The sequence below is a fragment of the Prionailurus bengalensis genome, chromosome B3, assembly GCF_016509475.1.
Source record: "Prionailurus bengalensis isolate Pbe53 chromosome B3, Fcat_Pben_1.1_paternal_pri, whole genome shotgun sequence".
Taxonomy (NCBI): domain Eukaryota; kingdom Metazoa; phylum Chordata; class Mammalia; order Carnivora; family Felidae; genus Prionailurus; species Prionailurus bengalensis.
In genome coordinates, this window is record NC_057355.1 from 36,205,606 (window position 1) to 36,269,912 (window position 64,307).

The following is a 64,307-nucleotide window of genomic DNA, read 5'->3' on the forward strand; positions in this document are numbered from 1 at the left end:
TCAGTCACATTTCAGTCTGTTTGCCAGTCCATCGATTCAATTTTCTTTCTTTTTTTTCTTTTTTCTTTTTTCTCTTTTTCATTTCTTTTCTTTTTATTGAATACAGAAAGAAAAAAATCATTACTTTCAATTTTTATTAAAATATTTTCCTTTATTTTTTCTACTATATTTTTTACTTTTGTGTAAGTTGTTTCAAATTCTAATTTACTTCCATCATTTCATTTTAGTCTACTTCAGTGTATTCATCTTCTCAAATTTTAAAATGATTTCCCTTTTTTTCTTTTCTTTTCCCTTTTTTTCTCTAATCTATCAACACTTTCAACACCCAGACCAAAACACACCTAGGATCTAGCATCACTTATTCAATTTGTGTGTGTGTGTTTGTTTTTAATTGTTTAATTTTAATATTTTTATTTTAATTTTTTTATTTAAAATTTTTTACCTCATTAATTCCTTTTCGCCCTTCAAAATGATGAAACAAAGGAATTCACCCCAAAAGAAAGAGCAGGAAGAAATGGCAGCCAGCAACTTAACCAACACAGATACAAGCAAGATGTCTGAACCAGAATTTAGAATCATGATAATAAGAGTACTAGCTGGATTTGAAAATAGATTAGAATCCTTTTCTGCAGAGATAAAAGAAGTAAAATCTAGTCAGGATGAAATAAAAAATGCTAAAACTGAGCTGCAATCTCAAATGGAGGCCATGGTGGCAAGGACGGATGAGGCAGAACAGAGAATCAGCAATATAGAAGACAAATTTATGGAGAATAATGAAGCAGAAAAAAAGAGGGAAATTAAGGCAAAAGAGCACGATTTAAGAATTAGAGAAATCAGTGACTCATTAAAAAAGAACAACATCAGAATCATAGGGGTCCCAGAAGAGGAAGAGAGAGAAATAGGGGTAGAAGTGTCTTGTGAGGAAATCATAGTGGAAAACTTCCTAACCTGGGGATAGACACAGACATCAAAATCCAGGAAGCACAGAGGACTCCCATTAGATTCAACAAAAACCGACCCTCAACAAGGCATATCATAGTCAAATTCACAAAATACTCTGGCAAGGAGAGAATCCTGAAAGCAGCAAGGGGAAAAAAGTCCTTAACCTACAAGGGAAGACAGATCAGGTTTGCAGCAGACCTATCCACAGAAACTTGGCAAGCCAGAAAGAAGTGGCAGGATATATTCAATGTGCTGAATCAGAAACATATGCATCCAAGAATTCTTGATCCAGCAAGGCTGTCATTCAAAACGGAAGGAGAGATAAAAAGTTTCCCAGACAAACAAAAATTAAAGGAGGTTGTGACCACTAAACCAGCCCTGCAAGAAATTTTAAGGGGGACTCTCTGAGGGGAGAAAAGATGAAAAAAACAAATAAATAAAGGGCAAAAGCAACAAAGACTAGAAAGGACCAGAGAACACCACCAGAAACTCCAACTCTACAAGCATCATAATGGCAGTAAGTTCATCTTTCAGTGCTCACTCTAAACATCAATGGACTCAATGCTCCAATCAAAAGACATAGGTTAACAGAATGGATAAGAAAACAAGACCCATCTATATGCTGTTTACAAGAGACCCACTTTAGACCTAAAGACACCTACAGATTGAAAATAAGGGGATGGAGAACCATCTATCATGCTAATGGTCAACAAAAGAAAGCTGGAGTAACCATACTTATATCAGACAATCTAGACTTTAAAATAAAGACTGCATCAAGAGATGAAGAAAGGCATTATATCACAATTAAGGGGTCTATCCACCAAGAAGACCTAACAATTATAAACATTTATGCTCCAAATGTGGAGGCACCCAAATATATAAATACTCAACCTGTCTCTGGAGGCAAGGGAAATTAAAGCAAACATGAGCTATTGGGACCTCATCAAAATAAAAAGCTTCTGCACAGCGAAGGAAATAATCAGCAAAACTAAAAGGCAACCAACAAAATGGGAGAAGATATTTGCAAACGACATATCAGATAAAGGGTTAGTATCCAAAATCTATAAAGAACTTACCAAACTCAACACCCAAAAAACAAATAATCTAGTGAAGAAATGGGCAAAAGACATGAATAGACACTTCTCCAAAGAAGACATCAGATGGCCAACCGACACATGAAAAAATGCTCAACATCACTCATCATCAGGGAAATACAAATCAAAACCACAATGAGATACCACCTCACACCTGTCAGAATGGCTAACATGAACAACTCAGGCAACAATAGATGTTGGCAAGGATGTGGAGAAAGAGGATCTCTTTTGCACTGCTGGTGGGAATGCAAACTGGTGCAGCCACTCTGGAAAACAGTATGGAGGTTCCTCAAAAAATTAAAAATAGAACTACCCTACAACCCAGCAATTGCACTACTAGGTATTTATCCAAGGGATACGGGTATGTTGTTTCGAAGGGGCACATGCACCGCAATGTTTATAGCAGCACTATCAACAATAGCCAAAGTATGGAAAGAGCCCAAATGTCCATCGATGGATGAATGGATAAAGATGTGGTATATACATACAATGGAGTATTACTCGGCGATCAAAAAGAATGAAATCTTGCCATTTGCAACTACGTAGATGGGACTGGAGGCTATTATGCTAAGTGAAATTAGTCGGAGAAAGACAAATATGACTTCACGCATATGAGGACTTTAAGAGACAAAACAGATGAACATAAGGGAAGGGAAACAAAAATAAAAACAGGGAGGGGGACAAAACAGAAGAGACTCATAAATATGGAGAACAAACAGAGGGTTACTTGAGGGGTTGTGGGAGGGGGGATGGGCTAAATGGGTAAGGGGCACTAAGGAATCTACTCCTGAAATCATTGTTGCACTAGATGCTAACTAATTTGGATGTAAATTAAAAAAATAAAATTAAAATAAAAAGAAATAATTATGAATACATGCAATGATTTACAATGGATCTATGAATACATTGTGTACAAAAAATATATTTTTTAATTTTTTTCAATGTTTATTTATTTTGAGAGAGACAAACAGAGCATGAACAGAGGAGGGGCAGAGAAAAGGGGAGACACAGAATCTGAAGCAGGCTCCAGGCTCTGAGCTGTCAGCACAGAGCCTGACGTAGGACTCAAACCCACAAACCGTGAGACCATGACCTGAGTAAAGTCGGACGCTCAATCGACTGAGCCACCAGGCACCCCCCCAAAATCTTTTTAAGTACAACAGTCAAAGCAGGGCTCCAGCTCACCTGATGTGGGACTCAAACTCACGAACTGTGAGATCATGACCTGAGCCAAGGTTAGACGCTTAAGGACTGAGCTACTCAGGTGCCCATAACAATGAGTCACTTTCGATGTCACTCTCTGGAGTAACTGTTTTCTAACATGGGTTAGTATAGCCTGTCTTTTTAATGTACAAAATTGGAATCATGGTACGTTATTGTTTTGTAAGCTTTTTCCTGGGGTCAACAATATGCAAATACTGTATCTCTCAATGTTTCAAAATGTTCTTCTGCAAGGTGGATTCTTAGTGACTGCATATGACCCCATCGTATGAATGCACCATAATATTAGCCCCGCTTGGGGTGAGCTCTTCCCTCGCTTGTGGTGAGCTGGAGCCCCACTTTGAGTAAAACACGAGCCCCTCTTGAGCCCTGCTTCTCTCTCTCTCTCTGTCTCTGCCTCTCGCTCCCTTGCGAGAAAGAAAAAGAAAGAAAGAAAGAGAGAGAGAGAGAGAGAGAGAGAGAGAGAGAGAAAAGGAGGAATTTGTTTTCTGCACTTTCCAAGTTTTCTACAAATAATATGTACAACTGGAGAGAAAGATAATAAATGCCATTTGGGGAATTTCTGCAAGAATAAAGCCTCTAAGAGGGTCTTGAAAGTTGAAAGTTCAAGAAGGAGACCCAGGAGTAGCAAGCACCCTCCCGGACTTGTAGCAACTGACTTACAAAGCTCTCCTATCTCCCTCTGTCAAAATGTCAAGCTGACACGCCAAGTGCTGGTGAGGACGTGGATTCGTGGTCTCTCTTGGCCACTGCAGCGGGAATGTAAATTTGTACAACCACCGTGTAAAAACCTTTGACTTTGATCTCTGAGAGTTGAACGTCCACATGCCTGAAACTAACAGCCAACGCGTGTTCGTCAGTAGACATTGCAAAAATAACAGTAACAGCCCCTTTCACAGTAGCAGAACCCGGGAAACACCCAGGGCTGTCCATCGATAGAAGGATAACCTGTGGTGTATTCCCACAAGGCACAGTAGCCGTATCGATGTCACTGGCATTTCAGTTCAAGAAGCTGGAGAACGTTCTGGAGCTGGATACAAGTGATGATAATACGACGATATGGATGTACTTGATGCCACTGGAACGTGCGCTGAAAAGATGGTCAAAGTGCTACATTTTATGCTGTGTGTATTTTACCACAATAAAAAGCGAATTACAGCGAATTCAGTAGGCATGGATGTAATTCAGGGATGATAATATTAAGAAAGAAGTTTCCAGGGGCGCCTGGGTGGCGCAGTCGGTTAAGCGGCCGACTTCAGCCAGGTCACGGTCTCGCGGTCCGGGAGTGCGAGCCCCGCGTCGGGCTCTGGGCTGATGGCTCAGAGCCTGGAGCCTGCTTCCGATTCTGTGTCTCCCTCTCTCTCTGCCCCTCCCCCATTCATGCTCTGTCTCTCTCTGTCCCAAAAATAAATAAAAACGTTGAAAAAAAGAAAAAAGAAAAAAGAAAGAAATTTCCAAAGATGACACACAACATGATGCCTCCTTTATAGAGTTAAAAACAACCAAAATTAAAAGTACACTTTTTGAGAAGGGAAATAAATGCACTACAAGTGCATAATGAGAAAAACGAGAGACTATGAACACAGAATTCAGGATGATGGTCACGTGGACTGGGGAAGAGTCACCTCATGGCTTGATGTGTGCTATAATTCAGGTCCTGTGTTTTGTTGGGTGGTGGAGTCATAGGTGCTTATTACATTACAAGAAAGAAGAAAAGGGGCACCTGGGTGGCTCAGTCGGTTAAGCATCCAACTTCGGCTCAAGTCATGATCTCATGGTTCAGGGGTTCGAGCCCCACATCGCGCTCTGTGCTGACAGCTAGGAGCCTGGAACCTGTTTTGGCTTCTACGTCTCTCTCTCTCTGCCCCTCCCCTGCCCATGCTCTCTCTCCCTCTCTCTCAAAAATAAATATTTAAAAAAATAAAATGGAAGGAAGGAGGGAAGGGAAGGAAGGAAGGGAAAGAAGGAAGGGAAGGGAAGGGAAGGGAAGGGAAGGGAAGGGAAGGGAAGGGAAGGGAAGGGAAGGGAAGGGAAGGGAGTTGGAGGAGGAGACGGGTGGATGGAGGAGAAATAAAGGGGGAAAATAGGGGGTCGTATATGTATCTATGGTGAAAGTATGTCATGAAGCAAGGATTTTAGTTAATCCAATTCTGGTCACCTGGGGTCCTTTTAAAAGTGCTGAACTGGAAGCACCTGGGTGGCTCAGTTGGTTGAGTGTCTGACTTTGGCTCAGGTCAGGATCTCGTGGTTTGTGCAGTTAAGCATCGGGCTCCCCGCCCCCCTCTCTCACTTTCTCAAAAATTAAAAAAAAAGTTCTAAACTGAACAATAAAATTTTTTACCGATGGACCGACACGTCAAATACCATTTGTAAAAACCAGATGTATGATTAACACAACATTTAGGATAGTAGTCGCTCTGGGGTGCGGAGGGGGATATGCTTGAACTGCCCTCCCTGATCCTGGCACTCGACTTCTTCAACTCAGTCAAGAACACACGATTGCTCATTTTATTATTATTCCTAAAGCATACAGATAGTTTATATACACTCTTTTGTATGTGTGATTTACTTCACAATTAAAAAGTGAAGAAGAAAGGGAGCATACATTAATGAAATGGAAGACAAAGGAACAATAGAAAGAATTTCTAGTTCTCTAAAAACACTAATAAATAATCAAAGCTCTGGAAAGATTGATTTAAAAAATAGAGAAGGCACACGTACCCAGGATGCAAAAGAGGATATTCCTATAGATACAGTAGAGATTTTTAAACTCTTTTTTTTTTTATTTTTTTTCAACGTTTATTTATTTGTGGGACAGAGAGAGACAGAGCATGAACAGGGGAGGGGCAGAGAGAGAGGGAGACACAGAATCGGAAACAGGCTCCAGGCTCTGATCCATCAGCCCAGAGCCCAACGCGGGGCTCGAACCCACGGACCGCGAGATCGTGACCTGGCTGAAGTCGGACGCTTAACCGACTGCGCCACCCAGGCGCCCCGAGATTTTTAAACTCTTAAGAGAATACTCTGACCACGTCTATTCCAGTAAATTTTAAAATAGACAAAATAGGGGCGTCCGGGTGGTTCAGTCGGTGAAGCGTCCCACTTGGGCTCAGGTCACGATCTCACAGTTCGTGGGTTCGAGCCCCGCGTCGGGCTCTGTGCCAACAGCTCAGAGCCTGGAGCCTGCTTCTCAGATTCTGGGTTTTCCTCTCTCTCTCTCTCTCTCTCTCTCTCTGCCCCTCCCCTGCTCACGCTCTGTCTCTTTCTCTCTCAAAAATAAATAACCATTAAAAACTTTTAAAAAAAGAAAAGAACAGAAAAGAAAAGAAAAGAAAAGAAAAGAAAAGAAAAGAAAAGAAAAGAAAAAATAAGTAAAGCTCTAGAAAAACGTGTACCGGGATGTTGAAATGGGACTTTCTCCATCTCCTCTTCAGCTGAAGCTCCAGAAACTGAGAGCAAGACACAGTTGCCAAGCACTTCCCGATTCCGAAACAAGATGCCAAACACCTGGCCTGCACAGGGCAGGCTAAGGTTTTGTAAAACCCATTCTGCCAGCACTGGCCTCCACCCAAGTCTGGCTGCTAAAACAGTACAGATTGGAGAGGCCTAGAAGAAAGAAGGATGCCATCGGAGGGGACTGTGCAGGCAGGTGCTCCCTCTTCACCTCAAACCAAATGGGAGGGGCTTGAGGAGGACCACCCAGGGGGGCTTGGGATGTTCACAGCCAGCTGCCTTGCAGCAGAGGGAGCATATGGGGGGGCGGGGGGGGGGTGTCTTAGGGAGTGGCACTCCACTGACAGTGGTCAAGGAAGCACGCACTCACCAAAGGCAAGGGGGAAGGGGATGAGGGAGAAAGGAGTCTAACATCTGGGGGACAGGACCAGACAGAGAGGGTCTGTCAGGGAGCACCAGATGGCCAGGAATCAAGACATCGCCACACCACAGGCTTAACAAATGGAGGTCCCAGTGCAGTGGACGGGCCTTGGAGAAATCCACAAAATTACAGGTAGAGAAAGAGCCAGCTGTAGGCTTCCACAACCCTAGAGAGCACCGACCGACCCCCTCCTGAGTGCATCTGTCTTTCAAGACCGTGCCCTGTCCCTTACAGCCCATGCCCCAGACAGTCCTGTGTATTGAACATGGTTACCTGTCTACCTGTCTATCTCTCCATCCTGGCCACACGATGCTTATCCCGGAAATGCAAGGAAGATTTAATTTCCAAAAAGTGACCCATGTGATTCGTCACGTTAACAGGTTAAATGAAGAAAAAACTGTATGAAAAAAAAAGTTGATAACATTCAAACCTATTCCCATTTTTTTTTCCATTTTATTTATTTTAGAGAGAGAGAATGCAAGCCGGGGAGAGGGTCAGAGGGAGAGAGAGACAGAGAATCCCAAGCTCGATGCAGGGCTCGATCTCACAACCCTGGGATCATGGCTTGAGCCAAAATCAAGAGACACTCAACTGACTGAACCACCCAGGTGCCCCTAAACCTATTTCTATTTTAATTCAAAGTTTCAACTTAAAAACGAACAAAAGCTCTAAGAGATTAGGGAGAGTAGGACCTTCCTTAACTTAATAAAGTGTATTCTTGAAAGATAAGCAGATGTTCTCAGTGATAAAACATCAGATGTGTTTTCTTTAAAGAAAAAAAAATTTTTAATGTTGCAATATATTAAAATTTAAAACTTCTCTCTGACAACGGTTTTTAAAAATGGAATGGAAAAGACAAGTTACAGATTGAAAAAAAGATACTTTAAACAACAAAGGATCAGTATCCATAATATATAAAGAACTTCAACAAATCAGTAAGAAAAAGACAACCCAATGGAATTGGGCAAAGCATATGAACAGACAATTCACAGAAGAAAACAGGGTGGTGAATAACCACATTAAAAAAGCTTAATCTCGGGGCGCCTGGGTAGCTCAGTCGGTTAAGCATCCGACTTCGGCTCAGGTCATGATCTCACAGTTCGTGGGTTCGAGCCCCACGTCGGGCTCTGTTCTGACAGCTCAGAGCCTGGAGCCCGTTTCAGATTCTGTGTCTCCTCTCTCTCTCTGCCCCTCCCCTATTCATGCTCTGTCTCTGTCTCAAAAATAAAAAATAAACATTAAAAAAATTTTTTAAAAAAAGCTTAATCTCACTAGCACTCAGGAAAACAAATGGAAACAACGAGGATTCCATTTCCTACTGATCAGATTGGCACAATCTTGCAAGTCTGAAAATACTCATAAACAAAGGGAACTTCTTTGCTTTTGGAGAGGAGAGTGTGTTGTTGGTACAATCTCTTTGAGGAAGAATTCAAGACTATCCAGGAGATTTGAAGATGGCCAAATCTCACAATATAGCAAAACCAGTTCAGTTCGAAGGAGCCCACTCTGAAAAGAGTGTCAGGTGCACAGGGAGACAGGCACAAAAATGTCCATTGCAGTCCTATTTGTGATAGGGAAAAAGTGGACATAAAAATAGTTGGGAGAGGGGGCGCCTGGGTGGCGCAGTCGGTTAAGCGTCCGACTTCAGCCAGGTCACGATCTCGCAGTCCGTGAGTTCGAGCCCCGCGTCAGGCTCTGGGCTGATGGCTCAGATCCTGGAGCCTGTTTCCGATTCTGTGTCTCCCTCTCTCTCTGCCCCTCCCCCGTTCATGCTCTGTCTCTCTCTGTCCCAAAAATAAATAAACGTTGAAAAAAAAAATTAAAAAAAAAATAGTTGGGAGAACAGAGATCTAAAGCTGGGGTTTATTCAGCCAGCGAAATATCATACACCAGTTCAAATGTACCATATATATATATATGCTATCTCACATTTGTTTACTATGCTTTGTATATCCCACCTCCTTGATGTATATAGTATTTATTCATTCCTTTCCATCTGCCTTGACAATTCCCTGCCATCGTGTTTGCCCAGATGAGGCAGTAGACACCTAAGTGGCCTTCCTTCTCCACACTGCCCCCCCAGGAGCCATCCAGAAGCCAAAGGCATATTTCTGAGAGGCAAACCTGAAATTGTCACTTGACGGCTGACATGCTCCGACGACTGTGGCCTACAATCGCTTCTGGGCCTTTTGGGCTAAGATCAAGTGCAATGACTGTGGCCTATAAAACCCAAATGCCTTAGCTGAGCTCACCAAAGATTCAGATTTCATCCCATCAATCCTTCCAATGTAGGCTCACCAGATTGTTCAGGGCTCATCAGACGAAGCAGTTTTTCAGCCGCCATGCCTTGGTCATAGGACTTGCTCCCTCTGTCTGGTGTGAGCGGTCTTTCACTCAGTCCCGTCTCACCCACATCGATCCACCTGGCGAAGTGGATCAGCGTGCAAGTATCCATGCTCCAAGCCCTGCTCAAGAATCTCTGTGAAGAGTTTCCCAAGTGCCCCGCACACCCACGATCCCCATTACGCACTGCTTTGTCGTCTGTAAAAAAAATCCCTCTGGCCACCCCTCGGGCACAAGACCGGGTTCCCTCCTCTGTGGGAACCAAGACGAGTAATCTCCCACTCAGAGCCAAAGCCCACCCCTGAGCAACATCACTGATCTTCCTGCCAGCTTCCCATGTAGGCTGGTGCCCGTGGAAAGCCCTGGAAGGGTGTGAGGGGCCAGCCTCCCGCCTGGATGTCGGCCATGGCCGTTTCCCTATTTCCTTCCTCTGCATCCCTGCACCGAGTTCACATTCTGGGACCGGCACGGAAGCCTCGCCAGTTGAACCCAAACATCCAGGGGTTCGCGGGGATCACCACGGGAGAACTTCAGCAGGTGAGAACCCCACCTGACCCCACCCCAGGAGGATCCCGCCCCACAGATGCTCAAAGCGAAAGTCCCACGTCTTCCTCCACTTTGCCATGCACGGGGCCCAGAGAACCAGCCCAGAAGGAGGAGAAGGAGGCTGGGTTGCAGAGGAAGGACAGCCGGGAGAGCAAGGTTGGATGCAGCCAGGGAGGAAGGAGGAGCGTCAAATGCTACCGAATGTTCTGGTAGGCAGGTTTGTCTGAAAGACAGCGCAGGGCCCAGCCTCGGGGACAATGCGTGGGAAGTAGCATTGTCACCCCGCCCCTGCCCAAGTGGCGTCAGGGCTGTGGCCTTGTAAATCCTTCTACAAATCTTTACGATGACAGCTTTTTACGGAAGGCCGAGCCTATGAAGTGAAAGTCTCTCTGCCCGGTCAGCACCCTGACGGGCTTGGGCGTGTGTGTATCTGCGGGGCCGGGGCAGCTGGGTGCCGCAACTGCGCTGTGAAACAGAAGGAAAGGCATTTGGGCATCCAGGGGACGGAGGGGGAGAGAAGCAGAAACGGAAAGGAGAGGGAGAAAGCAGTAAAGCGTGGGAAGGTTGGGCGAGGAGGCAAGTCAGAGTTTAAAAATAGGAAAGACCGCCTGTCTTTCTGTGATTCTGAACCCGTGTGGTTCTGAACCCCGGCCGGGTGACGCTCAGGGTGGCCCCTCCCCGAGTGGATGGGAGAGCCCACCCCGTTCCCGGATCTTCTTGTGCGTGGCTCTCTCTCGGGAGCGGAAATGGAGCCATGGGGTCACGTGGGGTAAAAGAATGCGAGGGTCCCTGGATCTGCCCCTTGAGAGCATGGGATCCCTCGGGGATCAGTGGCGTTCTTCGGAGAGGGGGAGGGGCTTCCGAAGAGGGATTTAAGGTGTTCTGATCTAGAACTTGAGCCCCTCCAGTTGACATCTGGATCACTCTTGTTAATTGCATGGCATCCAGTACACTTAAAAACAAAACAAAACAAAACAAAACCTGCTCACCTTTTCAAAGTACACCCAAGCCCTCCAGCACAAATGGATTAAGCGTGCAGGTCCCCCACAGTGCAGAGGCGACTTGGGGCTCGATCTCCTAACCATGAGATAACGCCCTGAGGCCAAAACCAAGAATCGGGCGCTCAACCTACTGAGCCACCGGGCACCCCCTGCTTTTCTCGCTTAACAAGTATTCTGGATATTTTTCAATAGCAACACGGTGTGGTATTTAACACCCCTTCATTACACCTGGCCACGGACCACAGTCAGTTACAGAGGCCACAGGGGTAACCCAGGAAAAAGTCCATTTACAGATGGGGCAGTGAAGGCCCAGAGAGGGAAAGCAACTTTCTCAGGACCACACAGCTAATGGGTGCAGAGCCAAGGTTTACTTTTTCAACCCTCAGGTTTCGGCTTTTTCCTCAGAGTATCGCAGCTGCTTGCGAGTTAGGCTGGAGTCAATTTGGGTTTGAGGGCAATTCATTAAAACATGTCCTGGGAGTCAGAGCAGGAGTCAAGGAGGCCTTGTTCTCTAGGTGACTCTCCTAGGGCTATGAGCTCGAAGCAAACACATGCCTGAATATTTACCACCACATTTAAGACCCGAGTACAAAAGTTATAAACGGGCTTTTTCTCTACAGATAAGAGAACCACAGGATGTCGGGTCTGCAAGAGACAGGCTAGTGAGATGTTTCCCTGCCCAGGCTTTCTACAGCCTAGGAATCTGAATTCTCTACCAGGTACCTTTGGAGCTCCATAGGCAGGGAAGACGTGTATCTTTATAACTTTTTCGATAAACATGGTATGTATTTTTAAATTGTGCTTACTTCTTTCATCAGAGAAAAACAACAGCAGGCAGTAAATGTTTTGCAAAATTCTAGTTTATTTTAACCCATCCAGAAGCCACTTCTCGGGGCTCCTGGGTGGCTCAGTTGGTTAAGCGTCCAACTCTTGACTTCCGCTCAGGTCATGATCTCATGGTTCGTGGGCTCAAGCCTCACATCGGGCTCTGTGCTGACAGCTCAGAGCCTGGAGCCTGCTTCGGATTCTATGTCTCCCTCTCTCTCTGCCCCTCCCCTGCTTACACTCTGTGTCTCTCTTTCTCAAAAACAAATAAACAGTAAAAAAATAATAAAATAAAATAAAATAAAATAAAATAAAATAAAATAAACCCACTTCTTCAAGAACTGACCAAGTGTTAATAACCATTGAAGTTGGGTTCTGGATGCATAGGGGATTCATTATACTCTTCTATTTTTAATGTATGGTTTTCAAATTCCATAATAAGAAGTTAAAACTATATGCCTGTTTTTTGAATAAATATCTTAAATAAATATCTTCTTAAATAAATATCAAAAAAGGCTTCCATTGTAAGCATTTTGCCTTTGGTTTAAAAAACAAACAAACAAAAAAAAGCCAAATTGCTATCAACAAGCTCCAGCCTATAGATCTGTGCTTGTATCAAAGTTCTCACGTTTAAAAAAAAATTAATAAATAAACAAAAAGCTCATAGATACAAAGAACGGATTGGTGGTTACTAGAGGCAGGACACAGGAGGCAGGGAGCAAAGTGGGTAAGGAGAGTCAAAGGTTCCAACTTCCTGCTAGAAAATAAATAAGTCCTGGGGATGTCACATGCAACATGGTGACCATAGTTAAAAACTGGATTGCATATTTGGAAGTTGCTAACAGAGTAAATCTTAAAAGTTCTCATCATAAAAAAAAGAAATTCTATAACTATGTATGGTGACAGATGTTCACTAGACTTACTGTGATCATTTAGTAATATATACAAAGAGTATATCACATTACACACCAGAAACTAATGTAATGTATGTCAATTACACCTCAATTAAAAAAAAAAAAAAAAAAGCTCTAATTTGAAAGACGAAATTAAAAGAGCTTCATTTAGGGGCACTGGGTGGCTCAGTCGGTTAAGCGTCCTCATGATCTCATCGGTGGGTTCGAGCCCCACGTCAGGCTCCGTGGTGATGATGCAGAGCCTGCTTGGGATTCCCTCTCTCTCTTTCCCTCTCTCTCTGCCCCTCCCCCACATACACACTCGCTCGCTCTCTCTCTTTCCAAAATAAATAAATAAACTTTCAAAAATAAAGTGCTTCATTTCGAGTGGAAACTGAGACTCAGTACAGTCAGGGGCACTGCAAACCCACACCATAAATTGAGGCAGCAACTGTATCTCATTACTCTTTGTCTCAATCATGTCACAGTTGCGTGCACACACCCACACACACCCACAAAACACTGGCAGCGTGTTGCTGGGTCGCGCGTCAATCACTCACCCCTGCCTCCCCAGCAGGAGCAGGTGCCCCCACAGCCCTGAATCCGTCCCACTAATCCGCACTGGCCACATTATCTTAGAATCCCTCCCTTCCCATCTGTCTCCTCAGCTATGCTCTGGGCTCCCTGAAGGCAAGAACAAGGCGGTCCCGTCTCTAGGATCTGGGCTGGACCCCACCCCACACAGAGCAGGCTCTATAAATAAATATTTAGATGATTTTAAAGCCAAATCGCGTAGCGTTGTGGCGTTGGAGTGAAGAGTGGAGAGAAAGACAGGAGAGAAGGGACCTGGGGAATAAAGCAAGACCCGTGCTCCTCTCCTCAGAGGCACTGTTTGTTATTTGTGGGGCGTCTGTCTCTCCATCAGGGAATAAGAAACTTGACTTTGCACGGTTGTGGGGAAGAAGAGCGACGATGAATGTGCACTGCCTGGCACATAGTAGGTGCGAAACAAAAGGCTGCCGTGGGGCGCCTGAGTGTCTCAGTGGCTTGAGCATCCAACTCTTGGATTTTGATTCAGGTCGTGATCTCCCCGCCGTGAGATCGAGCCCCACATCAGGCTCTGCTTGGGATTCTCTCTCTCTGTCTCTCTGTCTCTCTCTCTCTCTCTCTCTCTCTCTCTCCCTCTGCCCCTCTACCCCAACCCCACTATGAGATGAAATGAAATGAAATGAAAAAAACTTAAAAGTCTGCTTGTGACTAAAACGATGACCCCAGCACAAAGATGACATTTGATGTAGACCTTGGGCCAAAGGCGAGTGTTCCAAGCAGGGCCAACAAAGGGTTACCAGACCGACGTTAGCCAAAAGTTCAAGACCTTTTCATAAAAGTCGGGGAGTGGAGAGACTTCACAGGCATTTAATGCTTTCATACGCCTTGACTGTAATCAATTGTCATGCCAACGTCGGCAGTGAGTGCTTTGTGCCCAGGTCTATAGGAGGGAAGGAGGAAACGTTGGTGTGGACAGCACACCCAAGCTCTCAGGGGCGGGGACTGGGGGAACTGCTGGAACCTGGGGCAGGAAGTATTTCTGGGCTCCCAGTACTCTCCTTAGTCTCTTTAAAGCAAATCAAGTCCTGGAAGCAGCTCAGAACTCACCCTCTTTGGGTGCCTTTGTTTAACAGCAAACACGGCTGGTTCCATTCCAGCCTGGCCTCGTTCAAGCTGAGGAGGGCAGGGCGGTTGCTCGTCAAGCAGGCCTCCTCACCTCCCAAAGAACGTGACCCTGTCTCTCCTCCAGGCCTGGAACCTTGCTCACCCTGGGGTCACCTTGGAGTCCTTGACCCTTGGTGACCCCTCCCTCCCCGCGGCACAGGAAATGAACAACTTTGAGGGGCTCCGATGTTGGAGAGAGGGACCTTGCCAAGAGCGACCCTGAGGCAGGAGAAAGGACATACCCGGGTGGACATCCCAGCTGCCTATTCACGGGCAGTGTGTGGCTGGGCCCGATGGCTTCACCCCACTGTGCCTCAGTTTCCTGACAATGGGGATAACGGCGTCCACCTCAATCCTCCCTGATGGCCACGAGAGTCTACAGGATGACAATGTGCGGAAAGTGCCTGGCCAATAGCGAGAGCTCAGTGAATGTCAGCGTCCTATTCTGTCCACCCGGAGCAAGGGCCTTTGCCATTTCTGTGCGCCACCAGTATGCGCCTCGCCCTCTTCTGTGCGTTGGTCCACTTTTCACACTCAACCTCACACAAGTAGAAAGCCGGCAGCGCGTGGAAAGCTTTTATTTCTTTGTTCAGTCAATAGTTATTGAGTGTTCCCCGTGTACCAGGTACTGTTGGGAGTGCTGGCTTTACAGCAGTGAGCCAACAAGCCCTCCCCCTCACGGAGAACATCCCAGTCGGGGAAACAGACCCTGAATAAGAGATAGAGTGTGATATCATTGCACATCGTCAAGAAAAAGAAGCCAAGGCATGGGGTAGACTAGAGACACGGGGTGCCTGTCGCATTTCGTGGGAACAGTAGAAGGGAACTCACCCCCAAAGTCACGAAGCTTAAGCTTCAAGGCTTTCTTCGTGGCCAAGTCCCTTCTTGTTCCCTTTTGAAATTCTTCCCTACGAGCTTTTGCATCCACACTCAAGGATTCTTCTTCCCTAAAGAGCGCTCTCAAAATTTAAAGAAGCTCCAGGCCCCACAAAGTCTGGTTCCGGGCCTGGTGACCAGGAAGGGCCTCTCCAAGAAGGTGATATTTGAGCATAGCCCTGAAGAAATAGAAAGTGACCGTTTAAAATGAGCAAAACAAAATTCTTGGCCCCGCGGAAGCCAGCGATTCTAGAAGGCCCGGGTCTGTCTGCTTTGCAGAGTGGAAAGGCTGCATTTGAAATTCCATCTCAAGTCTGCTCTCCAACACAAGTGGAGCCTTGAGAGTTTCTGTCTCCCTGGACCCTCCCTCCCCGCAGGCTGTTGGCCTAAGCCAGGCCTGAGTGTGAGTTAGAGACGGTGGGAGAGCCCAGGGCAAAAAGGAGGCCCGGGTCGGCCCTGGGCCCTGGGGAGCGGGAGGACCTGGAGGCAGGTAGGAGGAAGGAACCCTGACAGACAATGTCAAGTGCCGGCAAGAAGCACCTAGAATCCTCGTGCACTTCTGGTGGGAAGGCATCCGGGCGCAGCCACTCCAGAGAGAGAAGCAGTTTCTTACAAAGCTAAACACATACTTAACACAGGACTCAGCAATCACCCTCCCTGGTATTTACTCTAGGGAAATGAAACCTTACGTTCAAACAAAAACCTGCACACGGATGTTCCTAGGAGCTTTATTCATAAGAGCCCAAAACTGAAAAAAAGCCAACCGCAGCCCCCATGTCCAACAGCAGGGGAACGGGTGGACAGCGTGGGGTCTGTCCCTGCGATGGATTACTCCTTGGCATTACAAAGACACAAAGGACGGATACACCCAACAGCGCGCATGAATCTCACAGGCATTACGCCAACTTCTGGAAGAAACCAGACACAACAGCGTTCATCTGTAGGACTCCGTGAGGTGACATTCTTAAAAAAATTTTTTAATGTTTTTTTAAATTTATGTTTGAGAGAGAGAGAGACCGAGTACGAGTGGGGGAGGGGCAGAGAGAGAGAGAGAGACACAGAATCGGAAGCAGGCTCCAGGCTCCGAGCTGTCAGCACAGAGCCCGACGCGGGGCTCAAACCCACGGACCCGAGATCATGACCTGAGCTGAAGGCGGATGCTTAACTGACTGAGCCACCCAGACGCCCCATATGACATTCTAGCCCTAGGAACTGAGGGCATATGACTACGAAGGGGCGTGAGAGAACTTTCTGGGGAGCCTGACATGAATCCTGATTGTGACGGATACACAGTCAAAACTCACTTAATTGCATATAAATTACTCATTACAATGGGCACATTTTATTATATATGTTACAGCCTCGTTAAGTTAGAGCCTAATAAAGTTGAAACGAAAGTTACATCACACCGTGTTGTCCAAGGGCAAGACCCTCCTTGAGCTCAGCCACCCCATCCCCCCCTTCACGTTACACATCAGGACACTGAGGCCCAGAATGCTTGGAAGGCTCACCCGAGGTCACCCAGCCAGCTTCACGACGACCAACCCCATCAACAGAGTGGGAGTGCAAACCCAGGTGCTTTGCTCTCAAAACCCGGTCCTCCCCTCCTCCCCACACACCCTGCTGGGAGACCCTTCCAGAACCCCAGGGCCTGGAGGTGGAGGACGGCGTGGGGCTCCTGGGACATTTCATCGTGGGTGCAGCCACTGGGAGGCGCTTTCCTCCCTGGCAGGGCATACAGGTGGGGCAAGGGGGGCAGGTGGGGAGACAGCCCTGGCTTCGCTCGGAAAGATCCGGTTTCCCCTGGATGCTTTTTCCAGCACGGCCTGCCAGGGGAGATTAAGATCGCAGGGAGCAACATGATGCCGCTGAAGCAGGAGATTAGTGGGTTCCAGGGTATTTGTCTCCCTGAGAAAGGCGGTTTGTTTGGGATCTGACTCCAAGCCACGGGATGAAGCCATGCCAGGTCCTGCTGGAGCTGACAGGAGGAGAGAGATGGCCCCTCAGGCAGGGAGAGGGAGGGAGGCCAGACCTAACAAGACTGGGGCTTTCTGAATCCTGCAAGGACCATGGCGGGGCCTCTGGGGTCCCTCGTAAGCCTCCATTTCAGCCCAGGCCGGGCTGCATTATAGACAGGGCCCTGGTTTGCTGAGAACCCCGCTGGCCTTCACCCCGCACAGCCAGCCGGGGATGGGAGGAAGCCGGTTTGTTTGCTCCAGAGTGGACCCAGAGGGTAGGGGACAGGAGGGGAGTGGCCAATAGCATGAACCCTCTGGCATCTGGGTGGCTCAGTCGGTTAAGCGTCCGACTCTTGATCTTGGCTCAGGTCATGATCTCAGTTTGTGAGTTCGAGCCCCACGTTGGGCTCTGCGCTGACAGGGCAGAGCCTGCTTGGGATTCTCTCTCTCTCTCTCTCTCTCTCTCTCTCTGTGAGAACCTTACTGAGGTTCTCACTGTCTACAACCAAGACCCTTCAGTAAGGTTCCTGCTGCCTGAGCCACTTTGGCCACGAAGACCAAAGGGAAAGACCTAGCCTGGGGTTTGGGTGGGTTCCAGGGAAGAGATAAGGGAAACAGCGAAAAGGAAAAGTAGATGTCGCAGAGGCCAAGGTCTGGAGTCAAACTGGGTGGTGACAAACTGGGTAGAGTCAAACTGGGTGATTTGCAGGAATTTGCATCTCAGAGGCTTTGGGTTCCCTGGGGACTGAAATGAGAATTTCCATCTGTGTCATTCAGGTTTTCAGGGGCTGGGGACTCTGGCTGCCATCTGAGTTACATATGTTCAGGCCAGATACAGTAAGGGGAGGGGGGAGGATGAGGCATGTCTCCTGCCCTCAAAGGGCACTTGGTGTCATTCAGCAGGTAAGACCAGCTCCCAGCAAGCTCTGGGGGGTGCGGTCAGAGAGAGCACGATGGGGGCAGGGCGGGCCTAGAGCAAGAGCAAAGAAGAGGGAGGGACAGAGGGAGAGAGGGAAGTGGACTTTTTCCCCCCCAACCTGGAGACCCTAACGTAAGGAAGCCCTGTGAAGGAGACACATGCCCCGGGGTATGTGGAGAGGGCCCAGTAGGGAAACTGGCCTGAGCACAGAGGGGCGAAGGCACGGAGCACCGAGAGGATAGGGCAGTGGAATCATGAAGGGGGACCCCTGGGGGAGCAGGTTGGCCGGAGCGTCAACCCTCACCCTGCTGGCCGTGGCAAGAGCTTGGCTTGAGGCTTGCAGTCTAGGAAAGGAAACACCTATTAAACAATCACACAAATAGATACAGCGTTTTAAAATAATGATAGCGTTACAAAGATATCATGTAAATAACGCTTTTTCCAAGCGATCTTTCCAAGCTAGCTTAGTCAGGGCAGGGACGTCTGGGATCAGAGCAGAATGCTGAGCCGAAGTATGTGGACGCTGGAGGCGGAGAGACGCGGAGCAGAAGGAACAGCCTGTGCGCACGCCTCCAGGCAGGACAGAGCGGGGCTCCTGCCGGGAATCGAATCGGAATCAAACGGAGTTCCTCCCTGCACCTCCCCCACTGCACTGCGCACCGGCAGGGGGCAGGCTGTGTGTGTGTGTGTGTGTGTGTGTTCCGGAAGTCACAGACTCCCCTGACTGCTAATTTGCTCCCCAGCTCATCCCTTTCGGCAACTTCTACTGCTCACCTCGGGGCACCATTTCAGATCACCTCAGTCGCATTTGTCAACCCAGCTGGCCCCACGGTCCCCCTCCCCCGCTCCACACCAGCTGAGCTGTTTTGTGAAGGTGCATCCCTGCCTGCGTCCTCCTCCCTTTTTCCCTTCCACGTCTTGTCCCAGACCTTCCTGCCTAGGAGGCGAGATGCCCACAGGAACCCCCTTGGTACAACACTAATGCAGCACGACAGGAACACCCGGTGGGCAACCCTGGGCCAAAGGGGGAGAAGTTTCTTCGCCAGCACGCCGTTCTGAGACTCAGCTCATGGGACACGACGGAGGCAACGCCGCCTTGCATGCAACCACACGTGCACAGATTGGGCTTTGCAGACGGCTGGGTCTCAGACCCACCCCCGCCCTGGTCTCAGCCGCCACATCCCTGACTCGACCACGTTTTGAACACTCAGTCTGGTCGAATTCTATAAATAGCCGGTCGGCATGTTTACGGAGAATGTGTTGACCTTTACTTTCCAATGGCAGGGACAACGTGATCCGTTGCTTACTCAGTGTTTGGACGTTGCTTGCTCAAAGGTTAAGGGAACGGTCCACCAAAGCCATCGAGCCACTCCAAGGCAGCTCGAGGGCCTGGTAGAGCCCAGAACCTCGACGCTTAGATGCTAAGAGCCTGGACTCCCAACCAAATCGTGCCACAGGGTACTACGTGACCCTACACGAGTCCCAGGCCTCTTTGCCTCTTCCCTGTGAACTAAGGAAGGATGGACATTCTCCAAGGTCCTTCGAGCTCAGGCCAGAGGATCATGTTCCCTCCAGGGCCCAGAGAAAATCAAGTTCAGGTTCTACACGACAGACCCCCAGTTCACATTCTCCCTGCAGATCACTTTTTATAGAACACACGTATCTTTTCCGGCCATGCTTTTTGACTGGGATTTACGGAGCGGTGGGGGTGGGTCTCCAGAATGCGATGTAACATGTTTCTTAACCAAACAGGCTATGGGAAAAGAATCAAGACACATTCCAAGTACAATTAGTAGAAGGTCCACGTCAAAGTTGTGTTTTGAACGACCTGGAAGCAGCAGTGACGGAGATGGAGCCTCTCGTCTGTCACTGGCACTGGGAGAGACCAGATTCCTAATGCTGGGGCAACTGCTCGCTACTTACTGTCTGTATCAATTCTGGGGCGACCAGGAAGCAAAGCTTGAACATCTTGCACCCGCCATGATTGTTTCTGACCTATAGAAGCATTTTACTGTATTTTATAGTTAGATTCTAGGAAATCGGTTGGGATTGGGGATGACAGGTAAAAATAAAATCCCCCCCCCCTTAAAGAGATGGAAAGAACATAAACAAAAGGAAAGGAAAGGAGGAAAGATGTTCCCAGAAGCGTTTGCACAGAACAGCTCATTTTGAGAGATAAATTACTGACATTGAGCGGGAGATATTGTGAGATCTTCCCAATTTGCATGGTAGTAGGTGTTTCGGGGGAAACGCAGTGTATGTTAAAGCCTTGCAAATATATTTGGTGTTTATTATGCAAATCGGAGGTTAGTGTTTAGCTCACATAATCATCTACATCAGTGTCTTGACAGACATTCTTTTTTTTTTCCTTTTTTTTTTTTTTTTTTTTTGTCTTGAGAGACCTTCTCAAGTCCTGCGGATTTGCAAAACCATTCTCCATTGTGAGATGGCCCCGGGCCTTGCAAAATGCCTATCAGCCCTGGGTCCTCACAGGCTCCTCAATGCCAGCAGCACCCCTGTCAACTGTGACTGCCAGAAATACACCCCCCCACCACCAACATTTTTTGTTTTAATTTTTATTTAACGTTTATTCATTTTTGAGAGACAGAGAGAGACAGAACATGAACAGGGGAGGGGCAGAGACAGAGGGAGACACAGAATCTGAAACAGGCTCCAGGCTCCGAGCTGTCAGCACAGAGCCCGACGCGGGGCTTGAACTCACAAACTTCGAGATCCTGACCTGAGCCGAAGTCAGACGCTCAACTGACTGAGCCACCCAGGCGCCCGTCCCTTCCCCCCCGCCCCCGCAACATTTAAGTGTCCTCTGGGACTTTCCTACCTTCACGGTGAAGTTATCTGAAAAGATACAGTCACCACATGCACTAGGGTGGGTGAGGAAAGGTGCTTGGGGATGGGCATCTATTATCCATCAAAGGTTTCAAGGACCCCACCATTCGCATACCATAACATTCACCCTTGTAAAGTATATAATATAATACAGTGGTTATTAGTATATTCGCGAAGTTGTGCAGACGTCTCCGCTAATTCCAGGACATCTTTGTCACTCCGAAAAGAAGCCTTGTACCCATTAACAGTCACTCGCTCCCATTCGCCCCTCCCCCCAAGCCCTGGAAGGCACTAATCCCCCTTCCCCCTCTATGGAACTGCCTATTCTGGACATTCCATTTAAATGGAATCATACACCTTATGGCCTCTTGTGTCTGGCTTTTTCACTTAATGTTTTCAAGGTTCCCCTAGATTGTAGCACGTGATTCCATTGAATGGCTGAATAATATCTCATTCTTTGGATATACCACGGATACTCATATACCATGGATCTCATACTATGGATATATCTATTGGTTGATTCATCAGTGGATGGGACAGTTGAATAATGGCTATTTCTGACTACTATGAATACTGCTGCCGGGAATATTTGTGCATCATTTTTTGTGTGGACATATATTTCCAATTTCCTTGGGTATATACCAAGCTGTGGCTGGGTCATATGGTAACTCTATGCTTAAATTTTTCAGGAACTGTCTCAGTTGTTTTGTTTTTTTTTTTAAGTGATTACACTCTTTTAAAATCCACCAGCAACATATGAGGGTTCCAGCTTCTCCACATCCTTCCCAACACCTATCATCAGTCTTTTTGATAATAGCTGCCCTAGCAAGTGGGAGGCTGTATCTCCTTGGGGGTTTTGTTTACATTTCCCCAGTGACGAATGATGTAAGACATCTTCCCATGTGCTTATTGGCGACTTGTATATGTTATTCGGGAAATGTCTCTTGAAGTCTTTGGCTCATTTGTAATTGGGTCACTTGCCTTTTTGTTGTTGAATTGTAAGAGCTCTTTACATATTCCAGACACAGGCCCCTTATCAGAAGTATGATTTGCAGATCTCTCTCCCAGTCTGTGGGTTGCCTTGGAGTTTTCTTGATGATGCCTTTTGAAGTGCCAGGGGTTTTAATTTTTGATGAAATCCAAAGTACCGGTTTTTCTTCAGTTGCTGTATGCCATGGGCCTTCGAACCAGCTACACCAGTAACCCCACCTGAGAGCAAGGCCCAAGAATGAAGGCTGCTATGATTTGAATGGGGACAACGTCCTTCCCGCTTCAAAGCCTCTTGCCGAGATTCCATAAACAGGGTTTCATTTCTCTAGATAAACTCTGTCCCTGCCCAAGTAAAATGTCCTCAGAACGGGCAGCACCAACCCGAGCAGTCACTCACACCTTAGAGGAAACTACCCTACCGGCCCTTGGTCTAAGAGCAAACCCGGCTGGGGGTGTGGGGTGTGGGGACCCTGAACCCTGGGAGGGGCCACGTGGGTAAAGGGACACCAGGGGGCAAGCTGGACGGTGAGGAAGGCCAAGGCCACCTCTTTGCAGAGGGAAGTCACCTCAAGCCGTGTCCTCCACGGGCCTTACCTGGGAGCCTACCCATTTCCTACCTGAGGCCGCACTTGGGTTTCACCGCAAAGGGCCCTGCTAAAATGTACACATGCCTGCAGGATGGGAACACATTCCCGGATGGCTGATAGCAGACTGAGAAAGACCCCCACGCCTCTCTCCTGCAGCCCCTCCAGTTGGAGAAATCGAGGCCCGCTGAGGGCCTCACCATCCCCCTGCTCCCCGCCGACCAACAGTGAGCACGTTGGCCTGAAGGAGATTCACAGGCCTCTGGCAACAAGCGGGGCCCGTGGGACACAAACAGTTTGCTCTGGCAGAAGAGGCACAGATAGGTCAATGTCCCAGAAGGTGAGCCCTTTGAAGGAGGGGAGCCAGAGCAGGGCAAGGACACCACGCCTGGGAGGGTAGGGGCCTCACCGCTTTGGGACTACCCCACCAATCAACAGGTCTTTTTTTTAGAAAGTTGTGTTTTTTTTTTTTTAACGTTTATTTATTTTGAGAGAGAGAGAGAGAGAGAGAGAGCACGTGCAGGGAAGGGGCAGAGAGAGGGAAAGAGAGAGAATCCAACGCTGGCTCCACACTGTCAGCACCGAGCCCCGTGCAGGGCTCGACCTCACAAACCGTGAGATCATGACCTGAGCCAAAATCAAGAGTCCGATGCTTAACTGGCTGAGCCGAGCCACCCAGGCGCCCCTATGTGTACATTTCTTAGCAGGGTATCTAGCACTCGAAGAAACACTCAAGGAAAGGCATCCGTTACTGTTATTAAGACCTATCGATTTGGGGCGCCTGGGTGGCTCAGTCGGTTAAGCGTCCGACTTCAGCTCAGGTCACGATCTCATGGTCCGTGAGTTCGAGCCCCGCGTCGGGCTCTGGGCTGATGGCCCGGAGCCTGGAGCCTGCTTCCGATTCTGTGTCTCCCTCTCTCTCTGCCCCTCCCCCGTTCATGCTCTGTCTCTCTCTGTCTCAAAAATGGATGAACGTTAAAAAAAAAAAATTTTTTTTAAAAAGACCTATCAATTTGCCGCGCCGGGGTGGCTCGGTTAAGCAAGGCCGGCTCTTGATTTCAGCTCAGGTCAGGCTCTCCTGGTTCGTGGGATGGAGCCCCGCCTCAGGCTCCACACTGACAGCGAGTCATGAAGCTGTTGAATTTCTCTTCCATGAGGACACTGAGGTTGCAAGAGGTTAAGTGACTGGCCCGTGATCACGAGCTATGTAAGAGCTGAGCAGGCTTTCAAACCCAAGGGCACCAACTCCAAAGTCAGTGCTCCTAATGGCCATACTTCCTGGTTTCTGGAGGCCGCTGTGGTTCCCAGCTCTCTGGTGGATCCCCGCCTGAGGGGATGGCGGACTCCTGGCCTCAGCCCGCCTCATCAGGCTGAGTTTCTCTGTGGAGCCTTCAGAGCCTGGATCTGTTTCCCAAGGGGAGCCGAGTTCTCCTCCGGTGTCACAGTGCCCCCTGCTGCTCACCCACTCTCTTCTGCAAGATCATTTACTGCCAAAGGGCTGCCGGTGAACAGAGACTCTGGGGGTTCTCCAAATGGGAGCCCCACTCACTAACATCCTGTCCTCTTAAAGGTCCTCCTGGGGTCTGGAGCAAAATCAGAGAGGAAAAAGTAAGCGTGTTTATTTCTGGGCGCTGAGGTCAGCCCAGGGGCCCCAAATCCCTGTATCTTGCCACTCTTCCTGCAGGCAAGAGGAACTCTGGGACTTTATATCACACACTGGAGGTCAGCGACCCCACTCCAGCTCTTCACAGTCCTGCAGACGTGTGTAAACCGAGTCTCAGTTCCCTCACCTGCCAACAGGTGACAAAAGTGCCTACCTTCCTGTTGGGGTGCGCCTAGGGTCCAGCGTATGGCCCATGCTAGCTCCTTCCCTTCCTGGGCCTCTGTTTCCTCGTCTGCTGATGTTTCTTGGGCACCTGGCCTTCACCCCGCATTACCTCACTCACTCATCACAATAATACACGGGGTGGAATAAGGCAATCGAGGCTCAGAGGAGTCAAGCAAGTTGCCCAAAGTCACACAGCCTTCCAGGGCCAGATGCCCTATATACTATGAAATGTGCAGAGTTTGCACAGGGCTGGGGAGATGTGGTAGAGGAAAGAATCAGAACAATCGGTAATTAGAAGAATAATGCCACAGTGGGAAGACTTCTGGGCTTGCATCCATCTTGGCCGACTTCCTGGAGGAGGTGGGGGCCGAGCCAAATCTCACAATATTACAGGGTCCAGCGGTCAGAATGACGGGTGGAAAAGGACCTGGCTGTCCTCCATCCGCCCATCTGGAAAGGAGGACTTCCCAACTTCACAGGAACTTTGAGAGAACAGGCATGAAGGGACTGTCACATTAATGAACACATTTACTGGGTGCCTATACTGGGTGTCTATACGGACCAGGCATAGTACTAAGTGCTTTATGTTTTTTTTAACCCTCCAAGAGCCCTGGGGGGTAGGAACCATTAACATGGCCCCTTTACATTCAAAGAAATTGGGCTTTCAGAGAGATTGAGTGGCTTTCCCAAGGCCTCACAACAACTTAGAGGAGAAGGCAGGATTCGAACCCAGGCTCAGAGCCCTGTGCTACACGCCTAAGCCACAGAGCTCCGCTTCCTGGGGAAGAAAGCCCCTAGCAGCGATCCTGTCTCCGCATGGACCGTCTTCCTAGATATTCCTCCTGGTGACTTTGCTCTCTGCTGAGGCAAAACAAGAAGAAGAAAGCCTTCCCTTCTCCCCGTGTCCCAGCATCCAGAAGGTTGTCAGTTGGAGGATGCTCCCAGAATAAATGGCTCTTGCTTAGGGAAGGACTGATTATCTATGTCTCTGGCGCCCCCTCCTGCCCTAAAGGAGAACTTCACGGGACTGCAGCCATTGGGGAGCACGCCCCGTGCAGGCTGCAAAAGGGGGTCAGGAGCAGCGCTTCCCAAGCCATCTTTGAAGAAGGACCAGGTTTTATTTACTTATTTTTTTTTTACCTTCCAATCTGTCACGGACCAATACTTTTTGTAAACTGCAATAAAAAATGAATCCGGGGGACAAAATGAAATGCTGCTTAAACAACGCGGCGATGTCAAATTGCTCTAAAAAGTTCCCGACTGTTCCTCTCAAATTCTCAGCAAGAATGTCCTGTGCCTGTCTTCAGGTAACAAGGGTCTGTGAGCCAGCATGGGTCCAGGGCTACAGTTCGAGTAGCACCCGTCCACAGGGCCACTGACCCAAAGGCTGGCCCAAGATCAATGGCAAGAAAACAGGAATCCATTCCTCGAGGCACTGCCTCAGCAGACAGCAAGGATTCCTGCGCCATTCTGAGACTCGGGGCCTGTGGCTAATTCGGGGGACAGCTCTGCACCTGCCGTTGGAAAAGAAGAAGAACTTAAGCCTGAGAGAACCCCAGGGACAGTGCCCCAAAGACGGGTTCCAGAAGCCAGGCCCTGGGCTCTGCCCTCCCCATCTGTAAGACAGATGAGCAGGAAGGCGAGGAGGCTTCCACGGAGGTCTCTGGAAACAACCCTATCCTCCAACAAGCTGGGAGGTTGGGGGACGTCTTAACCCGATGTGAGACCAGGGTGGTGGATGCCCTGGTTTCTAGTCCAAACTGGATGGCCATATCACCTCACCACTCTGAGCTTCCTCTTCCACAAATATTAAAAAAAAGGGGGGGGGGATCGGATTGTCGCTGAGGTCCCTTCTGAATCTAACATGTTGTGTCTTTCGTGGAAGATCTACTTATTGCCTGCCCTCAGCGGGGGCGGGGGGAGGGGGCCGCAAAGCGAACGCACAGCCAGGAGGAGACCCCAGACCCCGTGGCATGGAAACAGGCATTAGTTTTGCACTGCAGGCTGCTGCACCCACCCCATCCCCCCCTCCGCGTCACCCCCCGGGGCTTCTTGAGGACAAGGAGAATCCAGGGCCTGGGAGACCAGACAAGGCTTCTGGGCCAGGGCGCGCACAGGGGTACCTTAGAGGGCAGAGGTGTGACAGGTCAGCTGGGCAGAGGCATTTGCTGGAACAGAAGGAGCGCTTGGGGGAAGTGTAAACAGCTCTTTCCACGTTAGCGGCCACACACACGGCCGCACTCCTCTGGTCCCACCGTCTTGGGCGGGAGGTGGAGGGTGGGCGGGGGGGGGGGGGGTCTCCAGCCTCTAAGTAAAGCAACCCCGAGCCCTTGAACGAAAGCAAACAGCTGCGGAGCAAGGAGCGAGCTTCCCACCCATTCCCAGCCAAGGTGAACAGGCTGCGAGTTTGTTGACAGAGAAAAAAGTCATCAATTTTTCATTACCCAGTGAAGGCAACAGAATGTCTCAGGATGCCAACAGTTTCCAGGCAACAAAGACAAACCAAATACACAGTCCCCCCGTCTAAAAAGATGTTTCCTTCACAAGCAGTCGGCTCGGATGCGGAGCGGGGGACGGCGAGAGGCAAAGGCAGGTGAGATCACTTGGCAGCCACAACAAGGACTGATCCAGACGTTGGGGGCTTGTGGCTGTCTACAGTGACCCTATTAGCAGATCTTGTCAGACTACGACTCAAGGCTGAGGCTGCCTTTTGGAGGAATTCAGGCACGAGATGTCAGAGCAAGACCCAAGAGATCAGCTGGCGTAGTTGATTCATCCCTTTATGCAAAAGAAACATTTTTGAGCATTCTTAGGGCCTGTGCTCTGGCCGGGGGCCCAGTCTCGCTGCAGAGATGTGTATGTAGACCACTCGCTCTCACCTTACGGATGAGAAAACCGAGAGCCAGAGAGAGGCAATGGCTGCCCCGGGATCACACAACCAGCTAGAGGCCAAGCTGTACTTGAACCCACAGCTGACGGTCTCTGCAGCCGTGCCGTGGTCCCCAGCATGCCCAGGGCCGGGCACTCGGAAGGAGGCCCAAGTGGCTGGCACGGATACAGCCTCGTCCAGCATCAACACAGGAAGCTTTCTACACTTGATCTTAGCCAAAAGGCCGAGAAGCGATCAGGAAGCTTTCCAGAGACCTCTAGCAAAAGCCTTGAGGTATTGAATCTAAAAACTAAAAGGAGATCATTAGAACCTCTTATGGTGCGTGTATTACTGTTATTTTTAACTCCCAAGGTGATTCTAACCAAAACAGGAAGGATGGCCCTTTCTGGAGCACTTTGTCAGGTCTGTCGCTCCCAGGATGGCTCCCTGTGTTTGCGTTGACATTTCCCAGTGAATGTCAATGAAGACTCAAGAATAAGTCAACACGGGTCCTCACAATAAATGCCAAAGCTTGTTAGCAGAGTAAACCGTGTGCTTAGCCTGTCTTAAAAGAATCTTTGCTGAGTAAACAGAAGGAAGGCTTTCCTTGGGAGGAAACAGAGCAAGGAGCTGGGCGCGCCCGGAGGGCCGGGAGGTGAGTCCCCAGGCCCAGGCTGTAGACACTTCTTCTCAGGGCGGGAGGTCATGGGGCTTGTCTGTCGTCACACAGCCAGTTCGGGCAGCACAGGGCTCTCTACCCAGCAGTCTCTGATCTCGCCAGGAGCCACATCTCTTGGTGGGGAGGCAGAAACAAGACTCTGAAAGAAGAACCTAGGGTTGGATCTCATTTCCTCTGAGGTGTCAGAGAACTAACGTCTTAACCTTCCCAGGACCGTTTTTTAAATTTTTTTTTTCAACGTTTATTTATTTTGGGGACAGAGAGAGACAGAACATGAACGGGGGAGGGGCAGAGAGAGAGGGAGACACAGAATCGGAAACAGGCTCCAGGCTCCGAGCCATCATCAGCCCAGAGCCCGACGCGGGGCTCGAACCCACGGACCGCGAGATCGTGACCTGGCTGAAGTCGGTCGCTCAACCGACTGCGCCACCCAGGCGCCCCCCCAGGACCGTTTTTATACTTCAACGTGACCGCAAGGGAATGAGGCTCTGACTGTTGGGACGTCAGACAGCCGTGCGAAAAAGGTTTGGGATCCAAATAGGCTACCAACCCTCTGTCTCTAATTTAGTCAACACTGATTCGATATTACCCTTAGGGGCAGTGGACAAGGAAATGAACCTTAATAGCTTCTGATCTCTTGCCCACAACTTACCACTTCCTTGAGGGCCTTATTTACATGAGCTTCTCATTTTCCCAAGGAAAGGCTCATTACGGTCTGAAGTCTTTGACCCATAAACTTGTTCGTCTCAAAAACCCAAGTGCAGCCACTGACTTAAAACCACCTCTAGGGGCGCCTGGGTGGCGCAGTCGGTTAAGCCTCCGACTTCAGCCAGGTCACGATCTCGAGGTCCGGGAGTTCGAGCCCCGCGTCGGGCTCTGGGCTGATGGCTCAGAGCCTGGAGCCTGTTTCCGATTCTGTGTCTCCCTCTCTCTCTGCCCCTCCCCCGTTCATGCTCTGTCTCTCTCTGTCCCAAAAATAAATAAACGTTGAAAAATAAAAAAAATAAAAATAAAAACCACCTCTAATATCTTTGGGCCATAAAAAAAAAAAAAACCGAAATATTCCACTTTTCGTTTAATTTGTGGATTCTTGGTTCTTTCTTGAGAAGGATATGAGAGCATAGATCAAAGTACAAATATGCAGTGAATCATTAAAGGAGCCACAAAAAAAAAATTTTTTTTTAATCAGTATCGAGAAAACATTACCCATCTGGGGGCAATTTCACTTGCTGAGATTAGACACCCAACTGACACCGATTCTCAGCAGGGGAGGCAAGTGTAGTTAAGCCACGAGCTCTGGTTATTGCAGGAGAGGCAGGGCTACCGATTCCTCAGAGGATACAAGTTTTCTCTCGCCCCTAAATTGTGAAAGAATTTTCACACGAGACCTTATAACAACAACACAGCCTCCACAAGTCTTCTGGCAAAAGCCGAAGTGGTTTTGATGCGGCTGTTTCTTCCAACAACCTTGGTGGGAAGCCAAGAGCACACCAGATAGCCCGGCCGCCTAGTAACGACCTTCTTGTTTTTAGACAAGTGAACTTGAGCCTGCTAAGAGGAAAAGTCAAATGTGCTAAGTAAATAACACAGGAGGCACCACTGTATTCAATAAAGTGCGCTTGGTTCTTCTCTTGGCTGAGTCACGGGCGGGCAGGCAAACATGCCTTTCCTTCCCAAGGTGTAGACCAACTCATTCAACCCCTGGGCCAACAGCTGGCCACCCCAGCCTGCCTGATTCACACACCCCCACCCAGCCCAGGTGAGCTCTGGTAAGCAAAGGCCAACTTACGTAAGGAGCCAATCCTACGATTGGCCACTGTGGGGCAGCACTGAGCCAGTATCCGGAAAACAACCTTCCATCAATTCCCTTTTGAAAGCGAAGGCGTCCAGCGTATATGCAATAATTCTACCAATCTACTAAAGCCGTTAATCCTGAAAATTCCATATTGGCTGTTTCCATAAATGTTTAAGGGTATAAAAACAGCCCCTCCAATAGTAGAAATGTTTTCTGTGATTCTCTTTTTAACTGTTTAAGGGTCGATCCATCGCGTGGAACAGCAAAGAAATGCTAACATTTTTTTGAACAGGAACTGTGCTGAGTGTTTTACTTGTACCGGATCACGTAACTCTACGAGAACTCTGTGAGGTAGGGGTCATCATTTTCCCTCTCACGTAAATGCAGAAACTGAGGCAACCAGAGTTTAGACAACGAGCCTAAAGTCGCACAGCCCTATTCAGTGGCAGAGTGGATTTGAGTTCATCCAGGTAGGGCGACCTAGAGCATATAGCCCTACCCCCTTAAAGACCTGGGGTGTTTAGCTACAAGAGGTATTTAAAGCACACTCCTGGGGCGCCTGGGTGGCGCAGTCGGTTAAGCGTCCGACTTCAGCCAGGTCACGATCTCGCGGTCCGGGAGTTCGAGCCCCGCGTCAGGCTCTGGGCTGATGGCTCAGGGCCTGGAGCCTGTTTCCGATTCTGTGTCTCCCTCTCTCTCTGCCCCTCCCCCGTTCATGCTCTGTCTCTCTCTGTCCCAAAAATAAATAAACGTTAAAAAAAAAATTTTTTTTTTAAAAAAAGCACACTCCTTACGGAAGCAGACATCGTATTCCCCACCCCAGCCTCAGTCTAACGGCCAGCAAAGTTTTTCCTCATTTTCCTTATTTTGAGATAAAACTGTCTCACGATTGGTCAGACCTCTTCCCTCCAGACCTAGATAAGTTCGCTTTTTCTCTATCTTGAACCGACTTCAGCTCCGGTCATGATCTCATGGCTTTTGAGTTTGAGCCCCGCATCGGGCTGTGTGCTGACAGCTCAGAGCCTGGAGCCTGCTTCGGATTCTGTGCCCCCCTCTCTCTCTGCCCCTAACCCACTCACATTCTGTCTCTGCCTCTCTCAAAAATAAAATCAACGGTAAAAAAAATAATAATAATCTAAGCGATATGGAATGGGTAAACTGACATGGAAAAAAATCTTACTCCTATCCTCCCCAACCCTTCTCCTCAGAGGTAATCATTTACCTTTTTACCTGTTTCTTTTTTTTTTTTAATTAATGTTTATTTCCTTTTGAGAGAAAAAAAAACAGTTGCACAAAGGAGATGCAGAGAGAGAGAGAGAGAGAGAGAGAGAGAGAGGATCCAAAGCAGGCTTTGCACTGACAGCACAGAGCCCGATTCGGGGCTTGAACTTACAAATCACAAGATCGTGACTTGAACTGCAGTCAGACACTCAATGACTGAGCCTCAGGCACCCCCACCTTTTGCTTGTTTCTTTTGAACACTTTCAGAAATTTCCCCTACATATATAAACACATGCATGTGAATCTTTTAGGATCGTGCTATGTATACTGGTCTTCAACTTTTTCTTTTTTTAAAGTTTATTTATTTGAGTGGGGCAGGGTGCAGAGAGAAAGTTAGAGAATCCCAAGCAGGCTCCGAGCTGTGAGTGTGGAGCCTGACTCGGCGCTTGATCCCATGACTGTGAGATCATGACCTGGGCAGAAATCAAGAATTTGATGCTTAACTGACTGAGCCACCCAGGCACGCCTTGCTTTTTTCACTTAACAAGCTATTCTGGGTATCTTTCAATAACAGCATTCCTGTTAATTGCCACATGAAAGCCTCCTCTCATGCAATTTTCTTCTCTTACAAAAATGCTTCATTGAAATTGCACATATATTTTTGGATGGATTTCTACAAGTGATATTCCTGGATAAAAGGGAAGAGCACTTTTAATTCTGAGACATAGAGCCCAACCACACTCCTTAAAAAGTTGTGATCATTTACAGTCCAACCAACAGTCCATTTTCCACGTGTCGTCAACGTGGTTTATTATCCAACTGTCAAACCTTCCTTCATATTTGAAAACAGTTATTCAGTCATTCTTTCAGACAGTGCTTATTATGCACCTTGTACTTGTCAGGCACCCCGGGAGGAGCTGTGTTTGCCCTAAACCAGGCATTCCCAACGCTAATCAGACCCCCCCCCCCCCCCCCCCCCCCCCCCCCCCCCCCCCCCCCCCCCCCCCCCCCGCCCACCGCATCCCCGGAGGTCTCGGTTCCTTGGCCTGCGGAAGGGCCCAGAAAGCTGGGTAAGTTGTTGCTCTCTGTTTCATTCGGATGTTGTGTTTTGTTCTGTTTTGTTTAACAGCTTCCCAGGTGACTCAGCGAGATGATAAGCAGCCAAGTGCAGAGCAAATCTTCTCACTTCTTTCTCTGGGCGCAAACGCTTTCTGGAAATGAAGATGCTGGGAACAGTCAGCACCCACTTCCCTAAAGTAGAACAGGGAAGTAACTGAGGTGATAATTAACTAGGGGTGCCCAAACGCAGACACCTGTTGTCGCGCCCCACGCCCCAAAAAGCCAGTCCTGGGGGTCATTATTCCCAGTTTACAAATATGCCCCATCCCATTCCTGCTGGTTAACGAAAGTGCTGCAATCTCCCGACAGAGAGGTTTCACAACAGACTAGTTGCTTTAATTTACTAACGAGTGCCCCAGACACCGACATCGCCACTAAACCAGACTTAAAAGCTAGTGCCAGCGGAACTAATATTAATGGGCATGCGCAAAAGGCTCGGAGGCTCCGCGCGTGCCCCCTGGCGGTCAATAGTCCTCAGTGCAATTGAAAAGTTCGGCTTCCCTCGGCCACACTCGGTCTTTAGCCCCGCCTCTCGTCCCGCCCTTCCTCCCAGCGCCGACGTTGATTGGCGAGCGGCAGGCTATAAAAGCTTGAAGGGAGGGCGGGGAGGCGTCTCAGGCACCTCAGGCGGGTTGAGGATATTGCGGGTGAAGCAGAGGCGAGCAGAGACGCCTTCATCCAGCCGCCTGCCCTCCTTTTCCAACCTCCTGCATCATTGCCTTCATCCTAGGCGACGTGGACGTGACAGGGAAGGTAACATGTCACTTTGTCCAGAAGGCAGTTTGCGGGCTCGAGGGAGCCACACCTTTGCGTCTGCTGCCCCACCGGCTGAGAATTCCCGGCTCAGCACTGGCTGGGGCCTCACCTGGGGGGACCTCCGGACGCCCCTGCCTTCTGTTCGCGGAGCCGGTCCCGTGGGTTTAGGATTAAGGAATGCATGAGGCTAGACCTGGTTGAGCGTCTCGGCCTTCAGAAGGTTCCCACCTTAGGGCCCGAATACCCTCACCTGTACCTGGTAACCTGGAAGGTGCGCCCAGGTGGGAATTGAATGAATGAATGAATGAATGAATGAATGAATGAATGAATGAATGAATGAAACTTGCGATGGGGGGGCAGGCCTGGTTTTGTGCCCTTGCACGGCCTGCTGCATTGGAAAGAGCATCTGCTGGCCCAGAGCCTTGGATTCCAGCTCTGGCTGTCCCATTCGCTGCCGCTGAGCAAGTTCCTCCCACCCTCTGGGCCCCGATTTCCTCCCGTGTAAATGGAAAGGGTGGGACAGTGTGATGAATGCATATTGAACACCAATGATGAACCAGACGTTGTGATAAGTATGGGGGGTACAGGTGAGCCACAGCCCTGCTCCCCAAGCTTACTGTATGGGGGAGGATGATACTGAACAACCTGTCATAAAGGCGTAATTACACATCTACTATTAAGAGACCGTAAGACAGAGAACTTTCAGAAGAGGGTTTTATACAGCCTGGGTGGGCTTCCTAAGGCTTGACAGAATTAACTGGGGTAGGTAGTCCCTGGCGCGGGCGAGAGCGGGGAATAGCAAATACAAAGATATAGAAGGTGCAACACACACTTTTCCCCCCTTTTAATTGGATGTGATAATAACCCTCAAAGTATACAAGCCAGAGGAGTGGAAGCTTTAGTGAGTTAAATTGAGTAGAAGTTGGAAGGTTCTTTGGAAGCCCATAACTATTTTGAGCAATCTTGTGAAGATAAGGGATGGCCCCTGACCCTGTGTCCTCACAGGAGTGTTCCGGAAGGTTGTTGAATCAGACCTGAACAGTCCAGGTTTCATGGTGCTGTGTAGAATCTGTGCTTTGACTTTGAGAGACATCGGGCTGCTTCAGAAGAACGAAACCAACAACAACGCTCTCTTGAAAGCGGCCCACGTCTACCTCAAGCTGAATTATCCAGGCTGGTTTGCACAGATAAGAACATGGAGAGGTGGCTTGTACAGTGACAGAAGAAAAAAAAAAAAATCAAGGGCTCATCACCGTACCTTATAAAAGCACATGTGTGGAGGGGACACTGTGTCGCAGTAGAAGAAATACCGGAGACCACGGAGGTGGTGAGCCTGGCTTTGCCTTAACCTTAGCTGCGCGCACCTGGCAGGCACTCAAACTCTCTGAGCCAACAGTCTGATAGATGAACAGGGCGAATGAAGTTCTCCTGATGAGGTCAAGGTCAGAATGGGAACACGGGTGAAAGTTATTTCTAAACTACAAAGCTCGACCCAACCAAACCAGGAACCGCCTGGCTCGCGTTGTTCCCTCAGAATTTTACTGTAGATCCTCCTTCAAATTATGGGGAGAGAGGATTTGGCAGCTTTTATTTGCATTTGTAGCGATATACCAAGTTGTTCTGTTGCATACGTATTTTGAATTCTTTCATTTTAATTAGAGCGTTTCTCTTTTCCAAAAGGTGGTTTTAGAATTTCATGTGTGGTTCTCTCATCATTTTTAGAAGAAAGAAGAAAAAACAAAACAAAACAAAACAGGGTAAAACAGTTGACAGGAGGTTTGGATTTTTTTTTTTATGCCATTGTGTAACACATCCAGTGACAATATGGATTTTTGTAAAAACTGTTGTTCTTAGATGGTTTGTCGGGAAGCAAGTCTGTTCCTAAAATTCTCTTACCCCTAATCCTGGCCCCCTTGCTAATCCCAGCCATGGACCTGGGTGTGCTTTCAGTGGTCACAGGAGAGATGTGAACAAAACCTGAGAAACAATGGAGCTTTTTTTTTTTTTTAACATTTGTTTATTTTTGAGACAGAGAGAGACGGAGCATGAACGGGGGAGGGTCAGAGAGAGGGAGACACAGAATCTGAAACAGGCTCCAGGCTCCGAGCCATCAGCCCAGAGCCTGACGCGGGGCTTGAAATCACGACCTGAGCGGAAGTCCGCCGCTTAACCGACTGAGTCACCCAGGCGCCCCAACCATGGAGCTTTTTATTTTTATTTTTATTTTTTTTTAACGTTTATTTATTTTTGGGACAGAGAGAGACAGAGCATGAACAGGGGAGGGGCAGAGAGAGAGGGAGACACAGAATCGGAAACAGGCTCCAGGCTCCGAGCCATCAGCCCAGAGCCCGACGCGGGGCTCGAACTCACGGACCGTGAGATCGTGACCTGGCTGAAGTCGGACGCTTAACCGACTGCGCCACCCAGGCGCCCCCCATGGAGCTTTTTAAACAAAGTAGCGAGTATGCTTGGTGAACAATCAGAAGTGGGAAACCAGTTATGAGAAACCCAAGCTGCTGCCTGATTGCAAAGGACTGGCAGGAGGGGGTTTGAAGAGCGCAAGGCTTAGGCTTGCTGGACCTGGGGATTCTGAGACCCAGGGTTGCCAGCTGTGTTCTTTGTACCTTATGCGGAAGGGAAATAGTGTCAGCATACGAGAGCAAGCATTGATGGGCATGTTCCCTTACTCTGTTCATTCCCCAATATAAACTAGAGACTGTTCCCATTTTGCCAAGAAGAAATTCAGGGTCAGGAGAACTAAAAGGGGAGTGGAATTGGGCCGACTTTTTAATTCAATATCAAGTGAATAAAAAGATAGCATTTCTACAGGGCTATGTGAGTCTCCTAGCTTGATCATCTTTGGGAAAGCTTTTAGCTCTATTTAGATTTTTACTACCTTAAAAGATTTCTTTTCAAAAGCTGGGCCCACCCATGAGGCCATGTTAACACTTGAGTCTTGGGGTGCCTGGCTGGCTCAGTCGGTTAGGCGTCCAGCTCTTGGTTTTGGCTCAGGCCGAGTCAGGCTCTGTGCTGACTGTGGAGTCTGCTTGGGATTCTCTGTCTCTCTCTCTCTCAAATAAATAAACGTTAAAAAAAAAACCAAAAACACTTGAGTACCACTATAGTGAACATTTGTGATTGTACTGTTTGGTTCAGATAACTGAACTTGATGTTTATAATATCACGATTTACCACTTTTCTGTTCTAGGTGCTGTTTTCCTTTATCTTCTTAAGTGTTCTCTTTAACCCATTGGAAATATTTCCTTGGCTACATGAAGTGTCGGTATTCCCTCCTGACACCTGAGTGCTCACCAAAGGCAAGGAATTCCTATTCTCTCAGAACTCTCCAGAACCCAGTGAAGTAGACACTATCATTACAGATGAGGAAACTGATGCAGGAGGGGAGAAAGGAGTGACAGCCTGGGGAGAGATGCAAAGAGTAGGCTTTGCAGTCGGGGCCTGGTTTGAATCCTTCCACCCACTTACTCGTCTTTACCTCCCGCTAACCTCTGGCTTCCACTTGACCCATCTGTGACTTGGGGCTTTCCCTTGGGATTGTCGTGCAGAATGCCATGACGTGATGTGCCTGAGATCAGGGCGGCCTTGGCTGTTGGCTGACAGATGAGGCTAGGGGGGAGAAGTAGGCACCGAACGTAGATGTCGATCAGTTTTCATTTAAGCTCTATGCCCAAGGTGGGGTTTGAACTCATGACCCCCAAAACAAGAGTTGCACGCTCCACCTGAGCTGGCAGGAGCCCCACCGTCATTTTTATGACTTATTCCTCACTGGTCTGCAAATGACTCATTTCTAATACATGAAAACTCGCAAAAGTTGAATGACATCTATGTGCTACTGTTCTGACGGTCCTAAAGTGAGTGTCCCTGACTGATCTCTTGTAGATGTCCCAGCTTTTATTTTGGACCTTTAGGAAAAGGGTGGGGTGTTATACGCAGTTTGCTGGGATTTGTTTTCAACCCAGCCTCATACCATTAAGGATTTCTCTATATCCATAGTTCATTTTCAAAGCTAACTTAGGATCATTTATTTTCTAGTTGATGGACCTTTTGAAGGAATGTTGCCATTTTAAAGTACTGCTTTGATTCCCATTGCGTATTTTCTCTCAGGTAATACCTGGAAGCGGAGTTGTGGGTTGTAGGTGGTGTTTTACAAGGCACACCAGCCATTTACCCCACACGTGGTCTCATAGGATGGAGTGGGGACAGTCAGGGATTGAAGTCCAGCTTTTCATCAACTCCTGATCTCATCAGGTGTTAAATGGAGACAAAAAAGGGCCACGATGTTCCATGTGCCTGGCACTTAACAGATGCTCTGAAGACAAAATCAGGTTTCATAAACCCAAGTCTTCGGGTCCCCTGGTATTTTGAAGTGAACCAGTCTCCACACCAGTGTTCAGCCACCCTTGGAGGTCCCCCAAACCTGTTAGTCAAACACTGGTTTGAATTTTGGTTTTAGCCTCTTTGTGTAAATACGTGGGGACTCAAACCTGAATTCTTCCCACTCCTTCAGTACTACTGAACTAAACCCAAAGTTTTAATAGTACTCTGGCTCAGCACAGCACAAATATTTGTAGCCAGGAATATATTTGGGATTTTCAAGAGGTCTTGATTACACCATCAGTGACTCTTCTTCCCATCAAGGGGACAAACCCTGTAATCATGAACTAACACATGTGGCCCCGACAAGGCATCTGCTCTGATCTTGTCTTCTCCCACCTCCCCACACAGTTCTCGGTGCAACAATACTAGATGCATTTTTGGTACAGCATCCAGCTTGTGTGCTATTTCCCACCACGAGATGCTAGCAGGGGTAAACACCCAGCTGGTGTCATACCAGAAGGCTGATCATCCTGACAAAGCACATCCCCAAACAACTGGCAGAACCAACAGCAACAAAGAGTTCAGCTTTTTATTGAACAGATTGCAGAAGAGATTTAGTCAAAAAGACCAAAGCCCATGTCATCATCAGACTCCTCTGATTCTTCTTTCTTTGCTTCCACTTTCTTCTCCTCAGCTAAAAAACAAAAACAGTCGATCACACACCTCAATATTTTACACTCCAAAGACCCCCAGGCCCTTCAGCTTACATGGTCAAAAATACCCTAGACTTCCTCCCAACTATTCCCCTGGGTTTAGGATTTCTATACATCATCGACTCTCAGCAAACTAAAAAGTATTATAGGTGGGGCACCTGGGTGACTCAGTTGTGGTTGAACCTCTGACTTCAGCTCAGGTCATGATCTTGTGGTTTGTGAGTTCGAGCCCCACATTGGGCTCTGTGCTGACAACTCAGAGCCTGGAGCCTGCTTCAGATTCTGTGTCTCTCTCCCTCTGTGCCTCCCCTCCCACTCATGTTCTGTCTCTCTCTCTCTCTCAAAAATATAAACATTAAAAAAAAATTTTTTTTAAGTATTGTAGGCAAGATAGCTCTTCATCTCCATACTCCTCCCTCCCATGCCCCCCCCCCCAAAAAAAAACGTTTTCTACCTGGGGCAGCAGTGGTGGAAGGAGCAGGACCGCCTGCTGGTGCAGCACCGGCTGCTGGAGCGGGTCCACCAGCTCCTACATTGCAGATGAGGCTCCCGATGTTGACGTTGGCCAGGGCCTGTAACACAGTACACATACAGGTGACACTCAGTTCTGTCCTTTTGTTATAGTACCTACCCCACAAAAGGTACCCCACTTCAACTTACAGCAATCATTTCCCAACACTATATTGCTCTTCCTTTCTCCTTTGCTGCAGTCTGACAGTGACCTTTTGTCTGCCACTGAGATTCCCTTAGACTTACTTTAGATAGGGCCACGCATATTAAAAATTAGTCACAAAAAAATGACTCAAGCTTTGAATGTTACAATTGCAATGCGGTACCTTAAGTAGCAAGATAGAATAACTGAATCCCTTCAATAGATGAGCAAACTGGTCCCAAAATGCTGGCTTAAGTTGTTGGCAAAAAACGCAAGCTTCCTTAAACACTCAAACCAGGATTCTTTCCATAGTTGCAGGTCTCCTCTCAACGCTGATTTCAATTTTTCAGACTGCTAGTCCAGGGACTTTTTATTAAAGAGTACCTTTCTTAAAAGCCTAATGCTTTCAATCCTTCAAAACTCTTTGGAGGACATAACCTGAAGAGATAGAAACTAACAGCCTCTTGCCAGAGATTAAGTAACATATACAACGGAAGGTAGCCAGTGCCAAGTTCCTGGGGATAGGAATCCTGTCTTCGTCAGTCTTTTTATATCCTAACAAACAGTAAATGGTCAATGAAAGGCCACCAGGCCCAATTTCCACAAAACCAGATCATGCTGGAAGGATTTGCTTGAAGCAGTGTGGGTGGTATTATCTCCTGAGTGACCCTTTTAAGCAGTCATCTGGCTGGTATCTCGTGTAGTTTTTGGTCATGGTTTCAGAACAGAAGGAAAGAGAAACCAGACTGAGATCAAGAAAGAAAAGGCAGGACAAACTTTAATTAGACACTAGATGTGGAACTATGAAGAAGTTGTCACTTCAAAAAGATCCAGTGGAATACGGCATCTTCCAGCATTTTTCATGTCCTATGAATACGTGAGTTGTGGAAGGTAATCAGTTCACCTTCCACAAGTCTGCTTCTCGAAGTCGCTTTGAGGCCATCACCTTACCTTTGCAAACAAGCCCGGCCAGAAAGGCTCAACATTTACACCCGCTGCTTTAATGAGGGCGTTGATCTTATCCTCCTAAAAAAAGTAAAACAGAAAAATCCATCAGGAAGTGTAACTTTCCTAAATGTCTCCAAAACACTGCGATTGAAAGTAAATCACTCAAAACGTGCGTACAAAACCGTGCGTAACCACTTTAAATATTCCATCCGTATTTTTCATGTATGCTTATCTAAACCCATCATGTCTAACACAAGTCTTACACTCTTAAGATTATCACGAGCAAAAGAAATGCATCCTGCTCCCGGGTGCCAGGCACCTGGCTGCCATTTCACAGGCCGGGACCTGCCTAAGTCACGCAGCTATTTTAAGTTACGAGTCAGGCCGCGGGGTGGAGCAAGCTTATGTGCTGGCCCAACAAGGCCTACTAAGAGGACCGCAGGAATTCAAGGCCATCCCACCAAACAGGGATAAAGTGCCCTCGGTGCGGGTGAGGATGCCCCCACGCCGAGAAAGCTTCGCTAAAGAAAGCTTCCCAAGGCCGGAGCGCGCAGCCCAAGTGAAATCCAGTCCCTCGGGGGCCAGCACGTGGCCAAGGTCCCCGGCGGCCGGGCACGCGGGCCCGCCCGCTACCGAGCGTCCGCCCCGCCGCCGGGGTGCTGACGGCCGCGGCTCCGGCCGGAAGGGCCTGGCAGGGACGCCTGGCACGTAGAGGGGAAAAGGCTGCCCGCAAGCACACCCCGCCGCCGGCCCAGGCCCGCACTCACCGTGACCGTCACCTCGTCGTCGTGCAGGATGAGGGCCGAGTAGATGCAGGCGAGCTCCGAGACGGAGGCCATGATGCGGGCAAGTGCTGAGCGGACGCTGCCGAGCGCGGTGCTAGTCGCCGGGTGAAGTGAGAGGCTCACCCCAACGCGGCCTTAGCTTCCTCGGAAGAACCGAGCACCTTAGCGGCAGCTGAGGAAAGGGAGTCCCGCGCCTGCGCACAGCATCTTATACTGGTCACGCGGACCAATCGGCGCCCGCGCCTGGCGGAAGAGGCGGAGCGAGAAGCTCCTGCGATGACCACCAGGGCGCCTGCGCACAAAGCGTGACTGGCTTGTTAGCGAGTTCGAAAAGTTGGTGGGTCCGCGCTTGTAGTGGCGTCTTCTCTTGGTTCAGCTGAAACGCAGGGCTCATGAACAGTAAAAATATTTTTAGGAAAAAGTTATCTAGGTAAATGGACGTCACTCCCACGTACTGTATCCCATGTAACAGTATTTAGGCATTTAATGACGTTGGCAGCCTCCCCCAGCTGGCTGTGACCACTTGGAGCGCAGGAGCTAAATTTCAGCCCGGAGGGCTCGCTTGCTTAGCGCAGCGTCTCGGATAAAATAAGTGATTTAAGAGGAAGAGAGAAGCTTGTTCGGAGAGCAGTAGCATTTGAGCGCCTATATCCCAGGGATTGAGCCACACTCTGCAAGGATTCATTTAATCCCGACACAGCCTAAGAGGTAAGCAACTATTATTTTAAGAACAGAAGATCTGTTAAGAATTTAGGGAAACTTTCCACTTCAATTTCTTTTTCTTTCTCTTTTTTTCTTTTCTTTCTTTCTTTTTTTTTTTTTTTTATAACTCAGGCATCCTGTGTTAGGGTGGAAATTGTCTAAAACTTGCCCTTAAAATGTTCAAGACATCTTGATGCACCTGCTGCCTGTGTGGGTGCTGAATTGCCATCGTGTATCTTTTGAAGCTTAATAAAATTGGTATTGGATTCTATATTTAGTTTAAAAATTTTTTTGAGGTATAATTGACATAACATTTTTACTTCAGGTGTATACCATAATTGATATTTGTATATGTTGCAAGATGATAACAGGAAGTCTAGTTAATAGTTAACATCCATCACCATACACAGTTACCACTTTTAAGGTCTACTCTTAGCAACTTTTTTTTTTTTTTTTAAATTTTTTTTTTTTTCAACGTTTATTTATTTTTGGGACAGAGAGAGACAGAGCATGAACGGGGGAGGGGCAGAGAGAGAGGGAGACACAGAATCAGAAACAGGCTCCAGGCTCCGAGCCATCAGCCCAGAGCCCGACGCGGGGCTCGAACTCACGGACCGCGAGATCGTGACCTGGCTGAAGTCAGACGCTTAACCGACTGCGCCACCCAGGCGCCCCTACTCTTAGCAACTTTTAAGGAGGAAATAATATATTAATAACGATAGTCACCACGTTGTACATTACATCTAGTGACTTACAACTGAAGGTTTGTAACTTTTGACCCCTTTCACCCATTCCATCCCTCCCTCTGGCAACCATCAATCTGTTCTCTGGATATAGGAGTTTGGTTTGTTTATTTTTGTTTGTTGTGGGATCCCCCATATAAGTAAGATCATACAGTAGTCTTCCTCTGACTTATTTTACACAGTATAATGCCCTCAAGGCCCACCCATTTGCCTCAGATGACAAGATGTTATACTTTTTTACAGGTGAGTAATATTCCTCTGTGGGTGACATTTACTTTATCCGTTCACTTTGGTTGTTTCCGTGTCTTGGCTGTTGTAAATAATGCTGCTATGAACACAGGGATGAATATATCTTTTGGAATTAGTGTTTTTGTTGTCTTCTGATAAATACCCAAGAGTGGAATTGCTGGATCCTATGGTAGTAATACTTTTAATCCGGGGGCGGGGGGGACCTCTATGCTGTTTTCCAAGGTGCTTGCACCAATTTATAGTCCCACCGATTGTGCACAGATGTTCCCTTTTCTTCACATCCTTATGACGACTTAGTATTCTTGTCTTCTTGATGATAGCCATTCTAACAGGTGTGAGGCGATATCTTACTGTGGTTTTAATTTGCATTTCCCCGATGATTGGTATTGTTGAGTATCTTTTCATGTGCTTTTTTGGCCATCGCATGCCTCTGAAAAATGTCTATTCAGATCTTTTGCCTATTTTTAATGGGATTTTTCTTTATACGGAGTTGTATGAGTTCAGTGTTTATTTGTTTTTGAGAAAGAGAGAACCAGAGTACAAGCGGGGCAGGGGCAGAGAGAGAGGGAGACACAGCATCCGAAGCAGGCTCCAGGCTCTGAGCTGTCAGCACAGAGCCCGACGCAGGGCTAGAACTCACCACGAGATCATGACTTGAGCTGAAGTTGAACGCTTAACCGACCGAGCCATCCAGGCATCACTATAAATTTTTCTCCTATTCAGTAGGTTGCCTTTTCAGTTTGTTGATGATTTCCTTTGCTGTGCAGAAGTTTTTAGTATGATGTAGTCCCACTTGTTTACTTTAGCTTTTTTGCCTTGGCTTTTGGAGTCAGATGCAAAAAAATCATTGCCAAGATCAGTGTCGGGTAGTTTACTGCCTATGTTTTCTTCTAGGAGTTTTATGTTGCAGGCAAGTCATTAACCCATTTTGAATTAATTTTTGTGTAAAGTTTAAGCTAGTGGTCCATTTTCATTCTTTTGCATGTGGCTGACCAGTTTTCCCAACACCATTCATTAAGGAGACTGTCCTTTCCTGAGTGTATATTCTTTTGTCATAAATTAATTGAGCATATATGAATGGCTTTATTTCTGTACCATTGATCTGTGTGCCTGTTTTAATGTCAACGTCTGTTTGGTAACTGTAGATTTATGGTTTGAAATCAGGGAGCATGAAGTCTCCAGCTTTATTCTTTCTCAAGATTGCTTTGACGATTCAGGGTCTGTTGTAGTTCCATACGAATTTGGGGATTGTTCTATCTCTGTGAAAAATGCCATTGGAATTTCAATGGAGATTGCTTTGAATCTATAGATTGCTTTGAGTAGTATGCACATTTTGATAATATGAATTTAACAGTTTAACAATTCTTCTGATTCATGACCACAAAATATCCTTCTTTTCTTTTTTTATTTTGAGAGAGAGAGAGAGAGAGAGACAGACTGACCCAAGCAGACTCCGTGCTCAGCACGGAGCCTGATGGGCTCGATCCATGACCCTGGGACCATGACCCAAGCTGAAATCAAGAATCAGGCACTCAATCTACTGAGCCACCCAAGTGCCCCCAAAATATCTATTTATTTGTGCCATCTTTCATTTCTTTTCATCAGGATCTTAACTTCTTTATTTTTGATATTTTTTAAATTTTCGATATTTTGAATTGTCTAAAACATGTACATACTGTTTTACTACATGATATGAAACCTAAATGTAATTCCTCCTATCAAAAATGATTATCTTTATATTTTCCATCAACTATTTCCCTCTCGGAATTCACGTAGTTTCCTAGAAAGGTGGTGTAGTCAATGTCATTATTTCATAATCATCCCTGACCAAACATCTCCATTGGAATCCCCCAGTTTAGGGGGCACCTGGGTGGCTCACTTAAGCGTGCAACTTCGGCTCAGATCATGATTTCGTGGTTCCTGAATTCGAGCCCCATGTTGGGTTCAGTGCTGACAGCTCAGAGCCTGGAGCTTGCTTTGGATTCTGTGTCTCCCTCCCTCACTCTCAGCCCTTCCCTGCTTGTGATGTCTCTCTCTCTCAAAAATAAATATTAAAAAAAATTTTTTTAAAGGGAATCCCTCAGTTTAGGGACCCACTTGGATCACTCTTAGTCACAAATATGAACATATCTTAATATCCCAAACTTTTAAAAGAGCTTAAAAAATATCAAGCTTTCTGAAAATAAAAGTTATTATGAGTTTTCATCCAAATCTGAGAAGCACTTATAGTGGAATTTGGGTGGAAAAGGAATACATTTTAAAGCTATTGAAAAATTCAAACAAAAAAGAAAAATTCAAACCTTTCCAAAGTCAGAATGGATCAGTCCAAAACACAGTCACACCCCACCCCTCCACCCCATCTCCAATGTACTTCAAAAAAAAACAAAAACAAAACTAATCTGGTAAATATGACACATCAACACAAAATAAAACAAAATGTCACTCTGTTGAACTATATTAATTAGAAGTCTTTTAAATCAATATTTTGTATCCCCTAATTGTTTTATAATTGTGGCAGCAAAACCTGAATGTTAGAGTATAAAAAAGGTAAATTATAAGTTCTTCTCACTTGTAAATGTAAACACAAAAATCCAAAATAAAATGTGAATGTCAATTATGTCAGTAAAGCTGGAAAAAAATTAAGGATTAATGAACTGAGTGCAGTACTGTGTATGAAAATATGGTATATCGTGACTAAACAGGATAGCTCCACATAAAATCTATTAAAAATAATTCATTAACAAGTTAAAGAGGAAGATCTATATGAAATTCTTATAGATTCAAAAAAACCACTTGATAAAATTAAGTAACTATTCACGTTGACTCTTAGAAAATTGGAAGAGAAGGTAACTTCCTTAGCCTGATAAGGTATCTACTAAAAATCTATGGCAAACATCATACTTTTTTTTTGCTTTTCTTTTCCTTTGAGAGACTGAGAGAGAGAGAGCACAAGTGGGGGAGGAGCAGAGAGTGGGAGACAGAGGATCTGAAGCGGGCTCTGTGCTGACAGCAGAGAGCCTGACGCAGGGCTCAAACTCCTAAACTGTGAGATCGTGACCTGAGCTGAAGTCGGATGCTCTACCAACGAGCACCAAGATGCCCCACAAACATCATACCTAATGGTGAAACTTTAAAACCTACTCTTTAAAATCAGGCACAAATAAGGATATCTCCTTTCTCTACTTCTGCTTCAATTACTGTTTTAGAGTTTAGCTATCTCCATAAGACAAGAAAGGAAAAGGTTATTAAATTGGAGAGTTATAAACTCTCTTTATTCATAGGTAATATGATTATTTATCCATAGGCAAAACAACGTAATAAGTAGTTCAGTAAGGTAGCTAGATTCAAGATTAATACACAAAAGATAGCAGCATTTCTGTGATCTGCCAAAGTCAATTACAAAATGTAGTATTAAAAAAATACACCTTATGCAACAGCAACAAAAATCATTTTGTTTCTAGGAGTAAATCTAATAAGATATGCATGACCGTTATTTAAAATTTTCTTAAGTTTATTTATTTATTTTGAGAGAGACCGAGTGTGAGTGGGGAAGAGCAGAGAGGGAGAGGGAGAGGGAGAGGGAGAGAGAGAGAGAGAGAGAGAGAGATCCCAAGTAGGCTCTGCACCCTCAGCACAGAGCCCAGTGCTGAGCTCAGTCTCAGCAACCATGAGATCGTGACCTGAGCCAAAGTCAAGGGTCGGATGCCCACTGACTGAGCCACTCAGGCGCCCCTTAAAAATTACAAAACTTTATGGAACATCAAAGGCAACCTAAATGGAGTGATATACCATATTCACAGATGGAAAGATTTTAAAATAGGTAATTCTCTCCAAATTGTATAATTTCAATCAATATTCCATTAGGGGTTTTGGTGAAATTTGACAAGTTGACCTTAAATTTTCATGGAAGGATCAAGGACCAATAATAATGAAGACAGGTTTCTAAAATATAACAGGCTTTACTTACATGTAAATTCCATGCAGGACACAGACTTTGGTTTGCCACTGCATTTCTTTTTTTTTTTTTTTTTTAATTTTTTTTTTCAACGTTTATTTATTTTGGGGACAGCGAGAGACAGAGCATGAACGGGGGAGGGGCAGAGAGAGAGGGAGACACAGAATCGGAAACAGGCTCCAGGCTCCGAGCCATCAGCCTAGAGCCTGACGCGGGGCTCGAACTCGCGGACCGCGAGATCGTGACCTGGCTGAAGTCGGACGCTTAACCGACTGCGCCACCCAGGTGCCCCTACCACTGCATTTCTTATGCCTAAAACAGTGTCTGGCACATAGGAGACACTCCAATAAATACATGCTGGATGAATTAAGACTGTGTTACTGACATAACAAATAGAGAAATAGACCAATATAACAGAGAATCCAAAAATCCACTCTCATACGTATGGGACCTTGGTAAGTCAGAGGTACGGCTTTATGGATAGGGAGGGGGTGGACAGAGGGAAGAGTACCTTTTCTAAAAACATAGTACTGGGACAATTGGTTTTCTATCCACACGGAAATGGGGAAACAATGTTTTTAATTTTGTCCTTATCATACATAATATGAAAAGGAAAAGTCTAAAATTTTAGAGGAAAATGGGAGTTTATTATTATTAAGTGTATATGAAAGGTTTCTTAAGGCACAGAACATAAAGGAAAAGGGGCGCCTGGGTGGCGCAGTCGGTTAAGCGTCCGACTTCAGCCAGGTCACCATCTCGCGGTCCGTGAGTTCGAGCCCCGCGTCACGCTCTGGGCTGATGGGTCAGAACCTGGAGCCTGTTTCCGATTCTGTGTCTCCCTCTCTCTCTGCCCCTCCCCCGTTCATGCTGTGTCTCTCTCTGTCCCAAAAATAAATAAACGTTGGAAAAAAAAATTAAAAAAAAAAAAACATAAAGGAAAAGATTCATATATTTGATTACATTAAAATTGAAAACTATAAGCCAGAGAAACCATAACCAAACGTCTGAAAAACTATCTGAAAGGAACAATAAGTCCAAATAACTGCCCTGCATTAGTTTAAAGCTAAAAGTTGTCTTTTCTGCTTATTATAGATCTTTGATAAGAAATACAATTGCTGAGAAGTCTGTTTTGTTTGCTGTTTGCTACGAGCATTGTAAAACCTTTCCTGAATGTAACCCGCTGTGTAATAGAATGGATTGCAAACCTACCTAAATGTAATCTGATATGTGATGGAATGAGTGATTGTACATAAACTAACCGGCATTTCTCGCTTCTGTAAACCTGCTTGCTTAGCACATTCCTCACCTACCCTACCCCCTTTCCCCTTCCCCCTTTCTCCTCCCGCCACAAGTAACGGACAAAGCCTTCCCGCCAAAGGACGCCCAATCAGAGAACAACAAATGTCCTTACTTTAAATTCAACCAATCAGGCCCCTCATAATTTGAAACCTCCCAACCCTGATCGTGGCCTCTTGCGTCACCGGCGACGGGTGCGCGGGGGACCCGGTTCGAACGTGCAATAAATGACCCTTGCTGCTTGGCTTTGACTTACGACTCTGGTGGACTTTTGTGGGAGGTTTTGGAACTTCGGGCATTACATTTGGAGGTTCCACCGAGATCTCCCCCGAGCCCACCAGACTTCTGGTCAACGGGTCGTATCTGATTCCGATCGGTAAGTAAGCCGGCTCTAAAGTTCTTCCTTTTCTCTCTGATCTGTGTTTCTTCTCTGGAGAACCGGTTCTGTCTGGAAGCTGGTGTGACCCTGGCGGACGCGCTATAGGGCACCCAGCCAGGGTCAGTTGGAGACGTCCACTGACTGGATCTGGGGACCTTCTTGGTCCATCTGGGGGCCTTCTTGGCCCATCTAGGGACCTTCTTGGTCCATCGGGGGACCTTCTTGGTCCATCAGGGGCCTTTTTGGCCCATCAGGATTCTTTTCTGTGGGCTGCTTGCCCCCAACGCGCCTGCGAACTAAATACTTTCATTTTCTCTATGAACTTCCAGAGTGCTAAGAAATATCTCTAGGCGTCTAAAAGAAAAAAAACCATCTAGGCATGCCAATTGTTACCCGTATTTTGATGTGATGTGTGTGATGTGTGTGATGTGTGTCTGTGTGTCTGTCTGTTAAAACGACTGGAATGATTGTTAGGAGTCAGGGGCTCGCGCCTGACTTCCCCTATGTGTAGTCCCACGGCATAAACTACGGGATTCGAGTGGGCTCTAACCCGACTTCCGCGGTGATCCTCATAAGGCTTAAGGCGGTCAAAATTTATTTTGATCCAAGCAGGGGGGTTATACCTGCCCGCCCATGCTAAGAGGCACCTAAGTTCCCGCGAGGGACGCGGACGGGCGAGTACGCGAGTGCTTCAATGTCAGTCTAAATGTATTGTCATCCCTGGTCCCTTGTAATCATCATTATCCTAATCACAATTTTCTCCGTGGGACTAGCCGAAATGGCACCAGAGAACTGGAACTGTTGTGAACGATTCTTGTTGGTGCTTACTTTTCTTTTCTGGGTCGGATGCTTTATTGGAATCAGATGTTTTCTCCGCTAATCTAAATTAATTATCCCATCTTTTATTTCTCCTTCCTCAGCCTCCTCCTGTTAGTCCAGCGATACCACCCTTCCCCCACCCCACCGCACTCCCACGGGCGCCCGGTCCTCTGCGCACCCGCCCGGCTCTCCCCGGGCCAGGCCCCAGCGCGTCGCCCCTCCAACTCCATCCCCGCCAGCGAGGGCGGAAGGGGAGGGGTCGTCACCGAAGGCAAAGTGCGGGCAGGGAGCGCGCCTGTACTTCCCGGGCTCAGCGGAACCCGCCCACGCGGTCAGGCACGCCCCGGCCCCAGCCCCGCGGCCTTCTCTCCAGCCGCCGCCAGCACGCCCGGTTTCCCAGGGCCAGAAGGCCAAGCGCAAAGAGAACGAGGGGTAGAGGCGACGGGCCTCTGACAGGGAAGGGGGCGACAGCGAAGAGCGCGGGCTCCCCGGCTCTCACCACCCACATCCACACTTCACGAATTCATAACATGGGCCAAACGCAGAGCACCCCTCTCTCCCTCCTCCTCGCCAACTTTAAAGATGTAAGAGCTAGAGGACATAACTTAAGCCTAAACATTCAGAGAAAGAAATTAATTACTTATTGCCGCTCTGAATGGCCCACCTTCGGAGGCAATTGGTCTACAGAGGGGACTTTTTGCCTCCCTATAATTCTTAAGGTAAAATCAAAAATCTTCCTCCCAGGGAAAGATGGCCACCCAGACCAAATACCCTACATCCTAGTCTGGCAAGATCTAGTAGAAAATCCACCTCCTTGGATGGCCGCTTTCATAACCGCTAGGCCATGTACCATTCTTACAGCTAAACCCGTTAATCCCCCCAAGCCACTGACTCCGACTGCCCCCTCTATCCTCCCCGACAGCCAAGACTTACTTTCCCTTGACCCTCCCCTTTACCAGGTTCCCCCTCTTATTCCGCAAGCTGCCCCCTCCCTGCCGAGCCGGCCGAGCCTCCCGTAGCTCAGCCCATAGGAGGACTAGAAGATAGGGAAGCTCAACCCGCGCCTAGTGGGGGCGAAATCCAAGGGCCAGCTGGACGTACCCGTAGGCGAGCCCCACATGAGTCAGGGCTCCACCTTCCTGACTCCACCATAGCTCTACCCTTACGAGAAATAGGGCCTCCCGACGATACAGGGAACCCCCGACTTCAATACTGGCCCTTCTCTACCAGTGATCTATATAACTGGAAAACCCAAAATGCCCGATTTTCCGACAATCCCAAAGACTTGATAAGTCTCTTAGACAGTGTAATGTTTACCCACCAACCCACCTGGGATGATTGTCAGCAGCTCCTCCGAATCCTGTTTACCACCGAGGAGCGAGAAAGAATTCAGGTGGAAGCAAGAAAATTGGTTCCTGGAGACGATGGCCAACCCACTGCTAACCTTGATCTCATTAATGCAGCTTTTCCCTTGACCCGACCCCCACAGGATGGCTGGGACTACAACACGGCAGAAGGTAGGGGATGGCTGCGCATTTATCGCCAGACTCTAATGGCGGGTCTCCGGGCTGCTGCACGCAAGCCCACTAATTTGGCTAAGGTATATGCAGTAATGCAAGGTAAGACAGAAAGCCCTGCCGCTTATTTAGAAAGATTAATGGAAACCTTCAGACAGTATACCCCCATGGACCCCGAGGCCCCCGAAAATCAGGCCGCCGTTGTAATGGCCTTTGTAAATCAGGCAGCCGCTGATATTAAAAAGAAACTTCAGAAGTTAGACAACTTAGAAGGTAAACAGATTCAGGACTTACTCTGCATTGCCCAGCGTGTCTGTAATAATAGAGAGACTCCAGAGGACAGGCAACTTAAAGCCACCAAGGAAATGACCAAAGTCCTGGCCGCTGTTGTCCAAAAGCCTCCAGACAAACAAAAGCCCCTAGATAAAGACCAATGTGCATACTGTAAAGAAAAAGGTCACTGGGCCTGAGACTGTCAGAAAAAGTCACGGCCTGACCACAAGCCATGGCAACCGAAGACTACGCCCATCCTCTTCACCCAAGATTCAGAATAGGGGAGACGGGGTTCGGATCCCCTCCCCGAACCCAGGGTAACATTACAGGTGGAGGGGAACCCAGTTCAATTTCTAGTGGACACAGGAGCACAACATTCGGTCTTGATTAAGCCCCATGGGAAAGTTTCTGAAAAATCTTCCTGGGTCCAAGGGGCTACCGGAATAAAAAAGTATTCCTGGACTACCCAGAGGACTGTGAACCTAGGAAATGGGGAGGTCACCCATTCCTTCCTAGTCATCCCTGACAGCCCATGCCCCTTATTAGGAAGAGACTTACTCACTAAAATGGGGGCCCAGATTCATTTTACACCAGGGGGCCCCCAAGTGACTGGACCTCACAACCAACCCATTACCATACTTACTCTAAAACTAGAAGACGAATATCGACTCCATCAGGGGCCACCCTCGCAAAGTCAAAACATAGAGCCCTGGCTCCAGCAGTTTCCAGAAGCATGGGCTGAAACCGGAGGTATGGGGTTGGCTAAGCATCGCCCAGCTCTATTCATAGAGCTGAAACCAGGGGCAGATCCAGTTCGGGTCCGACAATACCCGATGTCAATAGAGGCCAGACATGGCATCACGCCACATATCCGTCGCCTCCTAGACTTAGGCATCTTGCGTCCCTGCCATTCGGCTTGGAACACCCCCCTGTGGCCTGTACGAAAACCTAACAGTACGGACTACCGTCCAGTACAAGATTTGAGAGAAGTTAACCGCCGAGTTATGGACATACACCCAACAGTACCCAACCCCTATACCCTCCTAAGTGCCCTCAGCCCAGAAAGACAATGGTATACTGTCCTTGATTTAAAAGATGCTTTTTTCAGCCTGCCTCTGGCCCCCAAAAGCCAAGAGCTCTTCGCCTTCGAGTGGTCCGACCCTGAGAGAGGCATAAATGGGCAACTCACCTGGACCCGGCTCCCCCAAGGATTTAAAAACTCACCCACCTTGTTTGATGAGGCACTTCACGAGGATCTGGGTGAGCACCGGAATCAAAACCCGGAAGTGACTCTCTTGCAGTACGTTGACGATCTTTTAATCGCCGCTGAGACTGCTGAAGCTTGCTTGCAAGGCACCAAAAATCTCCTCCGTACACTTGGTGCCCTGGGGTACCGGGCTTCAGCAAAGAAAGCCCAAATTTGCAAATCCAAGGTAACCTACTTGGGGTACCTGTTAAGAGAAGGCCAGCGGTGGCTCACTGATGCACGGAAGGAAACCGTCCTCCGCATCCCCCGACCCACAACGCGAAGGCAGGTAAGAGAATTCCTGGGATCGGCCAGGTTCTGCCGCTTGTGGATACCTCGGTTCGCCGAGATGGCTAAGCCTCTTTACATGGTCACCCGAGAACAGGTGCCCTTTGAATGGACAGAGGAAACTGAGCAGGCGTTCCAGCAAATTAAGCTCGCCCTGTTGTCGGCACCAGCCTTAGGGCTCCCCGATGTCTCCAAACCCTTTCATCTCTTCGTAGATGAAAATAAAGGGGTAGCCAAAGCAGTGCTGACACAACTCCTTGGCCCATGGCCCAGGCCCGTTGCCTACCTTTCAAAAAGACTAGACCCAGTAGCAGCTGGCTGGCCTCCCTGCCTCCGTATGATCGCTGCTACAGCTTTAATGGTAAAGGATGCTGATAAGTTAACTATGGGACAAGAGCTACATGTTACAACCCCTCATGCCATCGAGGGAGTCCTCAAACAACCCCCTGACTGATGGATAAGTAATGCCCAACTGGTTCACTACCAGGGACTATTATTAAATCCCCTCAGAATCATTTATGCTCCCCCCCGAACACTAAACCCTGCCTCCCTATTACCAGACCCGGACTTGGATACCCCCCTCCATGACTGCGCTGAGATATTGGCACAGGTTCATGGAGTTCGGGAAGATTTACAGGATCACCCGCTACCAGACGCCGAGGTTACCTGGTTCACTGACGGCAGCAGCTTTGTACATCAGGTCAAAGGTACGCGGGGGCAGCAGTCACAACTGAAACTGAGACTGTTTGGGCTGAGTCTTTGCCAGCTGACACCTCTGCCCAACGGGCTGAACTTGTGACCTTAACCAAGGCACTGACTTTGGGAAAAGGCAAGAGACTAAACGTGTATACCGATAGCAGATATGCTTTTGCTACGGCCCACATACATGGAGCTATATACAGAGAGAGGGGACTGTTAACTGCAGAAGGGAAAACTATCAAAAACAAAGAAGAAATATTGGCTCTTTTAAAGGCACTCTGGCTGCCTAAACGACTAGCCATCATACATTGTCCAGGCCACCAAAAACCGGTCACACCGGTGGCCAGAGGAAATAATTTGGCTGACCAGGTGGCCCGAAAGGTGGCCTTACAGGTGGACTGTGCTTTAATGACCACCTTACCAGACCCCGGCTCAGCCAGTTTGCCAGAAAGCCCCACCTACACTGAAGAAGACCTAAATTGGATCCAAAGGTTGCCCATGACCCGCTATCATAATGGGTGGTGGAGAGCAGGAGACTGGAGCGTAATCCTCCCAGAGGAAATGGGGAATAAAGTTTTGACTAAAATACACCGGGCCACCCACCTGGGCACCAAGAAGATGCGAGACTTGATAAGGCATGCTAAAATCACCATCAAGAACTCAGGGCCAAAGATTGAACAAATAGTTGCCAACTGTAAGACTTGTCAACTGACAAACGTGACCAACCATGGAAGAAATCCCGGCTCCAGGACTCGCGGAACCAGGCCAGGAGCTTATTGGGAAATAGACTTCACCGAGGTAAAGCCTGGTAAATATGGATACAAATACTTGCTAGTGTTTGTAGATACTTTTTCAGGATGGACGGAAGCTTTCCCCACCAAACGAGAGACTGCACAGGTAGTGGCAAAGAAAATATTAGAAGACATCATGCCCAGGTATGGATTCCCTACCCTAATAGGATCAGATAACGGGCCAGCATTTGTTTCGAAGGTAATACAGGGAGTAGCACAGTTCATTGGGGCTGATTGGAAATTACATTGCGCATATAGACCCCAAAGTTCAGGACAAGTAGAAAGAATGAATAGAACCCTAAAAGAGACCCTGACCAAATTGACCATGGAGACTGGCGCTAACTGGGTAGTCTTACTCCCCTACGCTCTGTTCAGAGTGCGAAACTCCCCTTACACGATGGGATTGACCCCCTTTGAGATCATGTATGGAATCGCCCCACCCATAATTCCCAACCTACAGTCTAATGTGTTAACTGAGTTTGATGATCATAAACTTCTTATTTCCCTAAGAGAACGCCAGCGCGCCCATCAAGTAGTGTGGCCAAGACTGAAGGCTATCTATGAAAGCAGACCCCCTCCTGAGCCACACCACTATCGACCTGGAGACTGGGTATATGTAAAAAGGCATAAGCAGGAGACCCTCCAACCACGGTGGAAAGGACCCTATGTTGTAATCCTGACTACACCCACCGCCCTCAAGGTCGACGGGATTGCTACTTGGATCCACTACACTCACGTCCGACCTGCCGATCCCTCCACAACCCGAGACGACTTCGTGCCAGAGGCCAACAGTCGATCCGAGTAAGACCCACCCTTTAAAATTAACTCTGCACTGGAAAAATGCATAGATTGACATTCATCGCATCCATGCTCTCCCTCTCTAGGTTAATAAGCATAACATCCAACCCGCATACACCTTATACCCTGACCTGGGAAATTACTAACCTAGAGGATCATGAGGTCTATAATACCACCACAAAAACGGATATTCCTCTAAACACCTGGTGGCCAGACCTATATTTTAATTTAGAAAAAATTAGCCCACTAGAAGAAATGGAAGGGGGAAAATGGAGGAAAATTCAGAGAAGGGTATCGATGAGTAGAAACGGGTTCTATGCATGCCCTGGATTTAGAACAGGAACATTAAGAAAAACCTGTGGGGGAATTGAGTCTCTCTTCTGTAAGGCTTGGAGTTGCGTCACCACCAACGATGGAGAATGGAAATGGAAAACAAAACCCCAACTTATCGAGATGGCTTATGTTAATCCATGTACCCGCATTAGATATAATGAAAACTGCAATCTTATCCGCATAAAATTTACAGAGGAAGGAAAGAAAGATAGTCGGTGGGTCTCAGGACTCTCATGGGGACTCTACCTGCACCAACGTCCCCTCTTTGGGACACTTATCCAAATAAAATTAAAAATCTCCCCCATGTCACGAGTTGTGGGACCAAACCAGGTATTAGGATCCCCAACTAAAAAAATACATTAAACCCCTAGCCCCTCCTAGTACTCCATCTCCCCCACCGCCGCCTAATAACGCCAGAACTAGCCAAAGCTCCTGGCAAGAGATGAATCAGAAAGACCCCTTATGGGAAATGATCAATAAAACATATGAGGCGCTAAATCGTACACAGCCCGATAAAACAACAGCTTGTTGGCTATGTTATTCTGCTAAGCCCCCATTTTACGAAGCAGTAGCGATATCAGGAAATTATAGCACGGCCGATAACTCAAACACTTGTGGATGGGGGCAAAGAAAACAAGGCCTTACATTACCAGTGCTATCAGGAAACGGAACGTGTATTGGAACAGTACCAACAGGGCATGACCACCTATGCAGGGATTTCAAAAAAATATCCGATGCCTCACAAAACTGGATCATCCCCCCGAATAATTCATGGTGGCTTTGCTCACACACAGGTTTAACTCCCTGCATCTACAAAAACATGCTCAACCAGTCAGAATTCTGTGTAATGGTAGTAGTCTTCCCAAAAATTATATACCACACAACTGAGTATGTAGATCAGATGTGGATGGCACCAAAGAGAGTGACCAAGAGAGAACTCATTACTGCTGGGGCTCTAACTATAGCCACCCTGTTCGGACTCGAGGCCATCGGAACAGGGACAGGGATCTCAGCATTAACAATACAAAACAAAGGATTTAGTATACTTAGAGAAGCAATTGACAAAGACATAGAAAGAATAGAGACTGCCATTACCTCACTTGAGAAGTCCCTAACTTCCCTCTCAGAAGTAGTTTTACAAAACAGAAGGGGATTAGATATGCTGTTCCTACAGCAAGGTGGTCTCTGTGCGGCACTAGGTGAAGAGTGTTGTTTCTATGCTGACCACACAGGAGTAGTAAGAGATTCCATGGCAAAGGTCCGAGAGGGACTAGCCAAACGGAAAAAAGAAAGAGAACAAGAAGCCGGATGGTTTGAATCCTGGTTCAACACATCCCCCTGGTTAACTACCCTGCTCTCCGCCTTACTAGGGCCTCTGGCCATTCTACTTCTCGCCCTCACATTTGGCCCCTGCATCCTAAACAAAATCATTAATTTCGTCCAAGACAGGTTCAATACTATACAATTAATGGTCTTACGTACCCAGTTCCAACCGCTTGAGACATTACAAACAGAAAACTGAAGACCCAAGATTGGCTCTTTAGATACAAGAAAAAGGGGAGAATGAAAGGAACAAGAAGTCCAAATAACTGCCCTGCCTTAGTTTAAAGCTAAAAGTTGTCTTTTCTGCTTATTATAGATCTTTGATAAGAAATACAATTGCTGAGAAGTCTGTTTTGTTTGCTGTTTGCTACGAGCATTGTAAAACCTTTCCTGAATGTAACCCGCTGTGTAATAGAATGGATTGCAAACCTACCTAAATGTAATCTGATATGTGATAAAATGAGTAATTGCACATAAACTAACCGGCATTTCTCGCTTCTGTAAACCTGCTTGCTTAGCTCATTCCTCACCTACCCTACCCCCTTCCCCCTTCCCCCTTTCTCCTCCCGCCACAAGTAACGGACAAAGCCTTCCCGCCAAAGGACAAAGGACGCCCAATCAGAGAACAAATGTCCTTACTTTAAATTCAACTAATCAGGCCCCTCATAATTTGAAACCTCCCCTGTGCTATTTGTCTCTGTCTATAAAAGCGTTGTACCGGGGCGCCTGGGTGACGCAGTCGGTTAAGCGACCGACTTCAGCCAGGTCACGATCTCGCGGTCCGGGAGTTCGAGCCCCGCGTCAGGCTCTGGGCTGATGGCTCAGAGCCTGGAGCCTGTTTCCGATTCTGTGTCTCCCTCTCTCTCTGCCCCTCCCCCGTTCATGCTCTGTCTCTCTCTGTTCATGCTCTGTCTCTCTCTGTCCCAAAAATAAATAAACGTTGAAAAAAAAAAATTTAAAAAAAAAGCATTGTACCAACCCTGATCGTGGCCTCTTGCGTCACCGGCGACGAGTGCGCGGGGGACCAGGTTCGAACCTGCAATAAACGACCCTTGCTGCTTGGCTTTGACTTACGACTCTGGTGGACTTTTGTGGGAGGTTTCGGAACTTCGGGCATTACATATCATACTTAAGAGCCTGAGGGAACACAATGACTAAATGTGATACGGTTTCCTAGATGGGATCCTGGGAAAGACAAAAGTCATTAGACAAAAACTAAAGAATTCTAAATAAAATATGGACTTTAGTTAATAACAGTATATCAGTATTGGTTTACTAATTGTAACAAATATATTGATATGTTAAAAGTAGGAGAAACTGGCCTGAGGTATATGGAACTCTCTATGCTCAAAATATTTTGATAAAACTGAAATAATCCTAAAAATTAACTTTATTTTTATTTTTTTAAATTTACATCCAAATTAGTTAGCATATAGTGCAACAATGATTTCAGGAGTAGATTCCTTAGTGCCCTTACGCATTTAGCCCATCCCCCCCTCCCACAACCCCTCCAGCAACCCTCAGTTTGTTCTCCATATTTATGAGTCTCTTTTGTTTTGTCCTCCTCCCTGTTTTTATATTATTTTTGTTTCCCTTCCCTTAGGTTCATCTGTTTTGTCTCTTAAGGTCCTGATATGAGTGAAGTCATATATTTGTCTTTCTCTAATTTTGCTTAGCATGATACCCTCTAGTTCCATCCATGTAGTTGCAAATGGCAAGATTTCATTCTTTTTGATTGCCGAGGAATACTCCATTGTGTATATATACACCACATCTTCTTTGTCCATTCATCCATCAATGGACATTTGGGCTCTTTCCATACATTGGCTATTGTCAATAATGCTGCTATAAACATGGGGGTGCACGTGTCCCTTCGAAACAGTACGCCTGTATCCCGTGGATAAATGCCTAGTAGTGCAATTGCTGGGTCGTAGGGTAGTTCTATTTTTAGTTTTTTGAGGAACCTCCGTACCGTTTTCCAGAGTGGCTGCACCAGCTTGCATTCCCAAAAATTAACTTTATTTTTAAAAACACCTTGATGAGGTCCCAGTAGTTCATTTTTGCTTTTGTTTCCCTTGACTTTGGAGACATGACTGTTTAGAAGTTGCTGCGGCTGAGGTTAAAGAGGTTGCTGCCTGTTTTCTCCTCTAGGATTTTGATGGTTTCTTGCCTCACGTTAGGTCTTTTATCTATTTTGAATTTATTTTTGTGTATGGTGTAAGAGAGTTGTCCAGTTTCATCATATTGCATGTCGCTGTCCAGTTTTCCTAGCACCATTTGCTGAAGAGATTGTCTTTTTTCCATTAGATATTCTTCCCTGCTTTGTTGAAGATAAGTTGGCCACATATTTGTGGGTCCATTTCTGTGTTCTCTATTCTGTTCCATTGATCTGTGTGTCTGTTTTTGTGACAGTACCACACTGTCTTGATGACTACAGCTTTGTAATACAGCTTGAAGTTCAGATTTATAATGCCTCCAGCTTTGGTTTTGTTTTGCAACATTACTTTGGCTAATCGGGGTCTTTTCTGGTTCCATACAAGTTTTAGAATTGTTTGTTCTAGCGCTCTGAAAAATGCTGGTGTTATTTTGAGATGGGTTGCACTGAATGTGTAGATTGTTTTGGGTAGTATACACATTTTAACAATATTCTTCCAGTCCATGAACATGGAATGCTTTTTCATGTCTTTGTGTCCTCTTCAGTTTCTTTCATAAGCATTCTATAGTTTTCAGTGTACCGATTTTTTTTTTTTACCTCTTTGGTTAGGTTTAGTCCTGGGTATCTTAAGGTTTTTGTTACAGTTGTAAATGGGACTGATTCCTTGATTTCTCTTTCTGCTGCTTCATTATTGATGCATAGAAATGCAACAGATTTCTGTGTGTTGATTTTATATACTGTGACTTTGCTGAATTGATTTGAAGGGGCACATGCATCCCAATGTTTACAGTAGCACTATCAAGAATAGCCAGATTACGGAAAGAGCCTAAATGTCCATCAACTGATGAATGGATAAAGAAGATATGGTATATAGAAGATACACACACACACACACACACACACACACACACACACACACAGTGGAATATTACTTGGCGATCAAAAAGAATGAAATCTTGCCATATGCAACAACATGGATGGAACTAGAATGTATTATGTATGCTAAGTGAAATAAGTCAAACAGAGAAAAACAAATATTGTATGATTTTAGTCATATGTGGAATTTAAGGAACAAAACAGAAGAACATAGGGTAAGGGAAGAAGGAAAAGATAAAAACAGAGAGGGAGGCAAACCACAAGAGACTCTTAACTATAGAGAAAAAACTGAGGGTTGCTGGAAGGAAGGTGGGGGATGGATGGGCTAAATGGATGATGGGCATTAAGGAGGGCCCTTATGAGGAGCACTGGTTGTTGTACATAAGTGATGAATCACTAAATTATATTCCTGAAACCAATACTACACTATATGGTAACTAATTTGAATTCAAATAAAAATAAACTCACCATAACCAAAATGGAAAAAATGTCAGATTAGGAGACGATACGAGGCCCAAAGTACCCAAAGGCTGTATTTAAAGTCACAGAAATCAGTAAGAAAGTACAAAACCTTCCTGTTTTGCAAAGCATCAAAAATTATCAACTAAGGGGTACCTGGCTTAGTTGGTAGAGCATGCAACTCTTGATCTTGGGGTCCTGAGTTCAGACTCCACAATGGGCATAGAACTTCAAACAAAATAAAATTTTCATCTAAAAGTATCTAGGGCTAAGGAATTTTTATTTAAACTTCAAAGATGAGACACAGTCATTAACAAACTGGTTAAGCGCTTTGATGCCAGGCTCAGGCTTGGGTTTAAATATGATCTCCACCATTTATGCTGTTGGGGTCCTTGAGCAAGTCATTAATCCTCTCGATCTGTTTCTTCACCTGTACAATATCGATAACACCTGGTCAGGATGTCAGCTACTGAGCACCCAGTTAACCAGTTAGTCTTCATAAAGGTTAAGGAGAGCAAGACATCAGTTGCCCATACGTTTCCCTTTATTATGTGTAGTTGTGGATTCAACATCATACTTTTACTTTAAACAAATGCTACTATCCCTCATCCCCCTATCGTAGTACAAACATCCTGTTAAGATGTATTTTCAAAAGACTAAGCGGGGGGGGGGGGCACCTGAGTGACTCAGTCGGTTAAGCGTCCACTCTTGGTTTCAGCTCAGGTCATGATTGCAGGGTTCATGAGTTGGAGCCCTGCCTCAGGCTCTGCGCTTGGCAGCATGGAGCCTGCTTGGGATTCTCTCTCTCCCTCTCTCTCAAAATAAATAAATAAACATTTAAAAAAAAAAAAAAGGCTAAGCAGTATGCCAATGTAAAAAAATAAAAATAACAAATGGAAAGGTTAAATCCAGTAACATCTACTGAAATACGATTAAACTTTAGTGCTCTGGAGCATTCTAGAAACACAGCTATGACATTGCTCACCACTATTAGTGACAAATAAGTGGGTTTTGTGGGTTAATATTACACTTTCACTATTAATTAAAAAATAGATTAAACTAGCATTGTGGTAAAAAAAAAAAAATCAACCTCCAAAGAAATCCTAATTTAATCAGGGAAAAATGTATGTTTGCCTAGGTAAGAATGTCGATTTCACCATGTTTTTCAGTATTACTTTTTCTAATTTATGTTGTCTCCAAGCCATGTTTTTTAGTTAAGTGTCCAGAAGAGCATATTTAATACATGGATATTACAGTTGTCACACAAAAGACATTATCAATTTAATGTCAAATTACTTTACATTTTCTACTGCTGTTTCATTCTTACAATTCCAAGAATTCTGTTCATTTTTTTTCTATTGAAATGTATTTGACGTATAATATTATGTAAACTTAGAGCGTGTAACACCATGTGTATAATTTGATGCATTTGTATATTGGAATATGATTACCATTATGGCAATAATTAGTATCTCTGTCATATTACATAATTATCCTTTATAGTACTTAGAATAATTAAACTCTAGTGTCTTAGGGTGTCTGATGTTTGTAATACAATATTATTGTCTGTAGTCAGTGTACTGTGTGTTAGATCCCTAGGACTTATTTACTACAATGTCTTAAGTGCGTACCCTTCAGAGCGTCTGTCTTGTGTCCCCAACCCCATCCGTTGATAGCCACCATTTTATTCTCTATTTTTATAAGTTTGGCTTTTAAAATTCCACGTATAAGTGGTATCATACAGTATTTGCCTTCGGCTTGCCTCACTTACTATAATGTGTTCAAGGTCCATCCGTGTGGCAAATGGCGGGATGTCCTCCTTTCTCGTGGCTAATACTCCAGCGTGTGTCTGTATACCCCACATTTTTTAATCCATTCCTCTACTGAAGGGCACCTCAGTTGTGTCCATATCTTGGCTGTTGTAAATAGTGCTGCAGCGAACATAGGGGTGCAGATGTCTTTTCAAGTTAGCGTTTGATTTTCTTCAGGTAAATACATAGAAGTCTGAATCCTACGGTAGTTCTAATTTTAATTTTGGGGGGAACCTCCATCTGTGTCCGTAGTGCCTGGACTGCTTTCCATTCCTACCGACGGTGCACAAGGCTTCCCTTCTTTCCACATCCTTGCTAGCGCTTGTAACTCTTGTCTTCTTGACGATGGCTGTTCCAAGAGCTGTGAGGCGATACCTCACTGCTGTTTCTTTTGCATTTCCCTGATGATTAGTGATGTTGAGCATCTTTTCGTATACCTGGTGGCAATCTGTATGTCTTCTTTGGAAAAATGTCCATTTAGTTATTCTTCCCAGTTTTAAATCAGGTTGTTTTTCTCCTATTGAGTTGTATGAATTCTCTATATATTTTGGATATTAACCCTTCATCTGATGTACGGTTTGCAAAAATTTTCTTCCATTATTTGGGAAATGGTTGCCTTTTGTATTGTTATGTTGTTGTTGTTCAAAAGTTTTTTTTACTTATTTTGGGAGAAAGATTGAGAGCAAGCAAAGGAGGGGCAGAGAGAAAGGGAGACAGAATCCCAAGCAGGCTCCACACTGTCAGTGCAGAGCCTGATGCAGGGCTCAAACTCATGAACCGTGAGATCGTGACCTGAGCCAATATCAAGAGTTAGACGTTTAACTGACTCAGCCACCCAGACACCCACGTTACTCGTTCAGTTTGATGTAATCCCTTCTGTTGATTTTTGCTTTTGTTGTTTGGTGTCATATCCAAAAATCATTGCCAAAACCAGTTTCAAGGAGCTTCTTCCCTAGGAGGAGTTTTATAGTATCAGTTCTTAGGGTCAAGTCTGTAATCTATTTTGCGTGAATTTTTGTGAGTGGTGTAAGATAGGTGTCCAGTTTCATTGTTCTGCATCTGTTTATCCAGTTTTCTCAACATTTGTTGAAGAGACTGTCTCTTCCCCATTTGGTGCTATTAGCCACCTTGTCAAATGTTAGTTTATATGTATATTGTTAAATGTATAAGCCAAGGTTAATTTTGGGCTCTCCATTCTGTTTGTCAGTGTATCTGTTTCGTGCCAGTACCATACTGTTTTTAATACTGTAGTTTGGTAGTATAGTTGAAATCAGGAAGTGCAATACCTCTAGTTTTGTTCATTAGCTATTTGGAGTCTTTTGTGGTTCTGTACAAACTTTACAGTTGTTTTGTTTTTGTTTTTGTTTTTTTCTGTTTCTGTGAAGAATGCCATTAGTATTTGATGGGGATTCTGTGGAATCTGCAGATTGTTCTGAGTTGTACAGACTTTTTAACAATATTAATTCTTCCAATACATGAACACGGGCTGTCTTTCCATTTGTTTGTGTCTTTTTAGATTTTTTTTTCAGAAGTCTTATAGTTTTTGTTGTACAAAACTTCTCACCTCCTAGGTTAAATTTATTCCTAAGTATTTTATTGTTTATGATGCTATTGTGAATAGGAAAGATTTCTTTTTTTGTGATCTTTATTATACTTTACTTTTTTTCTTTTTAAATTTTTATGTTTATTTTTGAGAGAGAGAGAAAGACACAGAGCACGAGCAGGGAAGGGGCAGAGAGAGGGGGGGCACACAGAATCCAAAGCAGGCTCCAGGCTCTGAGCTGTCAGCACAGAGCCTGACACGGGGCTTGAACTCACGAACCATGAGATCATGACCCGAGCCGAAGTCGCCCACTTAACCGACTGAGTCACCCAGGCGCCCCGATTATACTTTTCTTTTAAGACTTAATCGTTTTATTGAAACATAATTGACATACAATTAGTTTCAAGTGTACAACATATTGATTCCACAATTCTGTGCGTTTCTCATTGCTCATCATGATAAGTGTAATAACCACACAACATTATTACAGTATCATTGATGATATTCCCTTTGCTGCACTTTTTATTTCTATGGCTTACTTATCTTACAACTGGAAGTTTGTACTTCCAGTCCTCTTTATTTTGTCCATCCCTCTACTCGCCTCCCTTCTAACAATGGCCAGTTTGTTCTCTGTACTTAAGAGTGTTTGTTTTGTTTTTTAGATTCCAAGTAAAAGTGAAACCATGTGGTATTTGTCTTTCTCTGTCTGACTTATTTCACTTAGCGTAATATCGTCTAGGTCCATCCAGGTTTTTGCAGATGGCAATATCTGATTCTTTTTTATGGCCAAATAACATCCTGTGTGTGTGTGTGTGTGTGTGCGCGCGTGTGTGTGTGTGTGTATGCCACATCTTCTTTATTCATCCACTGATGGACACTTCAGTTGCTTCCATATCTTGGCTATTGTACGTAATGCTGTAATGAACATAGAAGGGCATATATCTTTTGAATTAGTGTTTTCATTTTGGTGGGTAAATACCCAGTAGTGGAATTCCTGGATCATTTGGTATTTCTGTTTTTAATTTCTTGAGGAACTGCCATATTGTTTTCCACAGTAGCTGCACCAATTTACATTCTCACCAACAGTGCACAATGTTCTGTTTTCACCACAGAACCCTCACCAACGCTTGTTATTTCTTGTCTTTTGGGTACTGGACATTGTAACAGGTGTGAGGTGATGTATCATTGTGGTTTTGATTTGTATCTCCCTGATGATTAGTGATGTTGAATATCTTTTCATGTGTCTGTCGGTGATCTTTATGTCTTCTTTAGAAAAATGTCTACTCAGGTGGTCTGCTCATTTTTAATTGGATTATTTGCATTTTTTTGGTGTTGAGCTGTATGAGTTCTTTACATATTAACCTCTTATTGGAGGTATCATTTGCAAATATCTTCTCCCATTCACTAGGGAGAAAACCTTGTTTTGTTGACGGGTTTCTTTCACTGTGCAAAGGCTTTTTATTTTGATGTAGTCCCAAGAGTTTATTTTTCCTTTTGTTTCCCCTGCCTGAGAAAACAGATCCATATATATGGTGCTGAAGCTAAATTCCATGACATTACTCCTTATGTTTTCTTTTAGATTTTTATGGCTTTAGGTCTCACATTTAGGTCTTTAATCCATTCTGTTTATTTTTCTGTATGATGTAATAAAGTGGTCCAGTTTCATTCTTTTGCATATAGCTGTCCAGTTTTCCCAATACCATTTCTTGAAACAACTGTCTTT

At 46.4% G+C, this 64,307-nt stretch overlaps 2 protein-coding genes across 2 annotated transcripts; one reads left to right on the forward strand and one right to left on the reverse strand.

Moving 5' to 3' along the window:
• Window positions 1–37,806: 37,806 nt before the first annotated feature.
• On the reverse strand, window positions 37,807–40,527 carry RPLP1 (ribosomal protein lateral stalk subunit P1). The gene is made up of 4 exons (XM_043554042.1): window positions 40,312–40,527; window positions 39,548–39,622; window positions 38,399–38,516; window positions 37,807–37,925 (listed from the first exon to the last, which is right to left on the reverse strand). The coding sequence occupies exons 1-4, from the start codon at window positions 40,381–40,383 to the stop codon at window positions 37,846–37,848; spliced, it is 345 nt and encodes a 114-aa protein (XP_043409977.1). The 5' UTR covers window positions 40,384–40,527; the 3' UTR covers window positions 37,807–37,845.
• Window positions 40,528–50,156: 9,629 nt separating this feature from the next.
• LOC122468004 lies at window positions 50,157–59,896 on the forward strand. Its single transcript, XM_043554507.1, is given in 4 exon segments — window positions 50,157–50,262; window positions 50,620–52,488; window positions 52,491–53,303; window positions 59,886–59,896. Coding segments are annotated over 4 exon segments (2,793 nt in total). The 3' UTR covers window positions 59,891–59,896.
• Window positions 59,897–64,307: the final 4,411 nt, after the last annotated feature.

Excerpts from the sequence above, each read along its gene's own strand:
- RPLP1 (XM_043554042.1), bottom strand. The coding sequence starts at position 40,383 with ATGGCCTCCGTCTCGGAGCTCGCCTGCATCTACTCGGCCCTCATCCTG. Across the intron at positions 39,623-40,311 it reads ACGACGAGGTGACGGTCACG|GAGGATAAGATCAACGCCCT; the intron begins GTGAGTGCGGGC and ends TACTTTTTTTAG. Across the intron at positions 37,926-38,398 it reads TTCCACCACTGCTGCCCCAG|CTGAGGAGAAGAAAGTGGAA; the intron begins GTAGAAAACGTT and ends TTTGTTTTTTAG.